The 52,527-nt window shown below is 55.1% G+C and overlaps 2 long non-coding RNA genes across 2 annotated transcripts; both read right to left on the reverse strand.

The window, feature by feature from the left end:
* Positions 1-12,990: 12,990 nt before the first annotated feature.
* Positions 12,991-22,198, reverse strand: LOC146402237 (uncharacterized). Its single transcript, XR_014808628.1, has 4 exons — positions 20,210-22,198; positions 17,136-20,092; positions 14,044-17,018; positions 12,991-13,926 (listed from the first exon to the last, which is right to left on the reverse strand). It is a non-coding gene; the product is annotated as an uncharacterized LOC146402237 (long non-coding RNA).
* A 3,130-nt stretch (positions 22,199-25,328) lies between these two features.
* LOC146402238 (uncharacterized) lies at positions 25,329-31,582 on the reverse strand. Its single transcript, XR_014805675.1, has 3 exons — positions 29,432-31,582; positions 26,379-29,314; positions 25,329-26,261 (listed from the first exon to the last, which is right to left on the reverse strand). It is a non-coding gene; the product is annotated as an uncharacterized LOC146402238 (long non-coding RNA).
* Between the last annotated feature and the right edge of the window lie 20,945 nt (positions 31,583-52,527).

The raw sequence follows: 52,527 nt of genomic DNA on the forward strand, positions 1-52,527 counted from the left end.
GCTAGTACAGAAAGAAATTTATCCACGCTTGGTCATCACGTCGGGTCCCAGCTCATAGTGCCAGTGCCCCTTGTCAGGGTCAACGGAGCCCGCCTGGCTTCTCCTGAGAGGCAGGGCTATGTAGCATAGCACATGCTGTGGGGAATCCCAAGCCATTAAGGGTGTGGGATTTTATCGGTGATTATTTTCCATTCTCACGGATGTATGGTGCCCAGTTTCACTTGAGCACAAACGCGATCCAGTCGTACATGTATATGCATCTTCTTTTGGTCGCAGTGTCTTCCATTTTGGTTCCACAGAAGTGGCCAGGTAGAATCCCTGTGCTATAGAGCAGGACTTCATTGCTAACACATGCCAAGCACAAGAGGTTGACGCTACCACTCCCAAATCCCAGGCCTTCCCACAGCCTCCCCCTACCATCTGGCAACCACAGCGATGTTTTCCAGTCTATGAGCTGCTTCTACATAGAAAGGTTCGTTGGTTCCATTTGCTAGCTTCCACATAGAAGGGACAGCCCTTGGTATGTGTCGTTCGTGTTCCGACTTAGTTCACCTAGTATGAAACGAGGTGTCACCTAGCTTCTCGTGCCACCTACATGGCTGCGAATGGCATTTTCCTCTTGCTCTGGGGTTTTCGGGGTTCTGCTTTTTTTTTTTTTTCTCAATGTTTGAGGAGCATTCCAATGTGTACATATCCACTCTCTTCCTAATCCAATCATCTCTCGATGGACATTGAGTTGTTTGCCATGGCTGGCTATTGGGAAGTGTGCTGCATGAACATAGCGGGGGCTTTTACATTTTTCAAAGACCCAATTCCGGAAATAGGACCAAGAGTGGGAGGCCTGGGTGCTGAGGTCGTCCGCTATTGATTTTTGTGGATTCCCTCGATCGTGTGGTCCATCGCGGTTGTCCACACGTACAAAAATACCCACCGTGGAGGAGGGCATCTTCTTGTCCACACCCTCTCAGGGATGTGTGCCTTGTAGACTTCCTAATGGTGGCCCTTCAGAGAGAGGTGGGTTGGTCCTGCAGAGTCCCTTTGACGTGCATGTCTCTCCTCATGAGGGATGCGGGGCACATGTCTCCCAGTGCTTTTTGCCCTCTGCATGTCTGTTTCGGGAAATGTCTCTTGAGGTCTTTTGCCATTTTCCCCTTGGGTTTGGGGTTTTGTTGGGCTGTTGGCTGGTGTCTGCGGTCGAGCTGTTGATTGGGAGACCCCAGGCTGACCTGGGCTCTGGTGCCAGGAGGAAAGTGCCTGAGGGTCGTGCATGGAAGGTGGTCAAACGGTGATCCTTTGGTGAGCAGCTGTGTTAATCCCTGGGCAGTTTCTCGCCTGAGGTCTCCTGAAACGCCGTCCTTGTCTTTACCTTGGAGCCTCTTCCGTTCCCTCAATACAGCTGGTCCGGAAATCGGACCTAAGGCTGGTAGATTGACTGCGAAAAAGGGAGGTGTCCCCAAGAGTCCCCCCAATCCCCTGGGGAACAGAGCTGTCTTTGTCCCTGTGGCGGGCGTGCTCACCTCTGCTGCTGGGAAAACATCGACGTGCAGACAACTCAGGCCAGCTGCGGTGGGGTCCATACACTAGGAAGCACGAGGGAAAGAGAGGACAAAAGGAATGAACGGAAAGAAGCAGTATTCTGGCATAGGAATGAAGGCGTCACAGCTGGAAAGCTATGAACAAAATCAGTGGGTACATACCTACGGACCTGTCTCCATAACGGCATCGTGGCAGGGCTATCTCCCAAAGGGAGAAGGCTGTCCTGATAGGATGGGTTGGGAGCTGAAGGTTTGCATGGAGTGGCAAGGTGGAGGTGGGCCTCCAGGCTCCGAAAGCCTTTGAGAGAGCAATGGCCCTCCTGGATTGGCCCTTCTTGCTAGATCAGGCCGGCGGCGGGGGCGGCCGCGGCGGCGGCAGCTGCGGGGGAAGGCCATTCCAGGAGCATATTGCCCCCAGCCAGTGCCGCCCTGGGGGGCGGCTGAGGCAGAGAGAGGAGGAAAACCTGAGAGTTGCTGTTAGAGCAGGTGTCCACAAGACGGCGCCAGAGCACCTTCTGGACCCAGGTGCAGCGGCAAGGCTGCAGGTGCAGGCTGAGTGGTGGGATGGAGAGTGTGTGGATAGGAAGCCACAGCAAGCGCCCAGAGGCCTTTGCGTTGGTTCCTGGGCACCGGGGACTGTCTGGTCCAAGACGCCTCCTGTCAGGCAGAGGACACAGGCGTCCCTGTAGCATTGGGAGGTGGATCGGCAGCCTGGTGGCTTGGGAGTGTGCTTCGAAGGCTGCTGGAAGGAGTCACTGGGTGTCGGAACGCCTTGTGTTCCTCCAGACGCAGGAGCGGAGACCCGCCCAGCATCTGTGTGGTCTCGGGAGCTGGCCATTTGCAAGGCCCTGACCGTCGGTGGTGGATGTGGGTGGAGAATCAGGCGGCGGCTGCTGCTGCTGCTGCTGCTGCTGCTGCTGCTGCTGTGGAAGGAATGGGGGGCTTTGGTGGCTTTGTGGTGGACCCAGAGCTGGGCGAATCCCTGTGCTTCTCCCTTCCAAAGGCTCAGGGGAGTTTCCTTCTTGCCTTTTGAGAGGAGCCTCCCGTTTCCGGACGGGGCCAGGGTATGGAGGCCTGAGCGAACCCAGGTCTGGTGAATGAAGCAGGGTTGATTGGAATCACCCAGCAAGCTCTCAGGGAGTTCCCTCGTGGCTGCCTGGCTTGAGAGTGTCTATCTGTCAGTGCTGTGGCTGTGGACATGGCTCCAGCGAGATCCAAGTCTGGCCAAAGGGCACCCCATTGTCACAGGGGGCATCGAGATCCATTTATAAAGACGAAGAGATGGGGACAGTATGAGCTTAATTGAGAAAGAAGAAAAGGGGTACACATGCTTATTCTGACAGTGTAGCTAAGGGTATTGCCAGATGAGGCCGTCCCAAAGGCTCTCCTGACCCTCTGCCTCAGGTGGCAGAGTGTTTGAAGGGCAAGCCTTGGGATGGACAGCATCGCAGTGGATTCATTGCCGGGGCAGAGTGTATCTGCATGCCACACATGGGGGCAGGAACATCAATTAGGGATTTAGAAACATAAAAGGAAAGGCTAGTACAGAAAGAAATTTATCCACGCTTGGTCATCACGTCGGGTCCCAGCTCATAGTGCCAGTGCCCCTTGTCAGGGTCAACGGAGCCCGCCTGGCTTCTCCTGAGAGGCAGGGCTATGTAGCATAGCACATGCTGTGGGGAATCCCAAGCCATTAAGGGTGTGGGATTTTATCGGTGATTATTTTCCATTCTCACGGATGTATGGTGCCCAGTTTCACTTGAGCACAAACGCGATCCAGTCGTACATGTATATGCATCTTCTTTTGGTCGCAGTGTCTTCCATTTTGGTTCCACAGAAGTGGCCAGGTAGAATCCCTGTGCTATAGAGCAGGACTTCATTGCTAACACATGCCAAGCACAAGAGGTTGACGCTACCACTCCCAAATCCCAGGCCTTCCCACAGCCTCCCCCTACCATCTGGCAACCACAGCGATGTTTTCCAGTCTATGAGCTGCTTCTACATAGAAAGGTTCGTTGGTTCCATTTGCTAGCTTCCACATAGAAGGGATAGCCCTTGGTATGTGTCGTTCGTGTTCCGACTTAGTTCACCTAGTATGAAACGAGGTGTCACCTAGCTTCTCGTGCCACCTACATGGCTGCGAATGGCATTTTCCTCTTGCTCTGGGGTTTTCGGGGTTCTGCTTTTTTTTTTTTTCTCAATGTTTGAGGAGCATTCCAATGTGTACATATCCACTCTCTTCCTAATCCAATCATCTCTCGATGGACATTGAGTTGTTTTCCATGGCTGGCTATTGGGAAGTGTGCTGCATGAACATAGCGGGGGCTTTTACATTTTTCAAAGACCCAATTCCGGAAATAGGACCAAGAGTGGGAGGCCTGGGTGCTGAGGTCGTCCGCTATTGATTTTTGTGGATTCCCTCGATCGTGTGGTCCATCGCGGTTGTCCACACGTACAAAAATACCCACCGTGGAGGAGGGCATCTTCTTGTCCACACCCTCTCAGGGATGTGTGCCTTGTAGACTTCCTAATGGTGGCCCTTCAGAGAGAGGTGGGTTGGTCCTGCAGAGTCCCTTTGACGTGCATGTCTCTCCTCATGAGGGATGCGGGGCACATGTCTCCCAGTGCTTTTTGCCCTCTGCATGTCTGTTTCGGGAAATGTCTCTTGAGGTCTTTTGCCATTTTCCCCTTGGGTTTGGGGTTTTGTTGGGCTGTTGGCTGGTGTCTGCGGTCGAGCTGTTGATTGGGAGACCCCAGGCTGACCTGGGCTCTGGTGCCAGGAGGAAAGTGCCTGAGGGTCGTGCATGGAAGGTGGTCAAACGGTGATCCTTTGGTGAGCAGCTGTGTTAATCCCTGGGCAGTTTCTCGCCTGAGGTCTCCTGAAACGCCGTCCTTGTCTTTACCTTGGAGCCTCTTCCGTTCCCTCAATACAGCTGGTCCGGAAATCGGACCTAAGGCTGGTAGATTGACTGCGAAAAAGGGAGGTGTCCCCAAGAGTCCCCCCAATCCCCTGGGGAACAGAGCTGTCTTTGTCCCTGTGGCGGGCGTGCTCACCTCTGCTGCTGGGAAAACATCGACGTGCAGACAACTCAGGCCAGCTGCGGTGGGGTCCATACACTAGGAAGCACGAGGGAAAGAGAGGACAAAAGGAATGAACGGAAAGAAGCAGTATTCTGGCATAGGAATGAAGGCGTCACAGCTGGAAAGCTATGAACAAAATCAGTGGGTACATACCTACGGACCTGTCTCCATAACGGCATCGTGGCAGGGCTATCTCCCAAAGGGAGAAGGCTGTCCTGATAGGATGGGTTGGGAGCTGAAGGTTTGCATGGAGTGGCAAGGTGGAGGTGGGCCTCCAGGCTCCGAAAGCCTTTGAGAGAGCAATGGCCCTCCTGGATTGGCCCTTCTTGCTAGATCAGGCCGGCGGCGGGGGCGGCCGCGGCGGCGGCAGCTGCGGGGGAAGGCCATTCCAGGAGCATATTGCCCCCAGCCAGTGCCGCCCTGGGGGGCGGCTGAGGCAGAGAGAGGAGGAAAACCTGAGAGTTGCTGTTAGAGCAGGTGTCCACAAGACGGCGCCAGAGCACCTTCTGGACCCAGGTGCAGCGGCAAGGCTGCAGGTGCAGGCTGAGTGGTGGGATGGAGAGTGTGTGGATAGGAAGCCACAGCAAGCGCCCAGAGGCCTTTGCGTTGGTTCCTGGGCACCGGGGACTGTCTGGTCCAAGACGCCTCCTGTCAGGCAGAGGACACAGGCGTCCCTGTAGCATTGGGAGGTGGATCGGCAGCCTGGTGGCTTGGGAGTGTGCTTCGAAGGCTGCTGGAAGGAGTCACTGGGTGTCGGAACGCCTTGTGTTCCTCCAGACGCAGGAGCGGAGACCCGCCCAGCATCTGTGTGGTCTCGGGAGCTGGCCATTTGCAAGGCCCTGACCGTCGGTGGTGGATGTGGGTGGAGAATCAGGCGGCGGCGGCTGCTGCTGCTGCTGCTGCTGCTGCTGCTGCTGCTGCTGCTGCTGCTGCTGTGGAAGGAATGGGGGGCTTTGGTGGCTTTGTGGTGGACCCAGAGCTGGGCGAATCCCTGTGCTTCTCCCTTCCAAAGGCTCAGGGGAGTTTCCTTCTTGCCTTTTGAGAGGAGCCTCCCGTTTCCGGACGGGGCCAGGGTATGGAGGCCTGAGCGAACCCAGGTCTGGTGAATGAAGCAGGGTTGATTGGAATCACCCAGCAAGCTCTCAGGGAGTTCCCTCGTGGCTGCCTGGCTTGAGAGTGTCTATCTGGCAGTGCTGTGGCTGTGGACATGGCTCCAGCGAGATCCAAGTCTGGCCAAAGGGCACCCCATTGTCACAGGGGGCATCGAGATCCATTTATAAAGACGAAGAGATGGGGACAGTATGAGCTTAATTGAGAAAGAAGAAAAGGGGTACACATGCTTATTCTGACAGTGTAGCTAAGGGTATTGCCAGATGAGGCCGTCCCAAAGGCTCTCCTGACCCTCTGCCTCAGGTGGCAGAGTGTTTGAAGGGCAAGCCTTGGGATGGACAGCATCGCAGTGGATTCATTGCCGGGGCAGAGTGTATCTGCATGCCACACATGGGGGCAGGAACATCAATTAGGGATTTAGAAACATAAAAGGAAAGGCTAGTACAGAAAGAAATTTATCCACGCTTGGTCATCACGTCGGGTCCCAGCTCATAGTGCCAGTGCCCCTTGTCAGGGTCAACGGAGCCCGCCTGGCTTCTCCTGAGAGGCAGGGCTATGTAGCATAGCACATGCTGTGGGGAATCCCAAGCCATTAAGGGTGTGGGATTTTATCGGTGATTATTTTCCATTCTCACGGATGTATGGTGCCCAGTTTCACTTGAGCACAAACGCGATCCAGTCGTACATGTATATGCATCTTCTTTTGGTCGCAGTGTCTTCCATTTTGGTTCCACAGAAGTGGCCAGGTAGAATCCCTGTGCTATAGAGCAGGACTTCATTGCTAACACATGCCAAGCACAAGAGGTTGACGCTACCACTCCCAAATCCCAGGCCTTCCCACAGCCTCCCCCTACCATCTGGCAACCACAGCGATGTTTTCCAGTCTATGAGCTGCTTCTACATAGAAAGGTTCGTTGGTTCCATTTGCTAGCTTCCACATAGAAGGGATAGCCCTTGGTATGTGTCGTTCGTGTTCCGACTTAGTTCACCTAGTATGAAACGAGGTGTCACCTAGCTTCTCGTGCCACCTACATGGCTGCGAATGGCATTTTCCTCTTGCTCTGGGGTTTTCGGGGTTCTGCTTTTTTTTTTTTTCTCAATGTTTGAGGAGCATTCCAATGTGTACATATCCACTCTCTTCCTAATCCAATCATCTCTCGATGGACATTGAGTTGTTTTCCATGGCTGGCTATTGGGAAGTGTGCTGCATGAACATAGCGGGGGCTTTTACATTTTTCAAAGACCCAATTCCGGAAATAGGACCAAGAGTGGGAGGCCTGGGTGCTGAGGTCGTCCGCTATTGATTTTTGTGGATTCCCTCGATCGTGTGGTCCATCGCGGTTGTCCACACGTACAAAAATACCCACCGTGGAGGAGGGCATCTTCTTGTCCACACCCTCTCAGGGATGTGTGCCTTGTAGACTTCCTAATGGTGGCCCTTCAGAGAGAGGTGGGTTGGTCCTGCAGAGTCCCTTTGACGTGCATGTCTCTCCTCATGAGGGATGCGGGGCACATGTCTCCCAGTGCTTTTTGCCCTCTGCATGTCTGTTTCGGGAAATGTCTCTTGAGGTCTTTTGCCATTTTCCCCTTGGGTTTGGGGTTTTGTTGGGCTGTTGGCTGGTGTCTGCGGTCGAGCTGTTGATTGGGAGACCCCAGGCTGACCTGGGCTCTGGTGCCAGGAGGAAAGTGCCTGAGGGTCGTGCATGGAAGGTGGTCAAACGGTGATCCTTTGGTGAGCAGCTGTGTTAATCCCTGGGCAGTTTCTCGCCTGAGGTCTCCTGAAACGCCGTCCTTGTCTTTACCTTGGAGCCTCTTCCGTTCCCTCAATACAGCTGGTCCGGAAATCGGACCTAAGGCTGGTAGATTGACTGCGAAAAAGGGAGGTGTCCCCAAGAGTCCCCCCAATCCCCTGGGGAACAGAGCTGTCTTTGTCCCTGTGGCGGGCGTGCTCACCTCTGCTGCTGGGAAAACATCGACGTGCAGACAACTCAGGCCAGCTGCGGTGGGGTCCATACACTAGGAAGCACGAGGGAAAGAGAGGACAAAAGGAATGAACGGAAAGAAGCAGTATTCTGGCATAGGAATGAAGGCGTCACAGCTGGAAAGCTATGAACAAAATCAGTGGGTACATACCTACGGACCTGTCTCCATAACGGCATCGTGGCAGGGCTATCTCCCAAAGGGAGAAGGCTGTCCTGATAGGATGGGTTGGGAGCTGAAGGTTTGCATGGAGTGGCAAGGTGGAGGTGGGCCTCCAGGCTCCGAAAGCCTTTGAGAGAGCAATGGCCCTCCTGGATTGGCCCTTCTTGCTAGATCAGGCCGGCGGCGGGGGCGGCCGCGGCGGCGGCAGCTGCGGGGGAAGGCCATTCCAGGAGCATATTGCCCCCAGCCAGTGCCGCCCTGGGGGGCGGCTGAGGCAGAGAGAGGAGGAAAACCTGAGAGTTGCTGTTAGAGCAGGTGTCCACAAGACGGCGCCAGAGCACCTTCTGGACCCAGGTGCAGCGGCAAGGCTGCAGGTGCAGGCTGAGTGGTGGGATGGAGAGTGTGTGGATAGGAAGCCACAGCAAGCGCCCAGAGGCCTTTGCGTTGGTTCCTGGGCACCGGGGACTGTCTGGTCCAAGACGCCTCCTGTCAGGCAGAGGACACAGGCGTCCCTGTAGCATTGGGAGGTGGATCGGCAGCCTGGTGGCTTGGGAGTGTGCTTCGAAGGCTGCTGGAAGGAGTCACTGGGTGTCGGAACGCCTTGTGTTCCTCCAGACGCAGGAGCGGAGACCCGCCCAGCATCTGTGTGGTCTCGGGAGCTGGCCATTTGCAAGGCCCTGACCGTCGGTGGTGGATGTGGGTGGAGAATCAGGCGGCGGCGGCTGCTGCTGCTGCTGCTGCTGCTGCTGCTGCTGCTGCTGCTGCTGCTGCTGTGGAAGGAATGGGGGGCTTTGGTGGCTTTGTGGTGGACCCAGAGCTGGGCGAATCCCTGTGCTTCTCCCTTCCAAAGGCTCAGGGGAGTTTCCTTCTTGCCTTTTGAGAGGAGCCTCCCGTTTCCGGACGGGGCCAGGGTATGGAGGCCTGAGCGAACCCAGGTCTGGTGAATGAAGCAGGGTTGATTGGAATCACCCAGCAAGCTCTCAGGGAGTTCCCTCGTGGCTGCCTGGCTTGAGAGTGTCTATCTGGCAGTGCTGTGGCTGTGGACATGGCTCCAGCGAGATCCAAGTCTGGCCAAAGGGCACCCCATTGTCACAGGGGGCATCGAGATCCATTTATAAAGACGAAGAGATGGGGACAGTATGAGCTTAATTGAGAAAGAAGAAAAGGGGTACACATGCTTATTCTGACAGTGTAGCTAAGGGTATTGCCAGATGAGGCCGTCCCAAAGGCTCTCCTGACCCTCTGCCTCAGGTGGCAGAGTGTTTGAAGGGCAAGCCTTGGGATGGACAGCATCGCAGTGGATTCATTGCCGGGGCAGAGTGTATCTGCATGCCACACATGGGGGCAGGAACATCAATTAGGGATTTAGAAACATAAAAGGAAAGGCTAGTACAGAAAGAAATTTATCCACGCTTGGTCATCACGTCGGGTCCCAGCTCATAGTGCCAGTGCCCCTTGTCAGGGTCAACGGAGCCCGCCTGGCTTCTCCTGAGAGGCAGGGCTATGTAGCATAGCACATGCTGTGGGGAATCCCAAGCCATTAAGGGTGTGGGATTTTATCGGTGATTATTTTCCATTCTCACGGATGTATGGTGCCCAGTTTCACTTGAGCACAAACGCGATCCAGTCGTACATGTATATGCATCTTCTTTTGGTCGCAGTGTCTTCCATTTTGGTTCCACAGAAGTGGCCAGGTAGAATCCCTGTGCTATAGAGCAGGACTTCATTGCTAACACATGCCAAGCACAAGAGGTTGACGCTACCACTCCCAAATCCCAGGCCTTCCCACAGCCTCCCCCTACCATCTGGCAACCACAGCGATGTTTTCCAGTCTATGAGCTGCTTCTACATAGAAAGGTTCGTTGGTTCCATTTGCTAGCTTCCACATAGAAGGGATAGCCCTTGGTATGTGTCGTTCGTGTTCCGACTTAGTTCACCTAGTATGAAACGAGGTGTCACCTAGCTTCTCGTGCCACCTACATGGCTGCGAATGGCATTTTCCTCTTGCTCTGGGGTTTTCGGGGTTCTGCTTTTTTTTTTTTTTTCTCAATGTTTGAGGAGCATTCCAATGTGTACATATCCACTCTCTTCCTAATCCAATCATCTCTCGATGGACATTGAGTTGTTTTCCATGGCTGGCTATTGGGAAGTGTGCTGCATGAACATAGCGGGGGCTTTTACATTTTTCAAAGACCCAATTCCGGAAATAGGACCAAGAGTGGGAGGCCTGGGTGCTGAGGTCGTCCGCTATTGATTTTTGTGGATTCCCTCGATCGTGTGGTCCATCGCGGTTGTCCACACGTACAAAAATACCCACCGTGGAGGAGGGCATCTTCTTGTCCACACCCTCTCAGGGATGTGTGCCTTGTAGACTTCCTAATGGTGGCCCTTCAGAGAGAGGTGGGTTGGTCCTGCAGAGTCCCTTTGACGTGCATGTCTCTCCTCATGAGGGATGCGGGGCACATGTCTCCCAGTGCTTTTTGCCCTCTGCATGTCTGTTTCGGGAAATGTCTCTTGAGGTCTTTTGCCATTTTCCCCTTGGGTTTGGGGTTTTGTTGGGCTGTTGGCTGGTGTCTGCGGTCGAGCTGTTGATTGGGAGACCCCAGGCTGACCTGGGCTCTGGTGCCAGGAGGAAAGTGCCTGAGGGTCGTGCATGGAAGGTGGTCAAACGGTGATCCTTTGGTGAGCAGCTGTGTTAATCCCTGGGCAGTTTCTCGCCTGAGGTCTCCTGAAACGCCGTCCTTGTCTTTACCTTGGAGCCTCTTCCGTTCCCTCAATACAGCTGGTCCGGAAATCGGACCTAAGGCTGGTAGATTGACTGCGAAAAAGGGAGGTGTCCCCAAGAGTCCCCCCAATCCCCTGGGGAACAGAGCTGTCTTTGTCCCTGTGGCGGGCGTGCTCACCTCTGCTGCTGGGAAAACATCGACGTGCAGACAACTCAGGCCAGCTGCGGTGGGGTCCATACACTAGGAAGCACGAGGGAAAGAGAGGACAAAAGGAATGAACGGAAAGAAGCAGTATTCTGGCATAGGAATGAAGGCGTCACAGCTGGAAAGCTATGAACAAAATCAGTGGGTACATACCTACGGACCTGTCTCCATAACGGCATCGTGGCAGGGCTATCTCCCAAAGGGAGAAGGCTGTCCTGATAGGATGGGTTGGGAGCTGAAGGTTTGCATGGAGTGGCAAGGTGGAGGTGGGCCTCCAGGCTCCGAAAGCCTTTGAGAGAGCAATGGCCCTCCTGGATTGGCCCTTCTTGCTAGATCAGGCCGGCGGCGGGGGCGGCCGCGGCGGCGGCAGCTGCGGGGGAAGGCCATTCCAGGAGCATATTGCCCCCAGCCAGTGCCGCCCTGGGGGGCGGCTGAGGCAGAGAGAGGAGGAAAACCTGAGAGTTGCTGTTAGAGCAGGTGTCCACAAGACGGCGCCAGAGCACCTTCTGGACCCAGGTGCAGCGGCAAGGCTGCAGGTGCAGGCTGAGTGGTGGGATGGAGAGTGTGTGGATAGGAAGCCACAGCAAGCGCCCAGAGGCCTTTGCGTTGGTTCCTGGGCACCGGGGACTGTCTGGTCCAAGACGCCTCCTGTCAGGCAGAGGACACAGGCGTCCCTGTAGCATTGGGAGGTGGATCGGCAGCCTGGTGGCTTGGGAGTGTGCTTCGAAGGCTGCTGGAAGGAGTCACTGGGTGTCGGAACGCCTTGTGTTCCTCCAGACGCAGGAGCGGAGACCCGCCCAGCATCTGTGTGGTCTCGGGAGCTGGCCATTTGCAAGGCCCTGACCGTCGGTGGTGGATGTGGGTGGAGAATCAGGCGGCGGCGGCTGCTGCTGCTGCTGCTGCTGCTGCTGCTGCTGCTGCTGCTGCTGCTGCTGTGGAAGGAATGGGGGGCTTTGGTGGCTTTGTGGTGGACCCAGAGCTGGGCGAATCCCTGTGCTTCTCCCTTCCAAAGGCTCAGGGGAGTTTCCTTCTTGCCTTTTGAGAGGAGCCTCCCGTTTCCGGACGGGGCCAGGGTATGGAGGCCTGAGCGAACCCAGGTCTGGTGAATGAAGCAGGGTTGATTGGAATCACCCAGCAAGCTCTCAGGGAGTTCCCTCGTGGCTGCCTGGCTTGAGAGTGTCTATCTGGCAGTGCTGTGGCTGTGGACATGGCTCCAGCGAGATCCAAGTCTGGCCAAAGGGCACCCCATTGTCACAGGGGGCATCGAGATCCATTTATAAAGACGAAGAGATGGGGACAGTATGAGCTTAATTGAGAAAGAAGAAAAGGGGTACACATGCTTATTCTGACAGTGTAGCTAAGGGTATTGCCAGATGAGGCCGTCCCAAAGGCTCTCCTGACCCTCTGCCTCAGGTGGCAGAGTGTTTGAAGGGCAAGCCTTGGGATGGACAGCATCGCAGTGGATTCATTGCCGGGGCAGAGTGTATCTGCATGCCACACATGGGGGCAGGAACATCAATTAGGGATTTAGAAACATAAAAGGAAAGGCTAGTACAGAAAGAAATTTATCCACGCTTGGTCATCACGTCGGGTCCCAGCTCATAGTGCCAGTGCCCCTTGTCAGGGTCAACGGAGCCCGCCTGGCTTCTCCTGAGAGGCAGGGCTATGTAGCATAGCACATGCTGTGGGGAATCCCAAGCCATTAAGGGTGTGGGATTTTATCGGTGATTATTTTCCATTCTCACGGATGTATGGTGCCCAGTTTCACTTGAGCACAAACGCGATCCAGTCGTACATGTATATGCATCTTCTTTTGGTCGCAGTGTCTTCCATTTTGGTTCCACAGAAGTGGCCAGGTAGAATCCCTGTGCTATAGAGCAGGACTTCATTGCTAACACATGCCAAGCACAAGAGGTTGACGCTACCACTCCCAAATCCCAGGCCTTCCCACAGCCTCCCCCTACCATCTGGCAACCACAGCGATGTTTTCCAGTCTATGAGCTGCTTCTACATAGAAAGGTTCGTTGGTTCCATTTGCTAGCTTCCACATAGAAGGGATAGCCCTTGGTATGTGTCGTTCGTGTTCCGACTTAGTTCACCTAGTATGAAACGAGGTGTCACCTAGCTTCTCGTGCCACCTACATGGCTGCGAATGGCATTTTCCTCTTGCTCTGGGGTTTTCGGGGTTCTGCTTTTTTTTTTTTTTTCTCAATGTTTGAGGAGCATTCCAATGTGTACATATCCACTCTCTTCCTAATCCAATCATCTCTCGATGGACATTGAGTTGTTTTCCATGGCTGGCTATTGGGAAGTGTGCTGCATGAACATAGCGGGGGCTTTTACATTTTTCAAAGACCCAATTCCGGAAATAGGACCAAGAGTGGGAGGCCTGGGTGCTGAGGTCGTCCGCTATTGATTTTTGTGGATTCCCTCGATCGTGTGGTCCATCGCGGTTGTCCACACGTACAAAAATACCCACCGTGGAGGAGGGCATCTTCTTGTCCACACCCTCTCAGGGATGTGTGCCTTGTAGACTTCCTAATGGTGGCCCTTCAGAGAGAGGTGGGTTGGTCCTGCAGAGTCCCTTTGACGTGCATGTCTCTCCTCATGAGGGATGCGGGGCACATGTCTCCCAGTGCTTTTTGCCCTCTGCATGTCTGTTTCGGGAAATGTCTCTTGAGGTCTTTTGCCATTTTCCCCTTGGGTTTGGGGTTTTGTTGGGCTGTTGGCTGGTGTCTGCGGTCGAGCTGTTGATTGGGAGACCCCAGGCTGACCTGGGCTCTGGTGCCAGGAGGAAAGTGCCTGAGGGTCGTGCATGGAAGGTGGTCAAACGGTGATCCTTTGGTGAGCAGCTGTGTTAATCCCTGGGCAGTTTCTCGCCTGAGGTCTCCTGAAACGCCGTCCTTGTCTTTACCTTGGAGCCTCTTCCGTTCCCTCAATACAGCTGGTCCGGAAATCGGACCTAAGGCTGGTAGATTGACTGCGAAAAAGGGAGGTGTCCCCAAGAGTCCCCCCAATCCCCTGGGGAACAGAGCTGTCTTTGTCCCTGTGGCGGGCGTGCTCACCTCTGCTGCTGGGAAAACATCGACGTGCAGACAACTCAGGCCAGCTGCGGTGGGGTCCATACACTAGGAAGCACGAGGGAAAGAGAGGACAAAAGGAATGAACGGAAAGAAGCAGTATTCTGGCATAGGAATGAAGGCGTCACAGCTGGAAAGCTATGAACAAAATCAGTGGGTACATACCTACGGACCTGTCTCCATAACGGCATCGTGGCAGGGCTATCTCCCAAAGGGAGAAGGCTGTCCTGATAGGATGGGTTGGGAGCTGAAGGTTTGCATGGAGTGGCAAGGTGGAGGTGGGCCTCCAGGCTCCGAAAGCCTTTGAGAGAGCAATGGCCCTCCTGGATTGGCCCTTCTTGCTAGATCAGGCCGGCGGCGGGGGCGGCCGCGGCGGCGGCAGCTGCGGGGGAAGGCCATTCCAGGAGCATATTGCCCCCAGCCAGTGCCGCCCTGGGGGGCGGCTGAGGCAGAGAGAGGAGGAAAACCTGAGAGTTGCTGTTAGAGCAGGTGTCCACAAGACGGCGCCAGAGCACCTTCTGGACCCAGGTGCAGCGGCAAGGCTGCAGGTGCAGGCTGAGTGGTGGGATGGAGAGTGTGTGGATAGGAAGCCACAGCAAGCGCCCAGAGGCCTTTGCGTTGGTTCCTGGGCACCGGGGACTGTCTGGTCCAAGACGCCTCCTGTCAGGCAGAGGACACAGGCGTCCCTGTAGCATTGGGAGGTGGATCGGCAGCCTGGTGGCTTGGGAGTGTGCTTCGAAGGCTGCTGGAAGGAGTCACTGGGTGTCGGAACGCCTTGTGTTCCTCCAGACGCAGGAGCGGAGACCCGCCCAGCATCTGTGTGGTCTCGGGAGCTGGCCATTTGCAAGGCCCTGACCGTCGGTGGTGGATGTGGGTGGAGAATCAGGCGGCGGCTGCTGCTGCTGCTGCTGCTGCTGCTGCTGCTGCTGCTGCTGCTGCTGCTGCTGCTGTGGAAGGAATGGGGGGCTTTGGTGGCTTTGTGGTGGACCCAGAGCTGGGCGAATCCCTGTGCTTCTCCCTTCCAAAGGCTCAGGGGAGTTTCCTTCTTGCCTTTTGAGAGGAGCCTCCCGTTTCCGGACGGGGCCAGGGTATGGAGGCCTGAGCGAACCCAGGTCTGGTGAATGAAGCAGGGTTGATTGGAATCACCCAGCAAGCTCTCAGGGAGTTCCCTCGTGGCTGCCTGGCTTGAGAGTGTCTATCTGGCAGTGCTGTGGCTGTGGACATGGCTCCAGCGAGATCCAAGTCTGGCCAAAGGGCACCCCATTGTCACAGGGGGCATCGAGATCCATTTATAAAGACGAAGAGATGGGGACAGTATGAGCTTAATTGAGAAAGAAGAAAAGGGGTACACATGCTTATTCTGACAGTGTAGCTAAGGGTATTGCCAGATGAGGCCGTCCCAAAGGCTCTCCTGACCCTCTGCCTCAGGTGGCAGAGTGTTTGAAGGGCAAGCCTTGGGATGGACAGCATCGCAGTGGATTCATTGCCGGGGCAGAGTGTATCTGCATGCCACACATGGGGGCAGGAACATCAATTAGGGATTTAGAAACATAAAAGGAAAGGCTAGTACAGAAAGAAATTTATCCACGCTTGGTCATCACGTCGGGTCCCAGCTCATAGTGCCAGTGCCCCTTGTCAGGGTCAACGGAGCCCGCCTGGCTTCTCCTGAGAGGCAGGGCTATGTAGCATAGCACATGCTGTGGGGAATCCCAAGCCATTAAGGGTGTGGGATTTTATCGGTGATTATTTTCCATTCTCACGGATGTATGGTGCCCAGTTTCACTTGAGCACAAACGCGATCCAGTCGTACATGTATATGCATCTTCTTTTGGTCGCAGTGTCTTCCATTTTGGTTCCACAGAAGTGGCCAGGTAGAATCCCTGTGCTATAGAGCAGGACTTCATTGCTAACACATGCCAAGCACAAGAGGTTGACTCTACCACTCCCAAATCCCAGGCCTTCCCACAGCCTCCCCCTACCATCTGGCAACCACAGCGATGTTTTCCAGTCTATGAGCTGCTTCTACATAGAAAGGTTCGTTGGTTCCATTTGCTAGCTTCCACATAGAAGGGATAGCCCTTGGTATGTGTCGTTCGTGTTCCGACTTAGTTCACCTAGTATGAAACGAGGTGTCACCTAGCTTCTCGTGCCACCTACATGGCTGCGAATGGCATTTTCCTCTTGCTCTGGGGTTTTCGGGGTTCTGCTTTTTTTTTTTTCTCAATGTTTGAGGAGCATTCCAATGTGTACATATCCACTCTCTTCCTAATCCAATCATCTCTCGATGGACATTGAGTTGTTTTCCATGGCTGGCTATTGGGAAGTGTGCTGCATGAACATAGCGGGGGCTTTTACATTTTTCAAAGACCCAATTCCGGAAATAGGACCAAGAGTGGGAGGCCTGGGTGCTGAGGTCGTCCGCTATTGATTTTTGTGGATTCCCTCGATCGTGTGGTCCATCGCGGTTGTCCACACGTACAAAAATACCCACCGTGGAGGAGGGCATCTTCTTGTCCACACCCTCTCAGGGATGTGTGCCTTGTAGACTTCCTAATGGTGGCCCTTCAGAGAGAGGTGGGTTGGTCCTGCAGAGTCCCTTTGACGTGCATGTCTCTCCTCATGAGGGATGCGGGGCACATGTCTCCCAGTGCTTTTTGCCCTCTGCATGTCTGTTTCGGGAAATGTCTCTTGAGGTCTTTTGCCATTTTCCCCTTGGGTTTGGGGTTTTGTTGGGCTGTTGGCTGGTGTCTGCGGTCGAGCTGTTGATTGGGAGACCCCAGGCTGAGCTGGGCTCTGGTGCCAGGAGGAAAGTGCCTGAGGGTCGTGCATGGAAGGTGGTCAAACGGTGATCCTTTGGTGAGCAGCTGTGTTAATCCCTGGGCAGTTTCTCGCCTGAGGTCTCCTGAAACGCCGTCCTTGTCTTTACCTTGGAGCCTCTTCCGTTCCCTCAATACAGCTGGTCCGGAAATCGGACCTAAGGCTGGTAGATTGACTGCGAAAAAGGGAGGTGTCCCCAAGAGTCCCCCCAATCCCCTGGGGAACAGAGCTGTCTTTGTCCCTGTGGCGGGCGTGCTCACCTCTGCTGCTGGGAAAACATCGACGTGCAGACAACTCAGGCCAGCTGCGGTGGGGTCCATACACTAGGAAGCACGAGGGAAAGAGAGGACAAAAGGAATGAACGGAAAGAAGCAGTATTCTGGCATAGGAATGAAGGCGTCACAGCTGGAAAGCTATGAACAAAATCAGTGGGTACATACCTACGGACCTGTCTCCATAACGGCATCGTGGCAGGGCTATCTCCCAAAGGGAGAAGGCTGTCCTGATAGGATGGGTTGGGAGCTGAAGGTTTGCATGGAGTGGCAAGGTGGAGGTGGGCCTCCAGGCTCCGAAAGCCTTTGAGAGAGCAATGGCCCTCCTGGATTGGCCCTTCTTGCTAGATCAGGCCGGCGGCGGGGGCGGCCGCGGCGGCGGCAGCTGCGGGGGAAGGCCATTCCAGGAGCATATTGCCCCCAGCCAGTGCCGCCCTGGGGGGCGGCTGAGGCAGAGAGAGGAGGAAAACCTGAGAGTTGCTGTTAGAGCAGGTGTCCACAAGACGGCGCCAGAGCACCTTCTGGACCCAGGTGCAGCGGCAAGGCTGCAGGTGCAGGCTGAGTGGTGGGATGGAGAGTGTGTGGATAGGAAGCCACAGCAAGCGCCCAGAGGCCTTTGCGTTGGTTCCTGGGCACCGGGGACTGTCTGGTCCAAGACGCCTCCTGTCAGGCAGAGGACACAGGCGTCCCTGTAGCATTGGGAGGTGGATCGGCAGCCTGGTGGCTTGGGAGTGTGCTTCGAAGGCTGCTGGAAGGAGTCACTGGGTGTCGGAACGCCTTGTGTTCCTCCAGACGCAGGAGCGGAGACCCGCCCAGCATCTGTGTGGTCTCGGGAGCTGGCCATTTGCAAGGCCCTGACCGTCGGTGGTGGATGTGGGTGGAGAATCAGGCGGCTGCTGCTGCTGCTGCTGCTGCTGCTGCTGCTGCTGCTGCTGTGGAAGGAATGGGGGGCTTTGGTGGCTTTGTGGTGGACCCAGAGCTGGGCGAATCCCTGTGCTTCTCCCTTCCAAAGGCTCAGGGGAGTTTCCTTCTTGCCTTTTGAGAGGAGCCTCCCGTTTCCGGACGGGGCCAGGGTATGGAGGCCTGAGCGAACCCAGGTCTGGTGAATGAAGCAGGGTTGATTGGAATCACCCAGCAAGCTCTCAGGGAGTTCCCTCGTGGCTGCCTGGCTTGAGAGTGTCTATCTGTCAGTGCTGTGGCTGTGGACATGGCTCCAGCGAGATCCAAGTCTGGCCAAAGGGCACCCCATTGTCACAGGGGGCATCGAGATCCATTTATAAAGACGAAGAGATGGGGACAGTATGAGCTTAATTGAGAAAGAAGAAAAGGGGTACACATGCTTATTCTGACAGTGTAGCTAAGGGTATTGCCAGATGAGGCAGTCCCAAAGGCTCTCCTGACCCTCTGCCTCAGGTGGCAGAGTGTTTGAAGGGCAAGCCTTGGGATGGACAGCATCGCAGTGGATTCATTGCCGGGGCAGAGTGTATCTGCATGCCACACATGGGGGCAGGAACATCAATTAGGGATTTAGAAACATAAAAGGAAAGGCTAGTACAGAAAGAAATTTATCCACGCTTGGTCATCACGTCGGGTCCCAGCTCATAGTGCCAGTGCCCCTTGTCAGGGTCAACGGAGCCCGCCTGGCTTCTCCTGAGAGGCAGGGCTATGTACCATAGCACATGCTGTGGGGAATCCCAAGCCATTAAGGGTGTGGGATTTTATCGGTGATTATTTTCCATTCTCACGGATGTATGGTGCCCAGTTTCACTTGAGCACAAACGCGATCCAGTCGTACATGTATATGCATCTTCTTTTGGTCGCAGTGTCTTCCATTTTGGTTCCACAGAAGTGGCCAGGTAGAATCCCTGTGCTATAGAGCAGGACTTCATTGCTAACACATGCCAAGCACAAGAGGTTGACTCTACCACTCCCAAATCCCAGGCCTTCCCACAGCCTCCCCCTACCATCTGGCAACCACAGCGATGTTTTCCAGTCTATGAGCTGCTTCTACATAGAAAGGTTCGTTGGTTCCATTTGCTAGCTTCCACATAGAAGGGATAGCCCTTGGTATGTGTCGTTCGTGTTCCGACTTAGTTCACCTAGTATGAAACGAGGTGTCACCTAGCTTCTCGTGCCACCTACATGGCTGCGAATGGCATTTTCCTCTTGCTCTGGGGTTTTCGGGGTTCTGCTTTTTTTTTTTTCTCAATGTTTGAGGAGCATTCCAATGTGTACATATCCACTCTCTTCCTAATCCAATCATCTCTCGATGGACATTGAGTTGTTTTCCATGGCTGGCTATTGGGAAGTGTGCTGCATGAACATAGCGGGGGCTTTTACATTTTTCAAAGACCCAATTCCGGAAATAGGACCAAGAGTGGGAGGCCTGGGTGCTGAGGTCGTCCGCTATTGATTTTTGTGGATTCCCTCGATCGTGTGGTCCATCGCGGTTGTCCACACGTACAAAAATACCCACCGTGGAGGAGGGCATCTTCTTGTCCACACCCTCTCAGGGATGTGTGCCTTGTAGACTTCCTAATGGTGGCCCTTCAGAGAGAGGTGGGTTGGTCCTGCAGAGTCCCTTTGACGTGCATGTCTCTCCTCATGAGGGATGCGGGGCACATGTCTCCCAGTGCTTTTTGCCCTCTGCATGTCTGTTTCGGGAAATGTCTCTTGAGGTCTTTTGCCATTTTCCCCTTGGGTTTGGGGTTTTGTTGGGCTGTTGGCTGGTGTCTGCGGTCGAGCTGTTGATTGGGAGACCCCAGGCTGACCTGGGCTCTGGTGCCAGGAGGAAAGTGCCTGAGGGTCGTGCATGGAAGGTGGTCAAACGGTGATCCTTTGGTGAGCAGCTGTGTTAATCCCTGGGCAGTTTCTCGCCTGAGGTCTCCTGAAACGCCGTCCTTGTCTTTACCTTGGAGCCTCTTCCGTTCCCTCAATACAGCTGGTCCGGAAATCGGACCTAAGGCTGGTAGATTGACTGCGAAAAAGGGAGGTGTCCCCAAGAGTCCCCCCAATCCCCTGGGGAACAGAGCTGTCTTTGTCCCTGTGGCGGGCGTGCTCACCTCTGCTGCTGGGAAAACATCGACGTGCAGACAACTCAGGCCAGCTGCGGTGGGGTCCATACACTAGGAAGCACGAGGGAAAGAGAGGACAAAAGGAATGAACGGAAAGAAGCAGTATTCTGGCATAGGAATGAAGGCGTCACAGCTGGAAAGCTATGAACAAAATCAGTGGGTACATACCTACGGACCTGTCTCCATAACGGCATCGTGGCAGGGCTATCTCCCAAAGGGAGAAGGCTGTCCTGATAGGATGGGTTGGGAGCTGAAGGTTTGCATGGAGTGGCAAGGTGGAGGTGGGCCTCCAGGCTCCGAAAGCCTTTGAGAGAGCAATGGCCCTCCCGGATTGGCCCTTCTTGCTAGATCAGGCCGGCGGCGGGGGCGGCCGCGGCGGCGGCAGCTGCGGGGGAAGGCCATTCCAGGAGCATATTGCCCCCAGCCAGTGCCGCCCTGGGGGGCGGCTGAGGCAGAGAGAGGAGGAAAACCTGAGAGTTGCTGTTAGAGCAGGTGTCCACAAGACGGCGCCAGAGCACCTTCTGGACCCAGGTGCAGCGGCAAGGCTGCAGGTGCAGGCTGAGTGGTGGGATGGAGAGTGTGTGGATAGGAAGCCACAGCAAGCGCCCAGAGGCCTTTGCGTTGGTTCCTGGGCACCGGGGACTGTCTGGTCCAAGACGCCTCCTGTCAGGCAGAGGACACAGGCGTCCCTGTAGCATTGGGAGGTGGATCGGCAGCCTGGTGGCTTGGGAGTGTGCTTCGAAGGCTGCTGGAAGGAGTCACTGGGTGTCGGAACGCCTTGTGTTCCTCCAGACGCAGGAGCGGAGACCCGCCCAGCATCTGTGTGGTCTCGGGAGCTGGCCATTTGCAAGGCCCTGACCGTCGGTGGTGGATGTGGGTGGAGAATCAGGCGGCGGCTGCTGCTGCTGCTGCTGCTGCTGCTGCTGCTGCTGCTGCTGTGGAAGGAATGGGGGGCTTTGGTGGCTTTGTGGTGGACCCAGAGCTGGGCGAATCCCTGTGCTTCTCCCTTCCAAAGGCTCAGGGGAGTTTCCTTCTTGCCTTTTGAGAGGAGCCTCCCGTTTCCGGACGGGGCCAGGGTATGGAGGCCTGAGCGAACCCAGGTCTGGTGAATGAAGCAGGGTTGATTGGAATCACCCAGCAAGCTCTCAGGGAGTTCCCTCGTGGCTGCCTGGCTTGAGAGTGTCTATCTGGCAGTGCTGTGGCTGTGGACATGGCTCCAGCGAGATCCAAGTCTGGCCAAAGGGCACCCCATTGTCACAGGGGGCATCGAGATCCATTTATAAAGACGAAGAGATGGGGACAGTATGAGCTTAATTGAGAAAGAAGAAAAGGGGTACACATGCTTATTCTGACAGTGTAGCTAAGGGTATTGCCAGATGAGGCCGTCCCAAAGGCTCTCCTGACCCTCTGCCTCAGGTGGCAGAGTGTTTGAAGGGCAAGCCTTGGGATGGACAGCATCGCAGTGGATTCATTGCCGGGGCAGAGTGTATCTGCATGCCACACATGGGGGCAGGAACATCAATTAGGGATTTAGAAACATAAAAGGAAAGGCTAGTACAGAAAGAAATTTATCCACGCTTGGTCATCACGTCGGGTCCCAGCTCATAGTGCCAGTGCCCCTTGTCAGGGTCAACGGAGCCCGCCTGGCTTCTCCTGAGAGGCAGGGCTATGTACCATAGCACATGCTGTGGGGAATCCCAAGCCATTAAGGGTGTGGGATTTTATCGGTGATTATTTTCCATTCTCACGGATGTATGGTGCCCAGTTTCACTTGAGCACAAACGCGATCCAGTCGTACATGTATATGCATCTTCTTTTGGTCGCAGTGTCTTCCATTTTGGTTCCACAGAAGTGGCCAGGTAGAATCCCTGTGCTATAGAGCAGGACTTCATTGCTAACACATGCCAAGCACAAGAGGTTGACGCTACCACTCCCAAATCCCAGGCCTTCCCACAGCCTCCCCCTACCATCTGGCAACCACAGCGATGTTTTCCAGTCTATGAGCTGCTTCTACATAGAAAGGTTCGTTGGTTCCATTTGCTAGCTTCCACATAGAAGGGATAGCCCTTGGTATGTGTCGTTCGTGTTCCGACTTAGTTCACCTAGTATGAAACGAGGTGTCACCTAGCTTCTCGTGCCACCTACATGGCTGCGAATGGCATTTTCCTCTTGCTCTGGGGTTTTCGGGGTTCTGCTTTTTTTTTTTTCTCAATGTTTGAGGAGCATTCCAATGTGTACATATCCACTCTCTTCCTAATCCAATCATCTCTCGATGGACATTGAGTTGTTTTCCATGGCTGGCTATTGGGAAGTGTGCTGCATGAACATAGCGGGGGCTTTTACATTTTTCAAAGACCCAATTCCGGAAATAGGACCAAGAGTGGGAGGCCTGGGTGCTGAGGTCGTCCGCTATTGATTTTTGTGGATTCCCTCGATCGTGTGGTCCATCGCGGTTGTCCACACGTACAAAAATACCCACCGTGGAGGAGGGCATCTTCTTGTCCACACCCTCTCAGGGATGTGTGCCTTGTAGACTTCCTAATGGTGGCCCTTCAGAGAGAGGTGGGTTGGTCCTGCAGAGTCCCTTTGACGTGCATGTCTCTCCTCATGAGGGATGCGGGGCACATGTCTCCCAGTGCTTTTTGCCCTCTGCATGTCTGTTTCGGGAAATGTCTCTTGAGGTCTTTTGCCATTTTCCCCTTGGGTTTGGGGTTTTGTTGGGCTGTTGGCTGGTGTCTGCGGTCGAGCTGTTGATTGGGAGACCCCAGGCTGACCTGGGCTCTGGTGCCAGGAGGAAAGTGCCTGAGGGTCGTGCATGGAAGGTGGTCAAACGGTGATCCTTTGGTGAGCAGCTGTGTTAATCCCTGGGCAGTTTCTCGCCTGAGGTCTCCTGAAACGCCGTCCTTGTCTTTACCTTGGAGCCTCTTCCGTTCCCTCAATACAGCTGGTCCGGAAATCGGACCTAAGGCTGGTAGATTGACTGCGAAAAAGGGAGGTGTCCCCAAGAGTCCCCCCAATCCCCTGGGGAACAGAGCTGTCTTTGTCCCTGTGGCGGGCGTGCTCACCTCTGCTGCTGGGAAAACATCGACGTGCAGACAACTCAGGCCAGCTGCGGTGGGGTCCATACACTAGGAAGCACGAGGGAAAGAGAGGACAAAAGGAATGAACGGAAAGAAGCAGTATTCTGGCATAGGAATGAAGGCGTCACAGCTGGAAAGCTATGAACAAAATCAGTGGGTACATACCTACGGACCTGTCTCCATAACGGCATCGTGGCAGGGCTATCTCCCAAAGGGAGAAGGCTGTCCTGATAGGATGGGTTGGGAGCTGAAGGTTTGCATGGAGTGGCAAGGTGGAGGTGGGCCTCCAGGCTCCGAAAGCCTTTGAGAGAGCAATGGCCCTCCCGGATTGGCCCTTCTTGCTAGATCAGGCCGGCGGCGGGGGCGGCCGCGGCGGCGGCAGCTGCGGGGGAAGGCCATTCCAGGAGCATATTGCCCCCAGCCAGTGCCGCCCTGGGGGGCGGCTGAGGCAGAGAGAGGAGGAAAACCTGAGAGTTGCTGTTAGAGCAGGTGTCCACAAGACGGCGCCAGAGCACCTTCTGGACCCAGGTGCAGCGGCAAGGCTGCAGGTGCAGGCTGAGTGGTGGGATGGAGAGTGTGTGGATAGGAAGCCACAGCAAGCGCCCAGAGGCCTTTGCGTTGGTTCCTGGGCACCGGGGACTGTCTGGTCCAAGACGCCTCCTGTCAGGCAGAGGACACAGGCGTCCCTGTAGCATTGGGAGGTGGATCGGCAGCCTGGTGGCTTGGGAGTGTGCTTCGAAGGCTGCTGGAAGGAGTCACTGGGTGTCGGAACGCCTTGTGTTCCTCCAGACGCAGGAGCGGAGACCCGCCCAGCATCTGTGTGGTCTCGGGAGCTGGCCATTTGCAAGGCCCTGACCGTCGGTGGTGGATGTGGGTGGAGAATCAGGCGGCGGCGGCGGCGGCTGCTGCTGCTGCTGCTGCTGCTGCTGCTGCTGCTGCTGCTGCTGCTGCGGAAGGAATGGGGGGCTTTGGTGGCTTTGTGGTGGACCCAGAGCTGGGCGAATCCCTGTGCTTCTCCCTTCCAAAGGCTCAGGGGAGTTTCCTTCTTGCCTTTTGAGAGGAGCCTCCCGTTTCCGGACGGGGCCAGGGTATGGAGGCCTGAGCGAACCCAGGTCTGGTGAATGAAGCAGGGTTGATTGGAATCACCCAGCAAGCTCTCAGGGAGTTCCCTCGTGGCTGCCTGGCTTGAGAGTGTCTATCTGTCAGTGCTGTGGCTGTGGACATGGCTCCAGCGAGATCCAAGTCTGGCCAAAGGGCACCCCATTGTCACAGGGGGCATCGAGATCCATTTATAAAGACGAAGAGATGGGGACAGTATGAGCTTAATTGAGAAAGAAGAAAAGGGGTACACATGCTTATTCTGACAGTGTAGCTAAGGGTATTGCCAGATGAGGCAGTCCCAAAGGCTCTCCTGACCCTCTGCCTCAGGTGGCAGAGTGTTTGAAGGGCAAGCCTTGGGATGGACAGCATCGCAGTGGATTCATTGCCGGGGCAGAGTGTATCTGCATGCCACACATGGGGGCAGGAACATCAATTAGGGATTTAGAAACATAAAAGGAAAGGCTAGTACAGAAAGAAATTTATCCACGCTTGGTCATCACGTCGGGTCCCAGCTCATAGTGCCAGTGCCCCTTGTCAGGGTCAACGGAGCCCGCCTGGCTTCTCCTGAGAGGCAGGGCTATGTACCATAGCACATGCTGTGGGGAATCCCAAGCCATTAAGGGTGTGGGATTTTATCGGTGATTATTTTCCATTCTCACGGATGTATGGTGCCCAGTTTCACTTGAGCACAAACGCGATCCAGTCGTACATGTATATGCATCTTCTTTTGGTCGCAGTGTCTTCCATTTTGGTTCCACAGAAGTGGCCAGGTAGAATCCCTGTGCTATAGAGCAGGACTTCATTGCTAACACATGCCAAGCACAAGAGGTTGACTCTACCACTCCCAAATCCCAGGCCTTCCCACAGCCTCCCCCTACCATCTGGCAACCACAGCGATGTTTTCCAGTCTATGAGCTGCTTCTACATAGAAAGGTTCGTTGGTTCCATTTGCTAGCTTCCACATAGAAGGGATAGCCCTTGGTATGTGTCGTTCGTGTTCCGACTTAGTTCACCTAGTATGAAACGAGGTGTCACCTAGCTTCTCGTGCCACCTACATGGCTGCGAATGGCATTTTCCTCTTGCTCTGGGGTTTTCGGGGTTCTGCTTTTTTTTTTTTCTCAATGTTTGAGGAGCATTCCAATGTGTACATATCCACTCTCTTCCTAATCCAATCATCTCTCGATGGACATTGAGTTGTTTTCCATGGCTGGCTATTGGGAAGTGTGCTGCATGAACATAGCGGGGGCTTTTACATTTTTCAAAGACCCAATTCCGGAAATAGGACCAAGAGTGGGAGGCCTGGGTGCTGAGGTCGTCCGCTATTGATTTTTGTGGATTCCCTCGATCGTGTGGTCCATCGCGGTTGTCCACACGTACAAAAATACCCACCGTGGAGGAGGGCATCTTCTTGTCCACACCCTCTCAGGGATGTGTGCCTTGTAGACTTCCTAATGGTGGCCCTTCAGAGAGAGGTGGGTTGGTCCTGCAGAGTCCCTTTGACGTGCATGTCTCTCCTCATGAGGGATGCGGGGCACATGTCTCCCAGTGCTTTTTGCCCTCTGCATGTCTGTTTCGGGAAATGTCTCTTGAGGTCTTTTGCCATTTTCCCCTTGGGTTTGGGGTTTTGTTGGGCTGTTGGCTGGTGTCTGCGGTCGAGCTGTTGATTGGGAGACCCCAGGCTGACCTGGGCTCTGGTGCCAGGAGGAAAGTGCCTGAGGGTCGTGCATGGAAGGTGGTCAAACGGTGATCCTTTGGTGAGCAGCTGTGTTAATCCCTGGGCAGTTTCTCGCCTGAGGTCTCCTGAAACGCCGTCCTTGTCTTTACCTTGGAGCCTCTTCCGTTCCCTCAATACAGCTGGTCCGGAAATCGGACCTAAGGCTGGTAGATTGACTGCGAAAAAGGGAGGTGTCCCCAAGAGTCCCCCCAATCCCCTGGGGAACAGAGCTGTCTTTGTCCCTGTGGCGGGCGTGCTCACCTCTGCTGCTGGGAAAACATCGACGTGCAGACAACTCAGGCCAGCTGCGGTGGGGTCCATACACTAGGAAGCACGAGGGAAAGAGAGGACAAAAGGAATGAACGGAAAGAAGCAGTATTCTGGCATAGGAATGAAGGCGTCACAGCTGGAAAGCTATGAACAAAATCAGTGGGTACATACCTACGGACCTGTCTCCATAACGGCATCGTGGCAGGGCTATCTCCCAAAGGGAGAAGGCTGTCCTGATAGGATGGGTTGGGAGCTGAAGGTTTGCATGGAGTGGCAAGGTGGAGGTGGGCCTCCAGGCTCCGAAAGCCTTTGAGAGAGCAATGGCCCTCCCGGATTGGCCCTTCTTGCTAGATCAGGCCGGCGGCGGGGGCGGCCGCGGCGGCGGCAGCTGCGGGGGAAGGCCATTCCAGGAGCATATTGCCCCCAGCCAGTGCCGCCCTGGGGGGCGGCTGAGGCAGAGAGAGGAGGAAAACCTGAGAGTTGCTGTTAGAGCAGGTGTCCACAAGACGGCGCCAGAGCACCTTCTGGACCCAGGTGCAGCGGCAAGGCTGCAGGTGCAGGCTGAGTGGTGGGATGGAGAGTGTGTGGATAGGAAGCCACAGCAAGCGCCCAGAGGCCTTTGCGTTGGTTCCTGGGCACCGGGGACTGTCTGGTCCAAGACGCCTCCTGTCAGGCAGAGGACACAGGCGTCCCTGTAGCATTGGGAGGTGGATCAGCAGCCTGGTGGCTTGGGAGTGTGCTTCGAAGGCTGCTGGAAGGAGTCACTGGGTGTCGGAACGCCTTGTGTTCCTCCAGACGCAGGAGCGGAGACCCGCCCAGCATCTGTGTGGTCTCGGGAGCTGGCCATTTGCAAGGCCCTGACCGTCGGTGGTGGATGTGGGTGGAGAATCAGGCGGCTGCTGCTGCTGCTGCTGCTGCTGCTGCTGTGGAAGGAATGGGGGGCTTTGGTGGCTTTGTGGTGGACCCAGAGCTGGGCGAATCCCTGTGCTTCTCCCTTCCAAAGGCTCAGGGGAGTTTCCTTCTTGCCTTTTGAGAGGAGCCTCCCGTTTCCGGACGGGGCCAGGGTATGGAGGCCTGAGCGAACCCAGGTCTGGTGAATGAAGCAGGGTTGATTGGAATCACAGGGAGGTTCACTCGTGGCTGCCTGTCTTGAGAGTGTCTATCTGTCAGTGCTGTGGCTGTGGACATGGCTCCAGCGAGATCCAAGTCTGGCCAAAGGGCACCCCATTGTCACAGGGGGCATCGAGATCCATTTATAAAGACGAAGAGATGGGGACAGTATGAGCTTAATTGAGAAAGAAGAAAAGGGGTACACATGCTTATTCTGACAGTGTAGCTAAGGGTATTGCCAGATGAGGCCGTCCCAAAGGCTCTCCTGACCCTCTGCCTCAGGTGGCAGAGTGTTTGAAGGGCAAGCCTTGGGATGGACAGCATCGCAGTGGATTCATTGCCGGGGCAGAGTGTATCTGCATGCCACACATGGGGGCAGGAACATCAATTAGGGATTTAGAAACATAAAAGGAAAGGCTAGTACAGAAAGAAATTTATCCACGCTTGGTCATCACGTCGGGTCCCAGCTCATAGTGCCAGTGCCCCTTGTCAGGGTCAACGGAGCCCGCCTGGCTTCTCCTGAGAGGCAGGGCTATGTAGCATAGCACATGCTGTGGGGAATCCCAAGCCATTAAGGGTGTGGGATTTTATCGGTGATTATTTTCCATTCTCACGGATGTATGGTGCCCAGTTTCACTTGAGCACAAACGCGATCCAGTCGTACATGTATATGCATCTTCTTTTGGTCGCAGTGTCTTCCATTTTGGTTCCACAGAAGTGGCCAGGTAGAATCCCTGTGCTATAGAGCAGGACTTCATTGCTAACACATGCCAAGCACAAGAGGTTGACGCTACCACTCCCAAATCCCAGGCCTTCCCACAGCCTCCCCCTACCATCTGGCAACCACAGCGATGTTTTCCAGTCTATGAGCTGCTTCTACATAGAAAGGTTCGTTGGTTCCATTTGCTAGCTTCCACATAGAAGGGATAGCCCTTGGTATGTGTCGTTCGTGTTCCGACTTAGTTCACCTAGTATGAAACGAGGTGTCACCTAGCTTCTCGTGCCACCTACATGGCTGCGAATGGCATTTTCCTCTTGCTCTGGGGTTTTCGGGGTTCTGCTTTTTTTTTTTTTTTCTCAATGTTTGAGGAGCATTCCAATGTGTACATATCCACTCTCTTCCTAATCCAATCATCTCTCGATGGACATTGAGTTGTTTTCCATGGCTGGCTATTGGGAAGTGTGCTGCATGAACATAGCGGGGGCTTTTACATTTTTCAAAGACCCAATTCCGGAAATAGGACCAAGAGTGGGAGGCCTGGGTGCTGAGGTCGTCCGCTATTGATTTTTGTGGATTCCCTCGATCGTGTGGTCCATCGCGGTTGTCCACACGTACAAAAATACCCACCGTGGAGGAGGGCATCTTCTTGTCCACACCCTCTCAGGGATGTGTGCCTTGTAGACTTCCTAATGGTGGCCCTTCAGAGAGAGGTGGGTTGGTCCTGCAGAGTCCCTTTGACGTGCATGTCTCTCCTCATGAGGGATGCGGGGCACATGTCTCCCAGTGCTTTTTGCCCTCTGCATGTCTGTTTCGGGAAATGTCTCTTGAGGTCTTTTGCCATTTTCCCCTTGGGTTTGGGGTTTTGTTGGGCTGTTGGCTGGTGTCTGCGGTCGAGCTGTTGATTGGGAGACCCCAGGCTGACCTGGGCTCTGGTGCCAGGAGGAAAGTGCCTGAGGGTCGTGCATGGAAGGTGGTCAAACGGTGATCCTTTGGTGAGCAGCTGTGTTAATCCCTGGGCAGTTTCTCGCCTGAGGTCTCCTGAAACGCCGTCCTTGTCTTTACCTTGGAGCCTCTTCCGTTCCCTCAATACAGCTGGTCCGGAAATCGGACCTAAGGCTGGTAGATTGACTGCGAAAAAGGGAGGTGTCCCCAAGAGTCCCCCCAATCCCCTGGGGAACAGAGCTGTCTTTGTCCCTGTGGCGGGCGTGCTCACCTCTGCTGCTGGGAAAACATCGACGTGCAGACAACTCAGGCCAGCTGCGGTGGGGTCCATACACTAGGAAGCACGAGGGAAAGAGAGGACAAAAGGAATGAACGGAAAGAAGCAGTATTCTGGCATAGGAATGAAGGCGTCACAGCTGGAAAGCTATGAACAAAATCAGTGGGTACATACCTACGGACCTGTCTCCATAACGGCATCGTGGCAGGGCTATCTCCCAAAGGGAGAAGGCTGTCCTGATAGGATGGGTTGGGAGCTGAAGGTTTGCATGGAGTGGCAAGGTGGAGGTGGGCCTCCAGGCTCCGAAAGCCTTTGAGAGAGCAATGGCCCTCCTGGATTGGCCCTTCTTGCTAGATCAGGCCGGCGGCGGGGGCGGCCGCGGCGGCGGCAGCGCAGCTGCGGGGGAAGGCCATTCCAGGAGCATATTGCCCCCAGCCAGTGCCGCCCTGGGGGGCGGCTGAGGCAGAGAGAGGAGGAAAACCTGAGAGTTGCTGTTAGAGCAGGTGTCCACAAGACGGCGCCAGAGCACCTTCTGGACCCAGGTGCAGCGGCAAGGCTGCAGGTGCAGGCTGAGTGGTGGGATGGAGAGTGTGTGGATAGGAAGCCACAGCAAGCGCCCAGAGGCCTTTGCGTTGGTTCCTGGGCACCGGGGACTGTCTGGTCCAAGACGCCTCCTGTCAGGCAGAGGACACAGGCGTCCCTGTAGCATTGGGAGGTGGATCGGCAGCCTGGTGGCTTGGGAGTGTGCTTCGAAGGCTGCTGGAAGGAGTCACTGGGTGTCGGAACGCCTTGTGTTCCTCCAGACGCAGGAGCGGAGACCCGCCCAGCATCTGTGTGGTCTCGGGAGCTGGCCATTTGCAAGGCCCTGACCGTCGGTGGTGGATGTGGGTGGAGAATCAGGCGGCGGCTGCTGCTGCTGCTGCTGCTGCTGCTGCTGCTGCTGCTGCTGCTGCTGCTGCTGCTGTGGAAGGAATGGGGGGCTTTGGTGGCTTTGTGGTGGACCCAGAGCTGGGCGAATCCCTGTGCTTCTCCCTTCCAAAGGCTCAGGGGAGTTTCCTTCTTGCCTTTTGAGAGGAGCCTCCCGTTTCCGGACGGGGCCAGGGTATGGAGGCCTGAGCGAACCCAGGTCTGGTGAATGAAGCAGGGTTGATTGGAATCACCCAGCAAGCTCTCAGGGAGTTCCCTCGTGGCTGCCTGGCTTGAGAGTGTCTATCTGGCAGTGCTGTGGCTGTGGACATGGCTCCAGCGAGATCCAAGTCTGGCCAAAGGGCACCCCATTGTCACAGGGGGCATCGAGATCCATTTATAAAGACGAAGAGATGGGGACAGTATGAGCTTAATTGAGAAAGAAGAAAAGGGGTACACATGCTTATTCTGACAGTGTAGCTAAGGGTATTGCCAGATGAGGCCGTCCCAAAGGCTCTCCTGACCCTCTGCCTCAGGTGGCAGAGTGTTTGAAGGGCAAGCCTTGGGATGGACAGCATCGCAGTGGATTCATTGCCGGGGCAGAGTGTATCTGCATGCCACACATGGGGGCAGGAACATCAATTAGGGATTTAGAAACATAAAAGGAAAGGCTAGTACAGAAAGAAATTTATCCACGCTTGGTCATCACGTCGGGTCCCAGCTCATAGTGCCAGTGCCCCTTGTCAGGGTCAACGGAGCCCGCCTGGCTTCTCCTGAGAGGCAGGGCTATGTAGCATAGCACATGCTGTGGGGAATCCCAAGCCATTAAGGGTGTGGGATTTTATCGGTGATTATTTTCCATTCTCACGGATGTATGGTGCCCAGTTTCACTTGAGCACAAACGCGATCCAGTCGTACATGTATATGCATCTTCTTTTGGTCGCAGTGTCTTCCATTTTGGTTCCACAGAAGTGGCCAGGTAGAATCCCTGTGCTATAGAGCAGGACTTCATTGCTAACACATGCCAAGCACAAGAGGTTGACGCTACCACTCCCAAATCCCAGGCCTTCCCACAGCCTCCCCCTACCATCTGGCAACCACAGCGATGTTTTCCAGTCTATGAGCTGCTTCTACATAGAAAGGTTCGTTGGTTCCATTTGCTAGCTTCCACATAGAAGGGATAGCCCTTGGTATGTGTCGTTCGTGTTCCGACTTAGTTCACCTAGTATGAAACGAGGTGTCACCTAGCTTCTCGTGCCACCTACATGGCTGCGAATGGCATTTTCCTCTTGCTCTGGGGTTTTCGGGGTTCTGCTTTTTTTTTTTTCTCAATGTTTGAGGAGCATTCCAATGTGTACATATCCACTCTCTTCCTAATCCAATCATCTCTCGATGGACATTGAGTTGTTTTCCATGGCTGGCTATTGGGAAGTGTGCTGCATGAACATAGCGGGGGCTTTTACATTTTTCAAAGACCCAATTCCGGAAATAGGACCAAGAGTGGGAGGCCTGGGTGCTGAGGTCGTCCGCTATTGATTTTTGTGGATTCCCTCGATCGTGTGGTCCATCGCGGTTGTCCACACGTACAAAAATACCCACCGTGGAGGAGGGCATCTTCTTGTCCACACCCTCTCAGGGATGTGTGCCTTGTAGACTTCCTAATGGTGGCCCTTCAGAGAGAGGTGGGTTGGTCCTGCAGAGTCCCTTTGACGTGCATGTCTCTCCTCATGAGGGATGCGGGGCACATGTCTCCCAGTGCTTTTTGCCCTCTGCATGTCTGTTTCGGGAAATGTCTCTTGAGGTCTTTTGCCATTTTCCCCTTGGGTTTGGGGTTTTGTTGGGCTGTTGGCTGGTGTCTGCGGTCGAGCTGTTGATTGGGAGACCCCAGGCTGACCTGGGCTCTGGTGCCAGGAGGAAAGTGCCTGAGGGTCGTGCATGGAAGGTGGTCAAACGGTGATCCTTTGGTGAGCAGCTGTGTTAATCCCTGGGCAGTTTCTCGCCTGAGGTCTCCTGAAACGCCGTCCTTGTCTTTACCTTGGAGCCTCTTCCGTTCCCTCAATACAGCTGGTCCGGAAATCGGACCTAAGGCTGGTAGATTGACTGCGAAAAAGGGAGGTGTCCCCAAGAGTCCCCCCAATCCCCTGGGGAACAGAGCTGTCTTTGTCCCTGTGGCGGGCGTGCTCACCTCTGCTGCTGGGAAAACATCGACGTGCAGACAACTCAGGCCAGCTGCGGTGGGGTCCATACACTAGGAAGCACGAGGGAAAGAGAGGACAAAAGGAATGAACGGAAAGAAGCAGTATTCTGGCATAGGAATGAAGGCGTCACAGCTGGAAAGCTATGAACAAAATCAGTGGGTACATACCTACGGACCTGTCTCCATAACGGCATCGTGGCAGGGCTATCTCCCAAAGGGAGAAGGCTGTCCTGATAGGATGGGTTGGGAGCTGAAGGTTTGCATGGAGTGGCAAGGTGGAGGTGGGCCTCCAGGCTCCGAAAGCCTTTGAGAGAGCAATGGCCCTCCTGGATTGGCCCTTCTTGCTAGATCAGGCCGGCGGCGGGGGCGGCCGCGGCGGCGGCAGCTGCGGGGGAAGGCCATTCCAGGAGCATATTGCCCCCAGCCAGTGCCGCCCTGGGGGGCGGCTGAGGCAGAGAGAGGAGGAAAACCTGAGAGTTGCTGTTAGAGCAGGTGTCCACAAGACGGCGCCAGAGCACCTTCTGGACCCAGGTGCAGCGGCAAGGCTGCAGGTGCAGGCTGAGTGGTGGGATGGAGAGTGTGTGGATAGGAAGCCACAGCAAGCGCCCAGAGGCCTTTGCGTTGGTTCCTGGGCACCGGGGACTGTCTGGTCCAAGACGCCTCCTGTCAGGCAGAGGACACAGGCGTCCCTGTAGCATTGGGAGGTGGATCGGCAGCCTGGTGGCTTGGGAGTGTGCTTCGAAGGCTGCTGGAAGGAGTCACTGGGTGTCGGAACGCCTTGTGTTCCTCCAGACGCAGGAGCGGAGACCCGCCCAGCATCTGTGTGGTCTCGGGAGCTGGCCATTTGCAAGGCCCTGACCGTCGGTGGTGGATGTGGGTGGAGAATCAGGCGGCGGCGGCGGCGGCTGCTGCTGCTGCTGCTGCTGCTGCTGCTGCTGCTGCTGCTGCTGCTGCGGAAGGAATGGGGGGCTTTGGTGGCTTTGTGGTGGACCCAGAGCTGGGCGAATCCCTGTGCTTCTCCCTTCCAAAGGCTCAGGGGAGTTTCCTTCTTGCCTTTTGAGAGGAGCCTCCCGTTTCCGGACGGGGCCAGGGTATGGAGGCCTGAGCGAACCCAGGTCTGGTGAATGAAGCAGGGTTGATTGGAATCACCCAGCAAGCTCTCAGGGAGTTCCCTCGTGGCTGCCTGGCTTGAGAGTGTCTATCTGTCAGTGCTGTGGCTGTGGACATGGCTCCAGCGAGATCCAAGTCTGGCCAAAGGGCACCCCATTGTCACAGGGGGCATCGAGATCCATTTATAAAGACGAAGAGATGGGGACAGTATGAGCTTAATTGAGAAAGAAGAAAAGGGGTACACATGCTTATTCTGACAGTGTAGCTAAGGGTATTGCCAGATGAGGCAGTCCCAAAGGCTCTCCTGACCCTCTGCCTCAGGTGGCAGAGTGTTTGAAGGGCAAGCCTTGGGATGGACAGCATCGCAGTGGATTCATTGCCGGGGCAGAGTGTATCTGCATGCCACACATGGGGGCAGGAACATCAATTAGGGATTTAGAAACATAAAAGGAAAGGCTAGTACAGAAAGAAATTTATCCACGCTTGGTCATCACGTCGGGTCCCAGCTCATAGTGCCAGTGCCCCTTGTCAGGGTCAACGGAGCCCGCCTGGCTTCTCCTGAGAGGCAGGGCTATGTACCATAGCACATGCTGTGGGGAATCCCAAGCCATTAAGGGTGTGGGATTTTATCGGTGATTATTTTCCATTCTCACGGATGTATGGTGCCCAGTTTCACTTGAGCACAAACGCGATCCAGTCGTACATGTATATGCATCTTCTTTTGGTCGCAGTGTCTTCCATTTTGGTTCCACAGAAGTGGCCAGGTAGAATCCCTGTGCTATAGAGCAGGACTTCATTGCTAACACATGCCAAGCACAAGAGGTTGACTCTACCACTCCCAAATCCCAGGCCTTCCCACAGCCTCCCCCTACCATCTGGCAACCACAGCGATGTTTTCCAGTCTATGAGCTGCTTCTACATAGAAAGGTTCGTTGGTTCCATTTGCTAGCTTCCACATAGAAGGGATAGCCCTTGGTATGTGTCGTTCGTGTTCCGACTTAGTTCACCTAGTATGAAACGAGGTGTCACCTAGCTTCTCGTGCCACCTACATGGCTGCGAATGGCATTTTCCTCTTGCTCTGGGGTTTTCGGGGTTCTGCTTTTTTTTTTTTCTCAATGTTTGAGGAGCATTCCAATGTGTACATATCCACTCTCTTCCTAATCCAATCATCTCTCGATGGACATTGAGTTGTTTTCCATGGCTGGCTATTGGGAAGTGTGCTGCATGAACATAGCGGGGGCTTTTACATTTTTCAAAGACCCAATTCCGGAAATAGGACCAAGAGTGGGAGGCCTGGGTGCTGAGGTCGTCCGCTATTGATTTTTGTGGATTCCCTCGATCGTGTGGTCCATCGCGGTTGTCCACACGTACAAAAATACCCACCGTGGAGGAGGGCATCTTCTTGTCCACACCCTCTCAGGGATGTGTGCCTTGTAGACTTCCTAATGGTGGCCCTTCAGAGAGAGGTGGGTTGGTCCTGCAGAGTCCCTTTGACGTGCATGTCTCTCCTCATGAGGGATGCGGGGCACATGTCTCCCAGTGCTTTTTGCCCTCTGCATGTCTGTTTCGGGAAATGTCTCTTGAGGTCTTTTGCCATTTTCCCCTTGGGTTTGGGGTTTTGTTGGGCTGTTGGCTGGTGTCTGCGGTCGAGCTGTTGATTGGGAGACCCCAGGCTGACCTGGGCTCTGGTGCCAGGAGGAAAGTGCCTGAGGGTCGTGCATGGAAGGTGGTCAAACGGTGATCCTTTGGTGAGCAGCTGTGTTAATCCCTGGGCAGTTTCTCGCCTGAGGTCTCCTGAAACGCCGTCCTTGTCTTTACCTTGGAGCCTCTTCCGTTCCCTCAATACAGCTGGTCCGGAAATCGGACCTAAGGCTGGTAGATTGACTGCGAAAAAGGGAGGTGTCCCCAAGAGTCCCCCCAATCCCCTGGGGAACAGAGCTGTCTTTGTCCCTGTGGCGGGCGTGCTCACCTCTGCTGCTGGGAAAACATCGACGTGCAGACAACTCAGGCCAGCTGCGGTGGGGTCCATACACTAGGAAGCACGAGGGAAAGAGAGGACAAAAGGAATGAACGGAAAGAAGCAGTATTCTGGCATAGGAATGAAGGCGTCACAGCTGGAAAGCTATGAACAAAATCAGTGGGTACATACCTACGGACCTGTCTCCATAACGGCATCGTGGCAGGGCTATCTCCCAAAGGGAGAAGGCTGTCCTGATAGGATGGGTTGGGAGCTGAAGGTTTGCATGGAGTGGCAAGGTGGAGGTGGGCCTCCAGGCTCCGAAAGCCTTTGAGAGAGCAATGGCCCTCCCGGATTGGCCCTTCTTGCTAGATCAGGCCGGCGGCGGGGGCGGCCGCGGCGGCGGCAGCTGCGGGGGAAGGCCATTCCAGGAGCATATTGCCCCCAGCCAGTGCCGCCCTGGGGGGCGGCTGAGGCAGAGAGAGGAGGAAAACCTGAGAGTTGCTGTTAGAGCAGGTGTCCACAAGACGGCGCCAGAGCACCTTCTGGACCCAGGTGCAGCGGCAAGGCTGCAGGTGCAGGCTGAGTGGTGGGATGGAGAGTGTGTGGATAGGAAGCCACAGCAAGCGCCCAGAGGCCTTTGCGTTGGTTCCTGGGCACCGGGGACTGTCTGGTCCAAGACGCCTCCTGTCAGGCAGAGGACACAGGCGTCCCTGTAGCATTGGGAGGTGGATCGGCAGCCTGGTGGCTTGGGAGTGTGCTTCGAAGGCTGCTGGAAGGAGTCACTGGGTGTCGGAACGCCTTGTGTTCCTCCAGACGCAGGAGCGGAGACCCGCCCAGCATCTGTGTGGTCTCGGGAGCTGGCCATTTGCAAGGCCCTGACCGTCGGTGGTGGATGTGGGTGGAGAATCAGGCGGCTGCTGCTGCTGCTGCTGCTGCTGCTGCTGTGGAAGGAATGGGGGGCTTTGGTGGCTTTGTGGTGGACCCAGAGCTGGGCGAATCCCTGTGCTTCTCCCTTCCAAAGGCTCAGGGGAGTTTCCTTCTTGCCTTTTGAGAGGAGCCTCCCGTTTCCGGACGGGGCCAGGGTATGGAGGCCTGAGCGAACCCAGGTCTGGTGAATGAAGCAGGGTTGATTGGAATCACAGGGAGGTTCACTCGTGGCTGCCTGTCTTGAGAGTGTCTATCTGTCAGTGCTGTGGCTGTGGACATGGCTCCAGCGAGATCCAAGTCTGGCCAAAGGGCACCCCATTGTCACAGGGGGCATCGAGATCCATTTATAAAGACGAAGAGATGGGGACAGTATGAGCTTAATTGAGAAAGAAGAAAAGGGGTACACATGCTTATTCTGACAGTGTAGCTAAGGGTATTGCCAGATGAGGCCGTCCCAAAGGCTCTCCTGACCCTCTGCCTCAGGTGGCAGAGTGTTTGAAGGGCAAGCCTTGGGATGGACAGCATCGCAGTGGATTCATTGCCGGGGCAGAGTGTATCTGCATGCCACACATGGGGGCAGGAACATCAATTAGGGATTTAGAAACATAAAAGGAAAGGCTAGTACAGAAAGAAATTTATCCACGCTTGGTCATCACGTCGGGTCCCAGCTCATAGTGCCAGTGCCCCTTGTCAGGGTCAACGGAGCCCGCCTGGCTTCTCCTGAGAGGCAGGGCTATGTAGCATAGCACATGCTGTGGGGAATCCCAAGCCATTAAGGGTGTGGGATTTTATCGGTGATTATTTTCCATTCTCACGGATGTATGGTGCCCAGTTTCACTTGAGCACAAACGCGATCCAGTCGTACATGTATATGCATCTTCTTTTGGTCGCAGTGTCTTCCATTTTGGTTCCACAGAAGTGGCCAGGTAGAATCCCTGTGCTATAGAGCAGGACTTCATTGCTAACACATGCCAAGCACAAGAGGTTGACGCTACCACTCCCAAATCCCAGGCCTTCCCACAGCCTCCCCCTACCATCTGGCAACCACAGCGATGTTTTCCAGTCTATGAGCTGCTTCTACATAGAAAGGTTCGTTGGTTCCATTTGCTAGCTTCCACATAGAAGGGATAGCCCTTGGTATGTGTCGTTCGTGTTCCGACTTAGTTCACCTAGTATGAAACGAGGTGTCACCTAGCTTCTCGTGCCACCTACATGGCTGCGAATGGCATTTTCCTCTTGCTCTGGGGTTTTCGGGGTTCTGCTTTTTTTTTTTTTTTCTCAATGTTTGAGGAGCATTCCAATGTGTACATATCCACTCTCTTCCTAATCCAATCATCTCTCGATGGACATTGAGTTGTTTTCCATGGCTGGCTATTGGGAAGTGTGCTGCATGAACATAGCGGGGGCTTTTACATTTTTCAAAGACCCAATTCCGGAAATAGGACCAAGAGTGGGAGGCCTGGGTGCTGAGGTCGTCCGCTATTGATTTTTGTGGATTCCCTCGATCGTGTGGTCCATCGCGGTTGTCCACACGTACAAAAATACCCACCGTGGAGGAGGGCATCTTCTTGTCCACACCCTCTCAGGGATGTGTGCCTTGTAGACTTCCTAATGGTGGCCCTTCAGAGAGAGGTGGGTTGGTCCTGCAGAGTCCCTTTGACGTGCATGTCTCTCCTCATGAGGGATGCGGGGCACATGTCTCCCAGTGCTTTTTGCCCTCTGCATGTCTGTTTCGGGAAATGTCTCTTGAGGTCTTTTGCCATTTTCCCCTTGGGTTTGGGGTTTTGTTGGGCTGTTGGCTGGTGTCTGCGGTCGAGCTGTTGATTGGGAGACCCCAGGCTGACCTGGGCTCTGGTGCCAGGAGGAAAGTGCCTGAGGGTCGTGCATGGAAGGTGGTCAAACGGTGATCCTTTGGTGAGCAGCTGTGTTAATCCCTGGGCAGTTTCTCGCCTGAGGTCTCCTGAAACGCCGTCCTTGTCTTTACCTTGGAGCCTCTTCCGTTCCCTCAATACAGCTGGTCCGGAAATCGGACCTAAGGCTGGTAGATTGACTGCGAAAAAGGGAGGTGTCCCCAAGAGTCCCCCCAATCCCCTGGGGAACAGAGCTGTCTTTGTCCCTGTGGCGGGCGTGCTCACCTCTGCTGCTGGGAAAACATCGACGTGCAGACAACTCAGGCCAGCTGCGGTGGGGTCCATACACTAGGAAGCACGAGGGAAAGAGAGGACAAAAGGAATGAACGGAAAGAAGCAGTATTCTGGCATAGGAATGAAGGCGTCACAGCTGGAAAGCTATGAACAAAATCAGTGGGTACATACCTACGGACCTGTCTCCATAACGGCATCGTGGCAGGGCTATCTCCCAAAGGGAGAAGGCTGTCCTGATAGGATGGGTTGGGAGCTGAAGGTTTGCATGGAGTGGCAAGGTGGAGGTGGGCCTCCAGGCTCCGAAAGCCTTTGAGAGAGCAATGGCCCTCCTGGATTGGCCCTTCTTGCTAGATCAGGCCGGCGGCGGGGGCGGCCGCGGCGGCGGCAGCTGCGGGGGAAGGCCATTCCAGGAGCATATTGCCCCCAGCCAGTGCCGCCCTGGGGGGCGGCTGAGGCAGAGAGAGGAGGAAAACCTGAGAGTTGCTGTTAGAGCAGGTGTCCACAAGACGGCGCCAGAGCACCTTCTGGACCCAGGTGCAGCGGCAAGGCTGCAGGTGCAGGCTGAGTGGTGGGATGGAGAGTGTGTGGATAGGAAGCCACAGCAAGCGCCCAGAGGCCTTTGCGTTGGTTCCTGGGCACCGGGGACTGTCTGGTCCAAGACGCCTCCTGTCAGGCAGAGGACACAGGCGTCCCTGTAGCATTGGGAGGTGGATCGGCAGCCTGGTGGCTTGGGAGTGTGCTTCGAAGGCTGCTGGAAGGAGTCACTGGGTGTCGGAACGCCTTGTGTTCCTCCAGACGCAGGAGCGGAGACCCGCCCAGCATCTGTGTGGTCTCGGGAGCTGGCCATTTGCAAGGCCCTGACCGTCGGTGGTGGATGTGGGTGGAGAATCAGGCGGCGGCTGCTGCTGCTGCTGCTGCTGCTGCTGCTGCTGCTGCTGCTGCTGCTGCTGCTGTGGAAGGAATGGGGGGCTTTGGTGGCTTTGTGGTGGACCCAGAGCTGGGCGAATCCCTGTGCTTCTCCCTTCCAAAGGCTCAGGGGAGTTTCCTTCTTGCCTTTTGAGAGGAGCCTCCCGTTTCCGGACGGGGCCAGGGTATGGAGGCCTGAGCGAACCCAGGTCTGGTGAATGAAGCAGGGTTGATTGGAATCACCCAGCAAGCTCTCAGGGAGTTCCCTCGTGGCTGCCTGGCTTGAGAGTGTCTATCTGGCAGTGCTGTGGCTGTGGACATGGCTCCAGCGAGATCCAAGTCTGGCCAAAGGGCACCCCATTGTCACAGGGGGCATCGAGATCCATTTATAAAGACGAAGAGATGGGGACAGTATGAGCTTAATTGAGAAAGAAGAAAAGGGGTACACATGCTTATTCTGACAGTGTAGCTAAGGGTATTGCCAGATGAGGCAGTCCCAAAGGCTCTCCTGACCCTCTGCCTCAGGTGGCAGAGTGTTTGAAGGGCAAGCCTTGGGATGGACAGCATCGCAGTGGATTCATTGCCGGGGCAGAGTGTATCTGCATGCCACACATGGGGGCAGGAACATCAATTAGGGATTTAGAAACATAAAAGGAAAGGCTAGTACAGAAAGAAATTTATCCACGCTTGGTCATCACGTCGGGTCCCAGCTCATAGTGCCAGTGCCCCTTGTCAGGGTCAACGGAGCCCGCCTGGCTTCTCCTGAGAGGCAGGGCTATGTACCATAGCACATGCTGTGGGGAATCCCAAGCCATTAAGGGTGTGGGATTTTATCGGTGATTATTTTCCATTCTCACGGATGTATGGTGCCCAGTTTCACTTGAGCACAAACGCGATCCAGTCGTACATGTATATGCATCTTCTTTTGGTCGCAGTGTCTTCCATTTTGGTTCCACAGAAGTGGCCAGGTAGAATCCCTGTGCTATAGAGCAGGACTTCATTGCTAACACATGCCAAGCACAAGAGGTTGACGCTACCACTCCCAAATCCCAGGCCTTCCCACAGCCTCCCCCTACCATCTGGCAACCACAGCGATGTTTTCCAGTCTATGAGCTGCTTCTACATAGAAAGGTTCGTTGGTTCCATTTGCTAGCTTCCACATAGAAGGGATAGCCCTTGGTATGTGTCGTTCGTGTTCCGACTTAGTTCACCTAGTATGAAACGAGGTGTCACCTAGCTTCTCGTGCCACCTACATGGCTGCGAATGGCATTTTCCTCTTGCTCTGGGGTTTTCGGGGTTCTGCTTTTTTTTTTTTCTCAATGTTTGAGGAGCATTCCAATGTGTACATATCCACTCTCTTCCTAATCCAATCATCTCTCGATGGACATTGAGTTGTTTTCCATGGCTGGCTATTGGGAAGTGTGCTGCATGAACATAGCGGGGGCTTTTACATTTTTCAAAGACCCAATTCCGGAAATAGGACCAAGAGTGGGAGGCCTGGGTGCTGAGGTCGTCCGCTATTGATTTTTGTGGATTCCCTCGATCGTGTGGTCCATCGCGGTTGTCCACACGTACAAAAATACCCACCGTGGAGGAGGGCATCTTCTTGTCCACACCCTCTCAGGGATGTGTGCCTTGTAGACTTCCTAATGGTGGCCCTTCAGAGAGAGGTGGGTTGGTCCTGCAGAGTCCCTTTGACGTGCATGTCTCTCCTCATGAGGGATGCGGGGCACATGTCTCCCAGTGCTTTTTGCCCTCTGCATGTCTGTTTCGGGAAATGTCTCTTGAGGTCTTTTGCCATTTTCCCCTTGGGTTTGGGGTTTTGTTGGGCTGTTGGCTGGTGTCTGCGGTCGAGCTGTTGATTGGGAGACCCCAGGCTGACCTGGGCTCTGGTGCCAGGAGGAAAGTGCCTGAGGGTCGTGCATGGAAGGTGGTCAAACGGTGATCCTTTGGTGAGCAGCTGTGTTAATCCCTGGGCAGTTTCTCGCCTGAGGTCTCCTGAAACGCCGTCCTTGTCTTTACCTTGGAGCCTCTTCCGTTCCCTCAATACAGCTGGTCCGGAAATCGGACCTAAGGCTGGTAGATTGACTGCGAAAAAGGGAGGTGTCCCCAAGAGTCCCCCCAATCCCCTGGGGAACAGAGCTGTCTTTGTCCCTGTGGCGGGCGTGCTCACCTCTGCTGCTGGGAAAACATCGACGTGCAGACAACTCAGGCCAGCTGCGGTGGGGTCCATACACTAGGAAGCACGAGGGAAAGAGAGGACAAAAGGAATGAACGGAAAGAAGCAGTATTCTGGCATAGGAATGAAGGCGTCACAGCTGGAAAGCTATGAACAAAATCAGTGGGTACATACCTACGGACCTGTCTCCATAACGGCATCGTGGCAGGGCTATCTCCCAAAGGGAGAAGGCTGTCCTGATAGGATGGGTTGGGAGCTGAAGGTTTGCATGGAGTGGCAAGGTGGAGGTGGGCCTCCAGGCTCCGAAAGCCTTTGAGAGAGCAATGGCCCTCCCGGATTGGCCCTTCTTGCTAGATCAGGCCGGCGGCGGGGGCGGCCGCGGCGGCGGCAGCTGCGGGGGAAGGCCATTCCAGGAGCATATTGCCCCCAGCCAGTGCCGCCCTGGGGGGCGGCTGAGGCAGAGAGAGGAGGAAAACCTGAGAGTTGCTGTTAGAGCAGGTGTCCACAAGACGGCGCCAGAGCACCTTCTGGACCCAGGTGCAGCGGCAAGGCTGCAGGTGCAGGCTGAGTGGTGGGATGGAGAGTGTGTGGATAGGAAGCCACAGCAAGCGCCCAGAGGCCTTTGCGTTGGTTCCTGGGCACCGGGGACTGTCTGGTCCAAGACGCCTCCTGTCAGGCAGAGGACACAGGCGTCCCTGTAGCATTGGGAGGTGGATCGGCAGCCTGGTGGCTTGGGAGTGTGCTTCGAAGGCTGCTGGAAGGAGTCACTGGGTGTCGGAACGCCTTGTGTTCCTCCAGACGCAGGAGCGGAGACCCGCCCAGCATCTGTGTGGTCTCGGGAGCTGGCCATTTGCAAGGCCCTGACCGTCGGTGGTGGATGTGGGTGGAGAATCAGGCGGCGGCGGCGGCGGCTGCTGCTGCTGCTGCTGCTGCTGCTGCTGCTGCTGCTGCTGCTGCTGCGGAAGGAATGGGGGGCTTTGGTGGCTTTGTGGTGGACCCAGAGCTGGGCGAATCCCTGTGCTTCTCCCTTCCAAAGGCTCAGGGGAGTTTCCTTCTTGCCTTTTGAGAGGAGCCTCCCGTTTCCGGACGGGGCCAGGGTATGGAGGCCTGAGCGAACCCAGGTCTGGTGAATGAAGCAGGGTTGATTGGAATCACCCAGCAAGCTCTCAGGGAGTTCCCTCGTGGCTGCCTGGCTTGAGAGTGTCTATCTGTCAGTGCTGTGGCTGTGGACATGGCTCCAGCGAGATCCAAGTCTGGCCAAAGGGCACCCCATTGTCACAGGGGGCATCGAGATCCATTTATAAAGACGAAGAGATGGGGACAGTATGAGCTTAATTGAGAAAGAAGAAAAGGGGTACACATGCTTATTCTGACAGTGTAGCTAAGGGTATTGCCAGATGAGGCAGTCCCAAAGGCTCTCCTGACCCTCTGCCTCAGGTGGCAGAGTGTTTGAAGGGCAAGCCTTGGGATGGACAGCATCGCAGTGGATTCATTGCCGGGGCAGAGTGTATCTGCATGCCACACATGGGGGCAGGAACATCAATTAGGGATTTAGAAACATAAAAGGAAAGGCTAGTACAGAAAGAAATTTATCCACGCTTGGTCATCACGTCGGGTCCCAGCTCATAGTGCCAGTGCCCCTTGTCAGGGTCAACGGAGCCCGCCTGGCTTCTCCTGAGAGGCAGGGCTATGTACCATAGCACATGCTGTGGGGAATCCCAAGCCATTAAGGGTGTGGGATTTTATCGGTGATTATTTTCCATTCTCATGGATGTATGGTGCCCAGTTTCACTTGAGCACAAACGCGATCCAGTCGTACATGTATATGCATCTTCTTTTGGTCGCAGTGTCTTCCATTTTGGTTCCACAGAAGTGGCCAGGTAGAATCCCTGTGCTATAGAGCAGGACTTCATTGCTAACACATGCCAAGCACAAGAGGTTGATGCTACCACTCCCAAATCCCAGGCCTTCCCACAGCCTCCCCCTACCATCTGGCAACCACAGCGATGTTTTCCAGTCTATGAGCTGCTTCTACATAGAAAGGTTCGTTGGTTCCATTTGCTAGCTTCCACATAGAAGGGATAGCCCTTGGTATGTGTCGTTCGTGTTCCGACTTAGTTCACCTAGTATGAAACGAGGTGTCACCTAGCTTCTCGTGCCACCTACATGGCTGCGAATGGCATTTTCCTCTTGCTCTGGGGTTTTCGGGGTTCTGCTTTTTTTTTTTTCTCAATGTTTGAGGAGCATTCCAATGTGTACATATCCACTCTCTTCCTAATCCAATCATCTCTCGATGGACATTGAGTTGTTTTCCATGGCTGGCTATTGGGAAGTGTGCTGCATGAACATAGCGGGGGCTTTTACATTTTTCAAAGACCCAATTCCGGAAATAGGACCAAGAGTGGGAGGCCTGGGTGCTGAGGTCGTCCGCTATTGATTTTTGTGGATTCCCTCGATCGTGTGGTCCATCGCGGTTGTCCACACGTACAAAAATACCCACCGTGGAGGAGGGCATCTTCTTGTCCACACCCTCTCAGGGATGTGTGCCTTGTAGACTTCCTAATGGTGGCCCTTCAGAGAGAGGTGGGTTGGTCCTGCAGAGTCCCTTTGACGTGCATGTCTCTCCTCATGAGGGATGCGGGGCACATGTCTCCCAGTGCTTTTTGCCCTCTGCATGTCTGTTTCGGGAAATGTCTCTTGAGGTCTTTTGCCATTTTCCCCTTGGGTTTGGGGTTTTGTTGGGCTGTTGGCTGGTGTCTGCGGTCGAGCTGTTGATTGGGAGACCCCAGGCTGACCTGGGCTCTGGTGCCAGGAGGAAAGTGCCTGAGGGTCGTGCATGGAAGGTGGTCAAACGGTGATCCTTTGGTGAGCAGCTGTGTTAATCCCTGGGCAGTTTCTCGCCTGAGGTCTCCTGAAACGCCGTCCTTGTCTTTACCTTGGAGCCTCTTCCGTTCCCTCAATACAGCTGGTCCGGAAATCGGACCTAAGGCTGGTAGATTGACTGCGAAAAAGGGAGGTGTCCCCAAGAGTCCCCCCAATCCCCTGGGGAACAGAGCTGTCTTTGTCCCTGTGGCGGGCGTGCTCACCTCTGCTGCTGGGAAAACATCGACGTGCAGACAACTCAGGCCAGCTGCGGTGGGGTCCATACACTAGGAAGCACGAGGGAAAGAGAGGACAAAAGGAATGAACGGAAAGAAGCAGTATTCTGGCATAGGAATGAAGGCGTCACAGCTGGAAAGCTATGAACAAAATCAGTGGGTACATACCTACGGACCTGTCTCCATAACGGCATCGTGGCAGGGCTATCTCCCAAAGGGAGAAGGCTGTCCTGATAGGATGGGTTGGGAGCTGAAGGTTTGCATGGAGTGGCAAGGTGGAGGTGGGCCTCCAGGCTCCGAAAGCCTTTGAGAGAGCAATGGCCCTCCCGGATTGGCCCTTCTTGCTAGATCAGGCCGGCGGCGGGGGCGGCCGCGGCGGCGGCAGCTGCGGGGGAAGGCCATTCCAGGAGCATATTGCCCCCAGCCAGTGCCGCCCTGGGGGGCGGCTGAGGCAGAGAGAGGAGGAAAACCTGAGAGTTGCTGTTAGAGCAGGTGTCCACAAGACGGCGCCAGAGCACCTTCTGGACCCAGGTGCAGCGGCAAGGCTGCAGGTGCAGGCTGAGTGGTGGGATGGAGAGTGTGTGGATAGGAAGCCACAGCAAGCGCCCAGAGGCCTTTGCGTTGGTTCCTGGGCACCGGGGACTGTCTGGTCCAAGACGCCTCCTGTCAGGCAGAGGACACAGGCGTCCCTGTAGCATTGGGAGGTGGATCAGCAGCCTGGTGGCTTGGGAGTGTGCTTCGAAGGCTGCTGGAAGGAGTCACTGGGTGTCGGAACGCCTTGTGTTCCTCCAGACGCAGGAGCGGAGACCCGCCCAGCATCTGTGTGGTCTCGGGAGCTGGCCATTTGCAAGGCCCTGACCGTCGGTGGTGGATGTGGGTGGAGAATCAGGCGGCTGCTGCTGCTGCTGCTGCTGCTGCTGCTGCTGCTGTGGAAGGAATGGGGGGCTTTGGTGGCTTTGTGGTGGACCCAGAGCTGGGCGAATCCCTGTGCTTCTCCCTTCCAAAGGCTCAGGGGAGTTTCCTTCTTGCCTTTTGAGAGGAGCCTCCCGTTTCCGGACGGGGCCAGGGTATGGAGGCCTGAGCGAACCCAGGTCTGGTGAATGAAGCAGGGTTGATTGGAATCACAGGGAGGTTCACTCGTGGCTGCCTGTCTTGAGAGTGTCTATCTGTCAGTGCTGTGGCTGTGGACATGGCTCCAGCGAGATCCAAGTCTGGCCAAAGGGCACCCCATTGTCACAGGGGGCATCGAGATCCATTTATAAAGACGAAGAGATGGGGACAGTATGAGCTTAATTGAGAAAGAAGAAAAGGGGTACACATGCTTATTCTGACAGTGTAGCTAAGGGTATTGCCAGATGAGGCCGTCCCAAAGGCTCTCCTGACCCTCTGCCTCAGGTGGCAGAGTGTTTGAAGGGCAAGCCTTGGGATGGACAGCATCGCAGTGGATTCATTGCCGGGGCAGAGTGTATCTGCATGCCACACATGGGGGCAGGAACATCAATTAGGGATTTAGAAACATAAAAGGAAAGGCTAGTACAGAAAGAAATTTATCCACGCTTGGTCATCACGTCGGGTCCCAGCTCATAGTGCCAGTGCCCCTTGTCAGGGTCAACGGAGCCCGCCTGGCTTCTCCTGAGAGGCAGGGCTATGTACCATAGCACATGCTGTGGGGAATCCCAAGCCATTAAGGGTGTGGGATTTTATCGGTGATTATTTTCCATTCTCACGGATGTATGGTGCCCAGTTTCACTTGAGCACAAACGCGATCCAGTCGTACATGTATATGCATCTTCTTTTGGTCGCAGTGTCTTCCATTTTGGTTCCACAGAAGTGGCCAGGTAGAATCCCTGTGCTATAGAGCAGGACTTCATTGCTAACACATGCCAAGCACAAGAGGTTGACGCTACCACTCCCAAATCCCAGGCCTTCCCACAGCCTCCCCCTACCATCTGGCAACCACAGCGATGTTTTCCAGTCTATGAGCTGCTTCTACATAGAAAGGTTCGTTGGTTCCATTTGCTAGCTTCCACATAGAAGGGATAGCCCTTGGTATGTGTCGTTCGTGTTCCGACTTAGTTCACCTAGTATGAAACGAGGTGTCACCTAGCTTCTCGTGCCACCTACATGGCTGCGAATGGCATTTTCCTCTTGCTCTGGGGTTTTCGGGGTTCTGCTTTTTTTTTTTTCTCAATGTTTGAGGAGCATTCCAATGTGTACATATCCACTCTCTTCCTAATCCAATCATCTCTCGATGGACATTGAGTTGTTTTCCATGGCTGGCTATTGGGAAGTGTGCTGCATGAACATAGCGGGGGCTTTTACATTTTTCAAAGACCCAATTCCGGAAATAGGACCAAGAGTGGGAGGCCTGGGTGCTGAGGTCGTCCGCTATTGATTTTTGTGGATTCCCTCGATCGTGTGGTCCATCGCGGTTGTCCACACGTACAAAAATACCCACCGTGGAGGAGGGCATCTTCTTGTCCACACCCTCTCAGGGATGTGTGCCTTGTAGACTTCCTAATGGTGGCCCTTCAGAGAGAGGTGGGTTGGTCCTGCAGAGTCCCTTTGACGTGCATGTCTCTCCTCATGAGGGATGCGGGGCACATGTCTCCCAGTGCTTTTTGCCCTCTGCATGTCTGTTTCGGGAAATGTCTCTTGAGGTCTTTTGCCATTTTCCCCTTGGGTTTGGGGTTTTGTTGGGCTGTTGGCTGGTGTCTGCGGTCGAGCTGTTGATTGGGAGACCCCAGGCTGACCTGGGCTCTGGTGCCAGGAGGAAAGTGCCTGAGGGTCGTGCATGGAAGGTGGTCAAACGGTGATCCTTTGGTGAGCAGCTGTGTTAATCCCTGGGCAGTTTCTCGCCTGAGGTCTCCTGAAACGCCGTCCTTGTCTTTACCTTGGAGCCTCTTCCGTTCCCTCAATACAGCTGGTCCGGAAATCGGACCTAAGGCTGGTAGATTGACTGCGAAAAAGGGAGGTGTCCCCAAGAGTCCCCCCAATCCCCTGGGGAACAGAGCTGTCTTTGTCCCTGTGGCGGGCGTGCTCACCTCTGCTGCTGGGAAAACATCGACGTGCAGACAACTCAGGCCAGCTGCGGTGGGGTCCATACACTAGGAAGCACGAGGGAAAGAGAGGACAAAAGGAATGAACGGAAAGAAGCAGTATTCTGGCATAGGAATGAAGGCGTCACAGCTGGAAAGCTATGAACAAAATCAGTGGGTACATACCTACGGACCTGTCTCCATAACGGCATCGTGGCAGGGCTATCTCCCAAAGGGAGAAGGCTGTCCTGATAGGATGGGTTGGGAGCTGAAGGTTTGCATGGAGTGGCAAGGTGGAGGTGGGCCTCCAGGCTCCGAAAGCCTTTGAGAGAGCAATGGCCCTCCCGGATTGGCCCTTCTTGCTAGATCAGGCCGGCGGCGGGGGCGGCCGCGGCGGCGGCAGCTGCGGGGGAAGGCCATTCCAGGAGCATATTGCCCCCAGCCAGTGCCGCCCTGGGGGGCGGCTGAGGCAGAGAGAGGAGGAAAACCTGAGAGTTGCTGTTAGAGCAGGTGTCCACAAGACGGCGCCAGAGCACCTTCTGGACCCAGGTGCAGCGGCAAGGCTGCAGGTGCAGGCTGAGTGGTGGGATGGAGAGTGTGTGGATAGGAAGCCACAGCAAGCGCCCAGAGGCCTTTGCGTTGGTTCCTGGGCACCGGGGACTGTCTGGTCCAAGACGCCTCCTGTCAGGCAGAGGACACAGGCGTCCCTGTAGCATTGGGAGGTGGATCGGCAGCCTGGTGGCTTGGGAGTGTGCTTCGAAGGCTGCTGGAAGGAGTCACTGGGTGTCGGAACGCCTTGTGTTCCTCCAGACGCAGGAGCGGAGACCCGCCCAGCATCTGTGTGGTCTCGGGAGCTGGCCATTTGCAAGGCCCTGACCGTCGGTGGTGGATGTGGGTGGAGAATCAGGCGGCGGCTGCTGCTGCTGCTGCTGCTGCTGCTGCTGCTGCTGCTGCTGTGGAAGGAATGGGGGGCTTTGGTGGCTTTGTGGTGGACCCAGAGCTGGGCGAATCCCTGTGCTTCTCCCTTCCAAAGGCTCAGGGGAGTTTCCTTCTTGCCTTTTGAGAGGAGCCTCCCGTTTCCGGACGGGGCCAGGGTATGGAGGCCTGAGCGAACCCAGGTCTGGTGAATGAAGCAGGGTTGATTGGAATCACCCAGCAAGCTCTCAGGGAGTTCCCTCGTGGCTGCCTGGCTTGAGAGTGTCTATCTGGCAGTGCTGTGGCTGTGGACATGGCTCCAGCGAGATCCAAGTCTGGCCAAAGGGCACCCCATTGTCACAGGGGGCATCGAGATCCATTTATAAAGACGAAGAGATGGGGACAGTATGAGCTTAATTGAGAAAGAAGAAAAGGGGTACACATGCTTATTCTGACAGTGTAGCTAAGGGTATTGCCAGATGAGGCCGTCCCAAAGGCTCTCCTGACCCTCTGCCTCAGGTGGCAGAGTGTTTGAAGGGCAAGCCTTGGGATGGACAGCATCGCAGTGGATTCATTGCCGGGGCAGAGTGTATCTGCATGCCACACATGGGGGCAGGAACATCAATTAGGGATTTAGAAACATAAAAGGAAAGGCTAGTACAGAAAGAAATTTATCCACGCTTGGTCATCACGTCGGGTCCCAGCTCATAGTGCCAGTGCCCCTTGTCAGGGTCAACGGAGCCCGCCTGGCTTCTCCTGAGAGGCAGGGCTATGTAGCATAGCACATGCTGTGGGGAATCCCAAGCCATTAAGGGTGTGGGATTTTATCGGTGATTATTTTCCATTCTCACGGATGTATGGTGCCCAGTTTCACTTGAGCACAAACGCGATCCAGTCGTACATGTATATGCATCTTCTTTTGGTCGCAGTGTCTTCCATTTTGGTTCCACAGAAGTGGCCAGGTAGAATCCCTGTGCTATAGAGCAGGACTTCATTGCTAACACATGCCAAGCACAAGAGGTTGACGCTACCACTCCCAAATCCCAGGCCTTCCCACAGCCTCCCCCTACCATCTGGCAACCACAGCGATGTTTTCCAGTCTATGAGCTGCTTCTACATAGAAAGGTTCGTTGGTTCCATTTGCTAGCTTCCACATAGAAGGGATAGCCCTTGGTATGTGTCGTTCGTGTTCCGACTTAGTTCACCTAGTATGAAACGAGGTGTCACCTAGCTTCTCGTGCCACCTACATGGCTGCGAATGGCATTTTCCTCTTGCTCTGGGGTTTTCGGGGTTCTGCTTTTTTTTTTTCTCAATGTTTGAGGAGCATTCCAATGTGTACATATCCACTCTCTTCCTAATCCAATCATCTCTCGATGGACATTGAGTTGTTTTCCATGTCTGGCTATTGGGAAGAGTGCTGCATGAACATAGCGGGGGCTTTTACATTTTTCAAAGACCCAATTCCGGAAATAGGACCAAGAGTGGGAGGCCTGGGTGCTGAGGTCGTCCGCTATTGATTTTTGTGGATTCCCTCGATCGTGTGGTCCATCGCGGTTGTCCACACGTACAAAAATACCCACCGTGGAGGAGGGCATCTTCTTGTCCACACCCTCTCAGGGATGTGTGCCTTGTAGACTTCCTAATGGTGGCCCTTCAGAGAGAGGTGGGTTGGTCCTGCAGAGTCCCTTTGACGTGCATGTCTCTCCTCATGAGGGATGCGGGGCACATGTCTCCCAGTGCTTTTTGCCCTCTGCATGTCTGTTTCGGGAAATGTCTCTTGAGGTCTTTTGCCATTTTCCCCTTGGGTTTGGGGTTTTGTTGGGCTGTTGGCTGGTGTCTGCGGTCGAGCTGTTGATTGGGAGACCCCAGGCTGACCTGGGCTCTGGTGCCAGGAGGAAAGTGCCTGAGGGTCGTGCATGGAAGGTGGTCAAACGGTGATCCTTTGGTGAGCAGCTGTGTTAATCCCTGGGCAGTTTCTCGCCTGAGGTCTCCTGAAACGCCGTCCTTGTCTTTACCTTGGAGCCTCTTCCGTTCCCTCAATACAGCTGGTCCGGAAATCGGACCTAAGGCTGGTAGATTGACTGCGAAAAAGGGAGGTGTCCCCAAGAGTCCCCCCAATCCCCTGGGGAACAGAGCTGTCTTTGTCCCTGTGGCGGGCGTGCTCACCTCTGCTGCTGGGAAAACATCGACGTGCAGACAACTCAGGCCAGCTGCGGTGGGGTCCATACACTAGGAAGCACGAGGGAAAGAGAGGACAAAAGGAATGAACGGAAAGAAGCAGTATTCTGGCATAGGAATGAAGGCGTCACAGCTGGAAAGCTATGAACAAAATCAGTGGGTACATACCTACGGACCTGTCTCCATAACGGCATCGTGGCAGGGCTATCTCCCAAAGGGAGAAGGCTGTCCTGATAGGATGGGTTGGGAGCTGAAGGTTTGCATGGAGTGGCAAGGTGGAGGTGGGCCTCCAGGCTCCGAAAGCCTTTGAGAGAGCAATGGCCCTCCTGGATTGGCCCTTCTTGCTAGATCAGGCCGGCGGCGGGGGCGGCCGCGGCGGCGGCAGCTGCGGGGGAAGGCCATTCCAGGAGCATATTGCCCCCAGCCAGTGCCGCCCTGGGGGGCGGCTGAGGCAGAGAGAGGAGGAAAACCTGAGAGTTGCTGTTAGAGCAGGTGTCCACAAGACGGCGCCAGAGCACCTTCTGGACCCAGGTGCAGCGGCAAGGCTGCAGGTGCAGGCTGAGTGGTGGGATGGAGAGTGTGTGGATAGGAAGCCACAGCAAGCGCCCAGAGGCCTTTGCGTTGGTTCCTGGGCACTGGGGACTGTCTGGTCCAAGACGCCTCCTGTCAGGCAGAGGACACAGGCGTCCCTGTAGCATTGGGAGGTGGATCGGCAGCCTGGTGGCTTGGGAGTGTGCTTCGAAGGCTGCTGGAAGGAGTCACTGGGTGTCGGAACGCCTTGTGTTCCTCCAGACGCAGGAGCGGAGACCCGCCCAGCATCTGTGTGGTCTCGGGAGCTGGCCATTTGCAAGGCCCTGACCGTCGGTGGTGGATGTGGGTGGAGAATCAGGCGGCTGCTGCTGCTGCTGCTGCTGCTGCTGCTGCTGCTGCTGCTGCTGCTGCTGCTGCTGTGGAAGGAATGGGGGGCTTTGGTGGCTTTGTGGTGGACCCAGAGCTGGGCGAATCCCTGTGCTTCTCCCTTCCAAAGGCTCAGGGGAGTTTCCTTCTTGCCTTTTGAGAGGAGCCTCCCGTTTCCGGACGGGGCCAGGGTATGGAGGCCTGAGCGAACCCAGGTCTGGTGAATGAAGCAGGGTTGATTGGAATCACCCAGCAAGCTCTCAGGGAGTTCCCTCGTGGCTGCCTGGCTTGAGAGTGTCTATCTGGCAGTGCTGTGGCTGTGGACATGGCTCCAGCGAGATCCAAGTCTGGCCAAAGGGCACCCCATTGTCACAGGGGGCATCGAGATCCATTTATAAAGACGAAGAGATGGGGACAGTATGAGCTTAATTGAGAAAGAAGAAAAGGGGTACACATGCTTATTCTGACAGTGTAGCTAAGGGTATTGCCAGATGAGGCCGTCCCAAAGGCTCTCCTGACCCTCTGCCTCAGGTGGCAGAGTGTTTGAAGGGCAAGCCTTGGGATGGACAGCATCGCAGTGGATTCATTGCCGGGGCAGAGTGTATCTGCATGCCACACATGGGGGCAGGAACATCAATTAGGGATTTAGAAACATAAAAGGAAAGGCTAGTACAGAAAGAAATTTATCCACGCTTGGTCATCACGTCGGGTCCCAGCTCATAGTGCCAGTGCCCCTTGTCAGGGTCAACGGAGCCCGCCTGGCTTCTCCTGAGAGGCAGGGCTATGTAGCATAGCACATGCTGTGGGGAATC

The sequence above is a fragment of the Sus scrofa genome, chromosome 6, assembly GCF_054392235.1.
Source record: "Sus scrofa isolate SSC_HxYL_T2T_F1_AM1 chromosome 6, Sscrofa_HxYL_maternal_Yorkshire_Landrace_v2.0, whole genome shotgun sequence".
NCBI classification, from domain to species: Eukaryota; Metazoa; Chordata; class Mammalia; order Artiodactyla; family Suidae; genus Sus; species Sus scrofa.